The 72089-nt window shown below is 40.5% G+C and overlaps 1 protein-coding gene and 1 long non-coding RNA gene across 2 annotated transcripts; one reads left to right on the top strand and one right to left on the bottom strand.

Moving 5' to 3' along the window:
- Positions 1-17912: 17912 nt before the first annotated feature.
- LOC127206141 (chitinase-like protein 3) lies at positions 17913-59248 on the bottom strand. Its single transcript, XM_051165424.1, has 13 exons — positions 59182-59248; positions 55286-55403; positions 33880-33968; positions 31935-31964; positions 31422-31623; positions 27585-27641; positions 26756-26921; positions 21016-21140; positions 20726-20849; positions 20277-20462; positions 19381-19500; positions 19152-19293; positions 17913-18144 (listed from the first exon to the last, which is right to left on the bottom strand). Exons 1-13 carry the CDS (start codon positions 59246-59248, stop codon positions 18050-18052), a joined length of 1521 nt encoding a protein of 506 aa, XP_051021381.1. The 3' UTR covers positions 17913-18049.
- A 2955-nt stretch (positions 59249-62203) lies between these two features.
- On the top strand, positions 62204-63760 carry LOC127206278 (uncharacterized). Its single transcript, XR_007832786.1, has 3 exons — positions 62204-62802; positions 62995-63111; positions 63678-63760. It is a non-coding gene; the product is annotated as an uncharacterized LOC127206278 (long non-coding RNA).
- The last annotated feature ends 8329 nt before the right edge of the window (positions 63761-72089 follow it).

Below are 72089 nucleotides of genomic sequence, written 5' to 3' on the forward strand. Positions count from 1 at the left end.
CTCAGAAAAATGGGAATAGGACTTCCTCAAGACCTAGCTATTCCACTCCTTGGAATATACCCAGAAGATGCTCCAGCACACAACAAGAAAATTTGCTCAACCATGTTCATAGCAGCCTTATTCATAATAGCCAGAACATGGAAACAGCCTAAGTGTCCCTCAGTAGAAGAGTGGATAAAAAAACTGTGGTACATATACACTATGGAATACTACTCAGCTACTAAAAACAAGGAATTCCCGAAATTTGTGGATAAATGGATTGAGCTAGAAATGATCATAATGAGTGAGTTAACCCAGAAGCAGAAAGAATCAAACGGTATATACTCACTTATATCTGCATACTAGCCCAAGGGGCATGTCCCACGAAAGCCTTCACTTACCAGGAAACTGGGACAGAGGGGAAGGCATCCTATTGGGACTCTAAATTGAGAGACGTATGGGAGAATAGCAAAATAAAAGGATACAGAGGGTCCTAGAAATCTACAAGTAGAACAATATGATAGGCAGATTTGGGCCCAGGGGTCCCGCTCAAACTAAAGCACCAGCCAAGGACAATACAGGAGGTAAACTTTAAACCCCTTCCCAGATCTAGCCAATGGTCAGAATATTCTCCACAGTTGAGTGGAGAGTGTGATATGACTTTCTCACGTACTCTGGTGCCTCACATTTGACCATGTCCCCTGGAGGGGGAGACCTGGTGGCACTCAGAGGAAGGACAGCAGGTAGCCAAGAAGAAACTTGATACCCTATGAGAATATATAGGGGGAGGTAATCCCCCTCAGGAACAGTCATAGGGGAGGGGAATAATGGGAAAATGGGGGGGGGGGAGGAATGGGAGGATACAAGGGATGGGATAAACATTGAGATGTAACAAGAATAAATTAATAAAAAAAAAAAAAAAAAAAAGAAAAGAGAACTAAAGAAAAAAACTGTCTTGGCACACAGGTGTTAGGCATAAGTTCCATTTATGGGAGAACATTAACCCTGGACAAAGGGAGCACATACATATTGATACCAAGACAGTAATTTAGAAGCGATGACGTCTTTAATGTGTATTCTGTATCCTGTATTATTTCATTTAAAGTTGTAATTCAAAATATGACAACACGGTGACTTTGCATTCTGTACCTGTAATGTGTATGCTTGATTACTCACTGACTTCCATAAATCTACTCAGTTGTAAAATGTAACCGCCACCACCCCGTTTTTGAAATGTATGTATAAAAATTTAGACTGCTTGCCTGAAAAATATACTCAGATGCAAACTCAATTCTGGATTGCTCTGTTTGTCGCTTCGCCTTATCTCTGTCCACTGATGCTCTAAAAACTTTCATTCCCAAGGACCTATCCATAACTGAGCCAGTCTGTGGCAAGACACTACACCATACAGCAAGGGCGTTTGCTTAACTATGTGTATAGCAGCCTTATTCATAATAGCTAGATGCTGGAAACAACCTCGATGCCCATCACTGAAAAATGGATAAAGAAACTGATACATCGACGCAATGGAATACTATTCAGCTGTCAAAAACATGGACATTATGGAATTAGCAGGCAAATGGGTGGAACTAGAAAAGAGCATCCTGAGTGAGGTATCCCAGGCCAAGAAAGACACACTTGGTATATAGTATGGGATAAGCATACTACAATGCACAGACTCAAAGAAGATAAATAACAAAGAGGATCCAAAAGAGGATGCTAAAATCTCAGTTGTAAGAGGAAACAAAATAGACAGAGGTAGTGGTTGAAGGGTGAGAACAAAGTAGGAGAGAAAAAAAAAAAAACACAGCCAGATATGAATGGATGAGCAAACCTGGGGATAACAGAGATGGGAGAACAAAAGGCCTATAGAGAAAAGAGGATCTGCGTGCAGGGGCATCTTTGTGACAAGCTGGATATCTAAGTCATAGTAGGTTCTCAGGAGGATTTGAGAGGGGCTTTAGCACAGACTCTTAGTAGCTGGGGCCATAGAGACTGAAGAGGATAACTTCTAACTAGACAAGTCTCCTAGTAGAAGGAGGGGAACACCAACCCACTCACAAAATATTGACCTAAAATTCACCTCTCCTACAAGATATGCAGGAATAAATATAGAGCACACACACACACACACACACACACACACACACACACACACACACACACACACATATATATCTGTGATTGAGGGAAGGTCCAACAAATGTCTGGCCCAAATCAAGACCTGTACCATGGAGGAGAAACAACCCCTGGCATTATGAAAGATACTCTGTTTGCTTGCAGACAGGAGCCAAGCAGAGTTGCTCTCTGAGAAGCTCCACCCAGCAGCACCTCAAAACTGTTGCAGAGATCCACAGCCAAACACTGGGCAATGTGTAGGGAACCTTGTGGAAAAGTAGGGGTCAGGGGAAAAAGGACCTGGAAGAGATAAGCGCCTTACAAGAAGACCAACAGAGCCAACTAACCAAGGACCAGTGGGGCCTGCTGTGACTGAAGCACCAACCAAGAACCTTACATGGACTGTACCTCAGATCCCTACAATGATGTAGCTGAGGACCAGCTCAGGATTCATGTGAGTTCCCTAGTAAGAGGAGTGTGGGCTTTCTCTGACCTGAACTCTCTTGCTAGCTTTCTTTCACTTCCCTATAGCAAGACTGCCTTGACAGACCACAGGGGAAGAGGACACACTCAGTCCTGATACAACTTGATGAACAGGTGGGGGCATTGGAAGGGGCATCCCCTCTTCTGAGGAACGGGGGAGAGGGGTGTGGGAGAGGGAAGGAGGGTGAGAGTGGGAGGTGAGGCTGTGACAAGGATGTAAAGTGAATAAATAAATAAATTTTTTAATGTGAAAGAAAAATTCCAACACAATTCTCTACAGATATGGCAAAAGCAATTTTCAATTTCATATGGGAAAATAAAAATCCCAGTATAGCTAAAACAATCCTGTACAATAAAAGAACTTCTGGAGGTATCTCCATCCTTAACTGCAAGCTGTACTACAAAGCAACAGTGATAAAAAAACTGTATGGTATTGGCGTAAAAATAGACAAGTAGATTAATGGAATCAAATCAAAGTCCCAGAAATAAGCCCACATACCAACTGACACATGGTTTTTGACAAAGAAGCCAAAACTACACAGTGGAAAAAGAAAGCATCTTCAACAAATGGTGCTAGTTTAACTGGATGTCTGCACGCAGATAATATATAGAGAGTTGTATTTATCACCCTGCACAAAAATTAAGTCCAAGTGGATCAAAGACCTCAACATAAAACCAGATACACTAAATCTAACAGAAGAGAGAGTAGGAAATATCTCAATGACTTCCTTGGTACAAGAGACAACTTTCTGAACAGAGCACCAATAGCTGAGGCACTAACATCAAATTAGTAAATGGGACCTCGTGAAGCTGAAGTGCTTCTTCATGGCAAAGGACAGTGTCATTAGAACAAACTGGCAGCCTACAATATGGGAAAAGTGCTTCACCAACCCTATATCTGACAAAGGGCTACTATCCAAATTACATAAAGAACTCAAGAAACTAAGCACCAACAAAACAAATTAAAAATAGGGTACAAAGCTAACAGAATTTTCAACAGAGGGATCTCTAATGGTTGAGAAGCACTTAAAGAAATGTTCGACATCCTTAGTCACCTGGGAAATATAAATCAAAATGACCCTGAGATTCTATCCTACACCTGTCAGAATGTATAATATATCTTAACTGGAATCACAGGATCAGAAGTTTGGCTTGTTCTTCATTAGTGGTTATAGTGAAGCACTCTCCTAAAATGAGAACTCTAATTTATACTTCAACCATAAATGTATTGGAGAACAGATGCCACTCATTCTTTTTTTTTAAATTTTTTTAATTAATTTATTCTTGTTACATCTCAATGGTTATCCCATCCCTTGTATCCTCCCATTCTTCCCTCCCTCCCATTTTCCCCTTACTCCCCTCCCCTATGACTGTTCCTGAGGGGAATTTCCTCCCCCTGTATATGCTCATAGGGTATCAAGTCTCTTCTTGGCAACCTGCTGTCCTTCCTCTGAGTGCCACCAGGTCTCCCCCTCCAGGGGACATGGTCAAATGTGAGGCACCAGAGTACGTGTGAAAGTCATATAACACTCTTCACTCAACTGTGAAGAATGTTCTGACCATTGGCTAGATCTGGGTAGGGGTTTAAAGTTTACCACCTGTACTGTCCTTGGCTGGTGCCTTAGTTTGAGCGGGACCCCTGGGCCCAAATCTGCCTATCATAATGTTCTACTTGTAGGTTTCTAGGACCCTCTGGATCCTTCTACTTTGCTATTCTCCCATGCTTCTCTCATTTAGAGACTGGGAAAAGATCTTCACCAACCCTACATCTGACAAAGGTCTAATATCCAAAATAGATAAAGAACTCAAGAAATTAAACACCACCAAACCAAATAACCCAATTGAGAAATGGGGCTTGGAACTAAACAGAGAATTCTCAGCAGAGGAATATCAAGTGGCTGAGAAACACTTAAAGAAATGCTCAACCTCCTTAGGCATCAGGGAAATGCAAATCAAAACAACTCTGAGATTCCATCTTACACCCATCAGAATGGCTAAGATCAAAAATTCAAGTGACACCACATGCTGGCGAGGATGTGCTGGTGGGAGTGCAAACTAGTACAGTCACTTTGGAAATCTATCTGGTGCTATCTCAGAAAAATGGGAATAGGGCTTCCTCAAGACCCAGCTATTCCACTCCTTGGAATATACCCAGAAGATGCTCCAGCACACAAGAAAATTTGCTCAACCATGTTCATAGCAGCCTTATTCATAAGAGCCAGAACATGGAAACAGCCTAAGTGTCCATCAGTAGAAGAGTGGATAAAGAAACTGTGGTACATATACACTATGGAATACTACTCAGCTATTAAAAACAAAGAATTCCCGAAATTTGTGGATAAATGGATCAAGCTAGAAATGATCATAATGAGTGAGTTAACCCAGAAGCAGAAAGACTCAAATGGTATATACTCACTTATATCTGCATACTAGCCCAAGGGGCCCACAAAAGCCTTCAGATGCCACTCATTCTTGCCAGTATTTGGAACATCCTGTTTTCTGATTCAGGACTTCTTGGGATTTTATAATGCCTTCATATTGTTTCTTGATTTGCATTTTCCTGGTTATTAAATAGGCTAAGTACATTTTCATGTTGTCCATTTGAATGACTTTTGTTGAAATGTTTGTTCAAATAGTTTATTTGTGTAACTCCTAAAATATTTGTTATTTTGTTATTGGTCTTAAAGTATATTCTCAAACAAATGAAAACTCAGCAACAGCTCTGTTTTTTTTTTTTTTTTTTTTTTTTTGACATTCTGAAAGGATAGTTTTTAACATGTGTCATAGGAGTAGAAATGAATCTATATTTCTGTGGGTTTATATATGTGTTCTTATCACCTAGAGGAATCAAATCAAGGCAAGCCTGGAAGTGTTGCATTAAAGATTTTCTGCTCACATAGGTGTAGGTGGCATTCATTTTAGTTCCATTAGAGTACTGCCCATTGACCCTGTTGGAAGTCAGTCTCCTGGAAGTGCTTCTGCCCAGAGTTATCAGAAATGTCCACTGCCAGCTTGCTGCTGTCACTACCATCTCCTGTTATTAAAGCATTTAGGTGGTCTTCAGTTTTCAACTTATAAAGAAAAAACCCACAAATGTCGAACAGCCTCTTCCTTCTTTTAGACTTTAGTGTCTGACCTACAATATGAAAACAAATGCGTTCCATTTTGCGTTTGGCTACAACGTCCAAGTCTGTAAACTTCAACCTTAATATACCGTGAACCTCTCTTTTGATAAACTAATCTGTCGCCTTTAATGCCAACTAACTCTCTCCTGTTCCTTGGGTCAGGATGGTGCACCGATACTTCCATGATATCAGTGAATATGGAGGTTAGCTACCTTATGTTTGGAAATTACCAAATCATTCAATGTACTTTGTACTGTTATATATCTTTACTACTGCACCAGTCCTATATCCTTATTTTATAAAACTGGGATCAATCACGACATAAACATAGGTACCGCATTATATAACAGAAATTTAACAAACTGCCTGTAAAATGTACCAATACATAAAAAAGGAGAAAATGCTCCCTTTTTTTTCCTAAACATTAATCATTCTTTGCCAAATGCAAATAGAATAAAAGTTATAAAATCAGTATGCGATGGTCCCTTAACTTTAAGGAAGCTTGGAGAAATTCCCCAAGTCCAAGACACTGTGTTCTTTCTCCCTAACTTACTTGTACTCTATTGGAGTAAGTCCTTTAATCTCTCATTGTCTGGACAGATGGAACCTTTTCTAGCTAAAGAAATTATTTGTGAAATTATCCAAATCAGCAGGTGGTGGTGGCTAGGCTTTGGTTAAATGGGCATAAGTAGAATAAGTAGAATAATTTTGGAAGTAAGAACTTCAATGGGAAATATCCTCTACTATATTGGCCTTTGAGCAAGCATGTGTTGCACTTTTCTTGACTGATTATATGAGAGGGACCAGATCCCTGTGATTGCGGCCATCCTTGTCTGATGTGATGGTTTTCGGTGCTATAATTTAGCAGTGTGAGCAGTCCATGAATAGCAAGGCAGTAAACAGCAGTGCTCCATTGCCTCCACTTTAGTTCCTGATCCTTCACTTCTGCCTTAATTTCCATTGATGATGAACTGTGATGTAAAAGTATAAAGTGAAATAAACCCTTTCTTCTCCAAGTTGCTTTTGTTCATTGTGTTTTATCAGAATAATAAAAATCCTAAAACATGAATCCTGTGGGCCTCCAAAATTGTTCCGCAATAATTACCCTGTACTAGCCAAAGATAAATTGATCATCAGACACTAAGTCTAACCTATAGCTCAAATGAGACATGTAGGAACAGAATCACCATTGACAACAGCCCAAAGAACAGTTTGTTTTGATTTGAAACTCCCACTTTTCCAGAATACATAAGTATTTGAAAAGAAAGAACATTGGCTTTATTAGAAAGTTTTTTGTTTATTTAAAATTGTATTTATTTATGCCATTTAGGTCACTCATTTTCAGTATGGGAAGGAACCCTTAAATTAAAAAAAAAAGTCTGACAGGAAGAAATATCTGTAGCTTGTTGTGATCTCACTGACAATACCCTCCTGGTCTCTATTAAAGTATTGCAATCAGATAGTGTATCTTGTCCCATTTCCAGGTAGCCATTATAATCAGCTTTCAACCACAGGGACTGTCTAAGTGAGCCAAAGAAATTGAATATTGTTTATCCTGTTAAGCCCATGTAGCAGAGAAATCTACCTGTGTAACCTCTCCAGTTACATACCTCAGAAGTCTCAGAAACAAGACTGATTAGTATAGAAAACACACAAGTTTGGGATCACATATGGAGACAGCAAGAGCGTGAGTTCTAGGGGTTTTTTTTTTCCAAATACAGTGTATGTGCCTATGCTGAATATCTAATGATGAGATTTCCAACCATGGGCCATTTTGTTTATTGAAGTTAATTATACAATTCCGCAATATACAAAGATTAGTGACATAAATATTTCACAGATAGATGCCATCTTTGCAATTAATTATTAGTTAAGCTTCTTTAGACTTAGTTGTGTCTGCTAAATAAATTACCTGAAACATATCCAAGGGTATAATGGGCCAATCCTTAATATGTCTTAATTATATCTTAATAACATGTCTTAACAACCAAATTCATTTAGTTGCATAGGCTTTATATATGTACTTCAGATAGCAAGTATAAAGTTAAAAACTAAACCTTTTTCATGGTTCTTTTAGAGAATTTCATTAGTTGCTATTTGAACTTAAGATTGCATATTCAGGCAACATTTTGGAAAGATATAAATATACAAAGCACAAAAAAGTAACAAAATAAGAGAAACAGTTTATAGTTTACCCAAAAAAGGGAGCAATAATGCTTCAATTTCATTAAAAATAAATTATGGCTATTAATCTTCTTTTGCTGGTTAAATACCCAGAACATCACTGATATATTGAAAAAATTTAATAACTCCTAACAAAATACTCAACTGATGATGCCTTTTATTTCTCCAAATGCACATGTGACTTGGAATTTTTGTGGTTTGCATCTGTTCAGTCTCACATACTGACAGATATTGCTGCCAGTGGCCAATAAATATGGAGCTATTATTTCTCATGTAGACCTAGGCTGCCCTATAGAGTCATTAATTCATGGTATGGATGGAGCCCAGATAAACTGAGGTAGGATATAGGAATTAACATCATTTTATGGACATTTCTCACACCTACACATGCCAAATACATGCTTTAAAGCCTCCACAAAAAGGTCCAAAACATGTAATTAGACTGAAATTAAAATTCTACATATGGTGTTCACAAAGCAGATTCAGGACAAGACACCACTGTGCCAGGTATTCTCTGTCAACTTGACCCAAGCTAGAGTAGTCTGGAAAGAGAAAACATCTTCATCATATTACCTGTAGGCAAACCTCTGAGTCATTGATGAATGATTGATGTGGGAGGGGCTGAGGACACCAGAGGCAGCATATCCCTTGGGTAGGTGTTCATGGGGGCAGCATAAGAAAGCAGGCTATATAGTCCAGGAACAGCAATGAGATGAGCAGTTTCCCCTCCATGGTATATATTTTTGTTCCTACATTCTGGTTCTTGTCATGAGTTCCTGCCTTGATTTTACTTGATTATTGATTGTCACCTGTGAAATGAAATAAACCCTTTTCTCTCCAACTTGTTTCTGGTTGTGGCTTTTAACACAGCAATATAAAAGTAGAACATACCATTAAGTGGCACAGCTGGGGAACCTCAGTGAAGAACTGATGCCTAAGATACCAGCAGCTACCATATTGGTAAGCGTCAGTCCAGGATTGTGGCTCCACATAGTTTCTCACACACACAAAAAAAATTCTTCTTGGGATAAACATCTAAGAATACAAATTTTATCAATTCATAGAATTTCAATAAATTATTTTCCATCTTTACTTCTTCAGCATCCTTGTTGGAATAGCTGCTCTATATATTTTGTCTAGTTGAGGCTGTAGTAAGGTAGGTGCTCTGTGTGGTGGCAGACATTTTCTGTGGGGAAGTTATGAGTGATTAATAACTTAAATGACAGAATTTATCTTGTCTGATAAATCAAATGTCTTGTATAGGCCTTCATGGGGATTAGGGATATTTCCAGTCTATGTCCAGAAAAGGACATTCCTATTGATGGAGGCATCAGTGAGCATAACTCTTCTGGCACAATATGGACAAATGCATATTCAGCACAGATAAGGTTTCAGCGGTAGTTTGAAGAAATGATGCCTCCTAGTCTAAGATTTGGGTAAACCAATATGTTTAAGTGGGATTAATGAGTAAGCATAGCCAACTTGCAAAGAAATTACACCACTGAAGAAAAATCTATCCCTATCCTGAGAAAACATTGTTCTAGGAGAAGAATAGGACTTCTCACACAAGCCTGCTGGGCCCTTTGTACACTGTCTCATGATTGTTTCCTTTGAAGCTTCCAAAACATACCCATTCTCCAACAAAAATGTGTTAAACCCAATCTTTTAATTTTTTTGTGTGAGTAATTACACTTGTTTTGATTTTCACACAAAACGGCTATGCTATGACAAAGAACTTTTGTAGCACTTTGGTAGCACTGATGCAAAGGAGTTCTGGAAGCTTCTGCAGTGGAGATAGCAATAAAGCTGACAGAAACACAGAGAAGGGATGGAAAAGTCATGATCATTCTGATACCTTATAGAAAGTTATCTTCAGCGGTCATTTTAAAAATGGAAACTTGGAGTCAATGTCAAAATTTTAAACCATCATCTGCAAGACAACGTTTTGCTATTTTTTGAATTTTATTTATTCATTCATTTTATGTATATAGGTGTTTTGTCTGCATGTATGTCTGCACACCAGAAAAGAGCATCAGATCCCATGGAAGTTTCTGAGCTGCTATGTGGGTTCTGGAATTGAACCAGCCCCTCAGGAACAAGTAACCAAGAGCTACGGCATTATATGAGAACAATGGAAAGTTAGAGGCTTCCATTAGGGAGGAACTGTGAGAAATCTCGTGCAGCCTCTCATCTTGCTTGTCTTCATTTTTGTTCCTACTCCCACATTGTGAGAGTGGGCAAGGATAGTGTCCTTTAATGTTTCTAAAATTCTATGCACTGAAGTGATGTCCCTTAACGAGGGCATAGAATGGTTCTTCTGTACCAACTCTATGCTGTAAACCAGCTGAGAACTGCCTTCTGTAATTCACTCATTCTCTTTAATGCTAATGTTGTCCCTATACCAAAAGCAGGAAAACTATGAAGCTCCTTATTACCTCCGTGTCTTCTAGGAGGATTATAAAGAAGGTTTTTGCCCTAAGTGTTCTCAAATATAAAAAGACTGAGCCTAAATTACTCTATTATTTACTTGCCTTTGGGCAAATGAATGCCTTGTAGAGGGTCAGATAATGTCAGTTTCAGGGGTTGGTAAGGATCTTGTTCTGAATCTCCAAAAAGGTTCTGATTAGGTGAGCACACAGGCAGGTGTGGGTTGAAGGCCCCAGGCCAGCCCTGGGAATAGAATATCAGCTGTGGGCAGACCTTGTTACTGAGAAGAATATAACAAAGAAAGCTGTGTGTGGATTATAGATTTCTTAAGAAAACATAGGTTTCTAAAGAATTTTCCTGGTTGGGTGTCAGAGAGAGGAATAAGATAACATGAGGATGTTGGGTATTGAATTTTAGTGAGAATTACTGGGTATTTCCATGATAGTAATCTTCCTAAACATACCTGACCCCAGGAGAGAAGTATTTAGCTTTTGAAGTCATTGCCTGTAGCTGAAATAAAATGCAAAAGCTGGTAAATTATGACTTTGGTATGTTCAAGCATTCTAGTGCCTACTTAGCACATAACTACAAATCATTATTCTCAACATTTGTATTTACTTATCTTTATTTTTTAAATTTTTTTTATTAATTTATTCTTGTTACATCTCAATGGTTATCCCATCCCTTGCATCCTCCCATTCTTCCCTCCCTCCCATTTTCCCATTATTCCCCTCACCTATGACTGTTCCTGAGGGGGATTACCTCCCCTGTATATGCTCATAGGGTATCAAGTCTCTTCTTGGCTACCTGCTGTCCTTCCTCTGAGTGCCACCAGGTCTCCCCCTTCAGGGGACATGGTCAAATGTGAGGCACCAGAGTATGTGAGAAAGTCATATCCCACTCTCCACTCAACTGTGGAGACTGTTCTGACCATTGGCTAGATCTGGGTAGGGGTTTAAAGTTTACCGCCTGTATTGTCCTTGGCTGGTGCCTTCACTTACCAGGAAAGTGGGACAGAGGGGAGGACATCCTATTGGGACTCTAGATGAGAGAAGCATGGGAGAATATCAAAGTAGAAGGATCCAGAGGGTCCTAGAAACCTACAAGTAGAACATTATGATTGGCAGATTTTGGCCCAGGGGTCCTGCTCAAACTTATCTTTATACAAATGCTATTAGGTGACTACTTACTGTTGTTTCCCACATTTTATTTACTTATAAATAAACACAGAAGGGAAAGTTATATGAGGCTACTTGACTCTTGTTAGAATGCCCAATCCTCCAAATATGGAAACATGAACTTTTTAGTGGGAGCTAAAATTCTCCACATTAACTGGCATGGATCATATAGCTCATGTCTCCATTGATTAGCTGGTTATTGGAGTGGATATATCTCTTCTGTCAAATTTCAGAGAGAGTTGTTTCCCAGAATCAGTAATATAACGGCCTCAATCCTGCTTTCACAAAGCAGAAAGAACTATGTTGATGTCACTCCATGTTTCTGTTGTTATTTTTGAACCAGGGTCTCACATAGGTCATAGTAACCTCACTCTAAGTAGGTGGCAAGCTTGATATTGAACTTCTGATGCTCTGAGAGCTACAATGCCAGCATTTTATTAGGCCTGGATAACATTTATTTTTTAGACCATCAGTCAGATGGTTTTGTAATTTTTTCATTCTCATACAATACATAACTACCACAGCTTTCCCTCCCTGCATTTCCCCCAGTCCTCCCCCAACTTCCCCTCTCCCCCAGAAAAGAGCAGGGACATCAACCTATACAACAAGATGCAATAAAACCAGGCCCAAGTCTTCACATCAAAGCAGTTCAAGGCAACCCAGTAGGAGGAAAACAGTCCTAAGAGCATACAAGTTGGTCAGAGACACCCCACTCCCACTGTCAGAATCTCTCATAAACATCAAGCCAAAAACCATAACATTTATGCTGAGGACATAGCACAGACACCTGCAGGCTCTGTTATTGCAATTCCATTCTCTGTGAGGCCCCATCGGTCCTACTTTGTTGATTCTGCAGGTTGTGCTCTCCCGGTGTCTTGGACACCTGGCTCCCACAATTTCTGCATCCTCATTCCAATTAGCTTCTGCAAGGCAGAAGACAGTGTCAACAGAATAAAGTGACAGCCTACAGACTGGGAAAAGATTTTCACCAAATCTGCATCTGACAAAGGACTAATATCCAAAATATACAGAGTAAGAAGGTCACTGTATGCTCCACAAAATTTCCAAGAAAATATTACTTTCTTAATGTCTGTGCACCAAACACAATGACACCAAAGTTCATAAAAGAAACTCGACTTCATCTTTAATCACATATTGATTATCACACACTGATAGAGTGAGATTTCAAGATTCTCCTCACAACAGTAGGCAGTTTATCAAGACACAAACTAAACTGAGATTATGTTGGAGTTAATCATCATCCTAAACCCTGCTGACTGGAATTTTATCTAAAATTGACCAGATGGTTGGGCACAAAGGGATCTCATGAGGCTGAGAAGTCTCTGTAAGGCAGAAGACACTGTCATCAGAACAATGAGACAGCCTACAGATTGGAAAGATCTTCACCAACCCTACATGGGATTTCTCAGAAAACTGGGAATAGGGCTACCTAAAGACTCAGCTATTCCACTCCTTGGAATATGCCCAAAAGAGTCTCTACCACACAAGGGCATATGCTCAACCATGTTCATAGAATCTTTATTCATAATATCCAGAACCTCAAAACAACCTAGATATCCTGCAACTGAAGAATAGATAAATAAATGTGGTACATTTACACTACGGGATACTACTCAGCTATTAAAAAATAAGGAAATCCTGAAATTTTCAGGCATATTGGTGGACCTAGAAATTATCATCCTGAGTGAGTTAACCCAGACCCAGAAAATACACATGGTATATACTCATGTATAATTGGACACTAGGCCAACATGGATGTCCTCTTAGAGTCTTCCCTCAGTGGGAGATTGGTACAGATGCTGGGACCTCCTATTGGTACTCCACATGAGAAATGTATGGAAGAAAAGGGAAATAGAAGGACCCAGAGTATCCTGGAACCCTACAAGAAGACCATGAAGGCTGGTGGATCTGGACCCAGGAAGGTCTGTTCAAACTACTGTACCAACCAAGGACAATGCATACAGGAAACCTAGACCCCCTATTCATAGCTAGCCAATGGAAGTTCATTATCCACAGTTGTGTGGAGAGTGGGGACCAACTCCGACATGAATTCTGATGCTTTCTATTTGACCACTTCCCCTTAGTAGGGAGGTCTGGTGGCACTCAGAGGAAGGGTAAGCAGGCTACCCAGATGAGACCTGATAGGCTGTGATCATATAGTGGGGGAGGAGGTTCCATTCTGTCATATGTCTAGGAGAGGGGAATAGGGTGAAATAAGGAGGGAGGGAGGAATGGGAAGATACAAGTGAGGGGATAATAATTGAGATGCAATCTGAGTAAATTATTTAAAGAAAAAAAAAAGAAATTGGAGAGCTCTCATACTAGCAACTTGACAACATGCTGAAAGCTATAGAACAATCAGAAGCCAACACACAAATAAAGAGTAGATGACAGGAAATCATCAAACTCAGGGCTAAAAATCAATACACGAGAAACAAAAAGAACAATACAAATAATCAATGAAACCAAGAGCTGTTTCCTTGAGTAAGTCAAGAAGGTAGACAAACCCTTAGCCAAACTAACTAAAAAAACAAACAAAAAAACAAAAAAACAAACAACAACAACAACAAAAACAGAGAGAGAATTTTCAAATTAACAAAACCAAAAGTGAAAAGAACAAACACTGAGAAAATCCAAAGAATCATTAGGTCTTATTTCAAAAGCCTGTATTACACAAAATTGCAAAGTCTAAAAGAAATTCATGATTTTCTTGATAGATTTCACTTACAAAAGTCAAGATCAGGTAAATAGTTTGAACAGTCATTTAAACACTAAACAAATAGAAGCACTCATCAAAAGTCTCTCAACCCCCTCCAAAAAAAATCCCAGAGCCAGATGGTTTTAGTGCAGACTTCTACCAGGCTTTCAAAGAATAGTTAACACTAGTCCTTTTCTACAAAATAGTCCTATTCCACAGAATAGAAACATAAAGAACCTTGCCAAACTCATTTATGAAGCCACAGTCACCCTGATACATAAACTACACAAAGACTCAACAAAGAAAGATAATTTCAAACCAATTTTCCTCATGAACATTGATGCAAAAATACTCAGCAAAATAGCTCAAAAACTGAATCCAAGAGCATATCAAACACTTCATCCATTATTATCAAGTAAACTTCATCCCAGGGAAGCACAAAAATTCATCAATGTGGAGTCAGGTAGATCTCTGTCAATTTGAGGCCAGCCTGGTCTACAAAGTGAGTCCAGGACAGCAGGACTGTTACACAGAGAAACCCTGTCTTGAAAAATCAAAAGCCCAAACCAAAACAAATGAAATAACCAAATCCAAAACAAAAAACAAAACCCAAAAGTTCATCAATGCAACCCACCATATAAAAACCATTAAAAAATGCATATCGATCTCATTAGATGCAGAAAAATTCTTTGACAAATTCTAACGCCCTTTCATGATAAAAGTCTTTGAAAGATCAAAGATACAATACTCAAACCTAAACCTTTTAAATGCAATAGCAAACTGATAGCTAACATCAAATTAAATGAAGAGACACTTAAAAAAATTCCACTGAAATCAGGGACAAGAATAGGCTGCCCACTCTTTCCATGTCTCTTTAATATAGTACTTGAAGTTCTAGCTAAAACAATAAGACAACAAAAGGAGATCACGGAAGGAGAGGTTGGAAAGGAAGATTTTAAAATATCATTATTTACAGATGGCATGATAATATACCTAAGTTACTCTAAACTTTCTACCAAAAAAATCCCTATGATTTATAAGATCTTTCAGCAAAGTGGCTGCATACAAAATTAACTTTAAAACCAGTAGCCCTTCTTTATATAAATGACAAATGAGCTGAGAAAGAGATTAGGGAAACAACACCCTTTATAATAGTCAAAAATAATACAAAGTATCTTGGTATAACTCTAACCAAACAAGTGAAAGAACTATATCACAAGAATTTCAGTTCTTTGAGAAAAAATATTGAAGAAACTATCAGAAGGTGGAAAGATGTCCCTGGCTCATAGATTGGTAAGATGAGCATAGTAAAAATAGTTTACATCAAACTAAATGGAGAGGAATTTAAAAGCAGGGATGGTTTAATATATGGAAATCCATCAATGTAATCCACCATATAAACAAACTGAAAGAAAAAAACTGCATGATCATCTCCTTGGATGCAGAGAAAGCATTTGGCAAAATCCAACACCCATTCATAATTAAAGTTTTGGAAAGATTGGGGATACAAGGCACATACGTAAACCTAATAAAGGCTATATACAGCAAGCCAATAGCCAAAATCAAATTAAATGGAGAGATATTCAAGGAAATTCCTCTAAAGTTGGGGATCAAACAAGGCTGCCTACTTTCTCCATATCTGGAAGTTCTAGCCAGGGCAATAAGTTAACAAAAGGAAATCAAGGGGATCCAAATGGGAAAGGAGGAAGTCAAATTATCCCTATTTGCAAATGATATGATTGTGTACATAAATGACACCTAAAATTCCACCAGAGAACTCCTACAGCTGATAAACACCTTTAGCAAATTAGCTGGATACGAAATTAACTCAAAAAAGTCAGTAGCCTTCTTATATACAAATGACAATTATGCAGAGGAAGAAATTAGGAAAACTACACCCTTCATGAAAGCCACAGCAATATAAAATATTTAGGAGGTACTTTAATTAAGCAAGTGAAGGACTTTTTTGAAAAAAACTTCAAATCTCTGGAGAAAGAGATTGAAGATGACATCAGAAGATGGAAGGATCTCCCTTGTTCATGGATTGGAAGAATTAACATAGTAAAAATGGCCATCTTACCAAAAAGCAATTTACAGATTCAATGCAATCCCTATCAAAATACTTACACAATTTTTTAAAGACACTGAAAGGTCAATTCTCAACTTCATATGGAAAAAAAAAAACAGAATAGCTAAAACAATCCTATACAATAAAAGATCCTCTGGAGGAATCTCCATACCTGATCTCAAGCTGTACTATAGAGCAACAGTAATTAAAACAGCATGATACTGGCACAGCAATAATCTGGTTGATCAATGGAATTGAACTGAAGACCCAGAAATGAATCCACACACCTATGGTCACTTGATTTTTGACAAAGCAGCCAAATCTATTAAATGGAAAAATGATAGCGTCTTCCACAAATGGTTCTGGTCTAACTGGATGTCTACATGTAGAAAAATGCAATTAGACCCATATTTGTCACCATGCACAAAACTAAAAATCCAAGTGGATCAAAGACCTCAACATAAAACCAGAGACACTAAATCAGATAGAAGAAAAAGTGGGAGAAGAGCCTGGAACACATTGGCACAGAAGACAACTTTCTGAACAGAACATCAACAGCCCAGGCCTTAACAATTAACAAATGGGACCTCATGAGGCTGAAAAGCTTCTGTAAGGCAGGAGATACTATCAACAGAACAAGACAGCAGACTACACACTGGGAAAAGATCTCCACCATCACTATGTCTGACAAAAGTCTGATATCCAAAATATATATAGAACCTTCCTAAGGTCATATTTTTTGAATAAAAGTAATATCAAGAGCTTGAACAGTATATTACAAGACCTAGGATGCAGGGACAAACAAGGTACTTGAAGGGGGAAATATGTTCTTTATAACTCAGCTGTCTCACATATTACTTCCAGTTGTTCCACCACTTTCTTTCTGACAGGTGGTCCTTAAGTCTCACTCTTTCTATATTTATCATGGTCATAATTACTTTCTATATTTTCTCCTCCACTTGAGCCCCACTTTGGGCACTACTTAACTAGATTTCACTAGGGGAAAACATGTTGGGTTCTTAAGGGAGGAGAAAGACCAAGGATGCAAAATAAAGACGACAAAAGCAAAATCTAGGACTAAAAGGTCTTGCATAAACTTATGGCTTATGCCAAGCAAGGTTGAATAGAAGTTCAGCATTATTTACACTTTTTTGTAGAGGAGAATGGGTCAAGATCAATAGAGAGCTAAATCATACAATGTTGACAAAAAGATCACAAGTTACCTCAGACACAACTGCTTTAGAGCCCTACACCAAAAAGAAAAAAAAAAAAGGACCACTTAGGGGGCCTTCCCAGGAACATAAATTTTAACTATTTCAAGGCCCGAGCTCCAGGCCAGAGTTTCAAAGTCTGCCCCTGGGTAAAGGCACAGAACTGGCAGTGCCTTCAGCTGTCAGATAGATCAGTAGGTCCCAAAGAGAAAGAGGGAGAGTAATCTGGAATGGATAAGACCAAATGAATTGTGCAGATCTATGTAATTAACAAAGAAAAATAAAATATTATTTAAAAAGAATAAACAAATATAAGTATGCGTTGAATTACAAAATAACTAAAGACATTCCTGTTCTGACTGCTGATTTTATTTTACTACCTTAGGTACAAGTAAAATGGTCCTAGAAAATGGCAAGAGAGATTGCTCAGAGCCCTGGAGAAAGGTAGTAGATAGTGTTCATGTCTAGCTCAGCAGTGCTGGTTGTTCTTGAAGACAGATTCTCCCTGGCAGTCCTGGAATGTGGTTCCATTCAAGCAGCACCAGATGATACTTCTGTTATTTGCTACTGAGTAGAAACGCAGATTCCAATGCCCCAGAGCTGCTGTTCCTGCTGTCAGTCCCACTGGCTGGAATAGCAGTTACTTCACAATCTAAAACATACAACATGAAAAGCAGATTAATGAGTTTATGTGAGGAGGCTGACTGCTCTTCGACATGAGAAGAACTGGGCAGGAGTGGAGGAAGTGGTTTGAGTGTGGTACAATTAACTGAAGGGTCACTAAGGTAAGAACTGTAATTACAATCAGATTTTGTCTCAAGCTTGCCTAGCTTACAATTTTAAAAGGGAACCTTTCTTGTTGGATAGTTTTTATGTCAACTTCACAAAAGCTAAAGTCATCTGAGAGGAAGGAACCTCAATTAAGAAAAATTTTGCATAACATTGGGATAGAGGCAAGCCTGTAGGGCGTTTTCTTAATTACTGATTGATTGGGAGAAGGCCAAAGCCATTGCTGTGTAGTCCCTGGGATGGTGGTCCTAGGTTCTGTAAAAACAGACTGAGAAAGCAATGGGTAGCAAGCCAGTAAGCAGCACCTCCCTATGGCCTCTGAACCAGTTCTTGCCTCCAGATTCTTGTCCTTCATGTGTTCCTGCCCTAACTTCCACAAATGAACAATGACGTGGAAGGCTAAACGAAACCCTTTCCTTTCCAAGTCGCTTTTAGTCACGGTGTCTCATCACTGCTAAAGTAACCCTAACTAAGACATTCTTTATATAAGTCAGTGAAGAAATATTCTTTGACACCCAGTATATATAAAACCATTTGGATGATGTGGATATAAGTAACAAACAAATGCACTTAAAAAAATCTGGAATAAATATAGGTATTAGTAATCCCTGTGGATAATAAATTAGATTTATGAGATTATTGGTTAGGGCTTACTAGTAAATCTTCCCAGGGTGCCTTAGCTGATCTAGAAACAAATAAGAAAGAAAAAATTAAAAAGTCCTGATTTCCCATAAAATAAAAAATTCCTTGCATGGTGGCTAACAGAGAAATAGGAAGATCTCACTGGAAAAGAGCATGGTATGTCAAGGCTTCCTTTGAGTTAATGAAAGAACACTTACATACCTGAGGCATGCTCTTACTATCACTTACTTTCACTGTGCACTTTGAGGGCTTTCTTCAAGGAGGAGGTCAGGGGAAACCTGCCCTGATCACAGAAAGTGCCAGTGTAGTCATCCATATCAATAGCCCAGATCATAGCACCTCCAAAGTTATTTCTCTTAATCCACTGAGCCTGAATAAGAAAAAAAGAATATCAAGGGTTACTTGTCTTCCTGGGACTCAGAGTCAGGACCTCGCACATCCAAGGGACTGAACTTACCTTGATATGAAAGCTCTTGATATTGTCATAGCCAACCCACTCGTTGCCATGGTAGGCATAGGGTACTTGTTGAGCAGAATTCCAGACCTGAGTGGCTCCATTTTCCAAAAATGTGCAAATCTTAAAAAGTTAAAAATGTCAGATCCGTTAAATATAATTTCATGTAAGAAAAAAAATGTGTATATGTATTTGCTTTCCTTCCTTTTATTATCTCCACAAGGGTTTTCCCACTTTTCCAATTGATTAGATTTGTAGAAATCTAATCTTACAAATTAGTAATATTAAGGTGTGTTTTTTTTTTGTGCTGTAGCTCACCCCAAGGCCTTGCCAATGGTAAATAATGGCTCTACCATTGAGATACATCCCCTATCCATTTTTGTTTGAAAGTTCTCAATCTATGTATCTTACACTCACTTAGAAATTGTGATGCTATTGCTTATGTCTCTTGAATAGAGAGTTAACGGGTGTAAGTCATCATGTCTACCAAATATATTCATAATGTCACAATATAGTATGAGCCCATTTTTATTTCTGTAATACTGGACACTGAATCCAGGGTCCTATATGTCCTAGGCAAGAGATGAAGAACGAGATTTATCTCCATCTTAAGCTATTATTCAGATGTTCATGGAAATCTGAGGGTTTTTTGTTTATGTATGTATTTTTATAGAAATGCACAAATATATATAAGAGAGTTGTTGTCTGTTAATTGAAAGGACAGTGTGTTATTAAATGCTTATCATTTTTGGTTACCTAGAAACTATTGTATAAAAAATTAGTTCATTGAAATAACATTCTGATTAGTGTGAAAAGGAGACTGAATGAACATTCAGAATCAGCATGTTTTCCATTTAGGCTCATAAAATTCATGGAGCAATGTACAATCAACTACTAACCTCATAATAGGCCCAGACTCCAGTTTTCTTTGTGTAGAGTCCTGGATGGCCACCACGATTGCTAGGGGAACCAATTCCAGTTTTAGTGGCATCACTCAAGATGAAGGTGTGTCCATATGCTGGGAATCCAACAATGAGCTTCTCGGGTGCTGCCCCTTTGCTCTTCCAGTTGTCCATAATGGAGTTCTGCAGTTTTAAAAATTAGCTATAGGGCACTAGTCACTGACCACCTATGATTAATTATGCTGGCTTTTTATTCTAAAGGTCAAATTTAGATATTAAATTGCTTAAAATGATTAGGTAGTTTCTTAATAGACATTATGGAAAATATGACTTTATAGTTAATGTGACACTATTGGTGAATTAAGCTAATGACATTTGCACTAATTGTCTTGATTTTGTGCCTAAATCTACATGATCTGTGTTTACTTGTCTGTACAGTATCTTACTATGTTGTAGAAGGTCTTAATGCCAGTGTCAGTTGGAGATTTGTAGAGGGGACTGTTTTCGCCAGTGTAGCCATCCCAAGATCCATGGAGGTCATAGGTCATGACTTGAATGTAATCCAAGGACCTGGGTAAGGGGAATGTACTTAAAATCATTTCTTATGACTATTTCCCACCCCTATGCCAGCCAAAGATGACCTGGAAACAAAGGCTTAGAGCACCCATATCTCCCAAGGATGAGAAAACTCTACTCACACTATAATAGTACAGGACAGACAAGGTACATCACTCACTGTGACAGTTGCAGTATCTCATAGCCAGAATGGATTGTGGAGATAACACCAGCCACTGCAGCAGTCACCAGCAACCTGGGCTTTTTGATTTTGCTCACCTCCTTCTCAAATGCTTTACGTATTTCCTACAGAATAATAAGGTATAAGACTATATGTTTGGAATTAATTCAGCTCCTTAAACAAAATAATTGCTAAAGCACTTTTACATATTTTATCTTACTTTAGTATGTCAACATCTCAATAAAGTCATTGGGGCAGATAATGGTGATTAAACTTAATATATGCCTAATCAACAGGGATTTTCCCAAAGTAACACAGAAAGTAGTCATCCAGATGTCCATCAATGCATCCCTGTATCATCATGGTATGGAACTACACTTGCTTAATATCCTGGATATTTCAGTTGTGTACGAATTTCCTTCCATTTGTTCAATAGATAACTTTTTATGAGACTGATATTCCTTCCAATGGAATGGAGATGAGAAAACAGCTGGAAGACAGATCACTTTCAATACCAGATGATAATTCCTTGGTATTTTCTGTGATTTCAATATTTCTTAGAATATTAGGTTTTACTCTTACTATAACATTGCTTAGTAGTCCCAGAAGTTATTTCAGTAGGATGCCTCAGAAAATTGCCATGTAGACAGTAATAAAAGTGATTAGGATGTTTAACTATAAGAAGCGAAGTGTTTTAGTGTCTTTAAATATTGAACGAATATACTGCATAATGCATGGTTTTATTTTCCATTGTGTCAATGACAGGAATATAGAATAAGTGTCTGGAAATTATAAATACACAAGAGGCATGTTTTAGCTTAAAGTCCAGATATTGTTTTTGATAATTAAAACTGTTTAACAACAAAAAAAATAAGTTGCCACTCTAGAAGTGGCATTATATATATGCACACATATAAAAATAGTTAAAATGTAGTTACCCTATAGGGAGGGCAACAATTCCTTTACTAGATGCAACAAAATAACAAATTAAAAGCAAAATGTCAAAAGTGAATTATCTCTTTGGGGGTTGTTGGCTAGTGAATTCCCCTAGATTGGCTGTCCTCCCAACATTATTGGTAAGATCTTATTGGGGAAGACACTAAACAATTAAGTCATTAAACATGAAGAATCCAACTGGCACTCACCTGTAATTTCCTACTCACTAGTTTTTGTGCTGCCAGAAGGTGCTGTAAATACTACTGAGTGGAAAAGCAATTATCACTCTTACCCACAGAGCTGTGAATGCTAAGACTTACAGTAATAACAGGATTAGCAACACATGCCCCCCTGGTACACTTTCTAATTGTATTTAGGGCCCACTACACAAAATAAAACCCACATTTGGCATTATTATAAAGGCAAAGAACTTATGGCTAGACAAGTCATAGGCCCTAGGGAAGAATCTCCTATTATTCTGCCAAGTGGACATAGATAAAACCAACTACAAATGATGACTCATTGTAGCCATACATTAATGCACCTCTCAGCTTTCATTAGAGAAGCTCCAATTCATGGTAAATAGATTAACACAATAACCCACAATAGGCCAAGGTGCAAGGAAGCACTGCTATGGAATGTTTAACACCAAGTTGGTCATTATAGCCCCCTCTTCCAAAGACTTATTGATTTTTTTTTTCAGCAAAAGAGTCAGAAAAATTATATAAACTAGAAATGGTTGATAACCACAAGGAAACTGTTTTCTGGAGACAAAAGTACAGAGTCATATATGAATTCACAGGGTTTGTGCCAATATGCATTAGACCTATACAAGCACAAGGCAGATAAATTTCCAGCTAAGAGAGAGGAGCCAGACACAAGATCACACCCCTAATTAAAAAGCTATTGGCAATTTGTAGCTGCTGTGGTAGGGACAGTCAGTTTTTCTTAACAGTGTAGACACTAATAGATTAATCATGATTCAGTAGAAGGCCACATATCCAAGATCATGTGGACATCACAAATTGGACTAGATTAATTTTTTTAAAAATTGGACACAAATTTAGTTTGGTAGAAATGGAATCATGGAGGAGTTGGAGAAGGAGCAAATGTGATCAAAACACATTTTATAAACTTCTCAAAGAGGTAATAAAAGAGAAGAGATGGCAGAGGAATAAAAGTAAGCTGTGTTTTTCCTGTAGTGACTGATTAGTAGTGAACCTATTCAGAACCTAGGTGATAATCTGTTGTTTGGACTGATTAAGAAAAAGAATCTGTCTTGAGAGGATGTGGGGAGAGAGGAACACTCCTTCATCGCTGGTGGGAATGCAAACTAGTACAGCCACTTTGGAAATCTATCTGGAGCTATCTCAGAAAACTGGGAATAAGGCTTCCTCAAGACCCAGCTATCCCACTCCTTGGATTATACCCAGAAGATGCTCCAGCACACAACAAGAAAATTTGCTCAACCATGTTCATAGCAGCCTTATTCATAATAGCCAGAACCTGGAAACAGCCTAAGTGTCCCTCAGTAGAAGAATGGATAAAGAAACTGTGGTACATATACACTATGGAATACTACTCAGCTATTAAAAACAAGGAATTCCCGAAATTTGTGGACAAATGGATTGAACAAAAAATGATCATACTGAGTGAGTTAACCCAGAAGCAGAAAGAGTCAAATGGTATATACTCACTTATATCTGGACACTAGCCCAAGGGATATGTCCCATGAAAGTCTTCACTTACCAAGAAAGTGGAACAGATGGGAAGACTTCCTATTGGGACTCTAGGTGAGAGAAGCAAGGGAGAATGGGGAAATAGAAGGATCCAGAGGGTCCTAGAAACCTACAAGTAGAACATTATGATGGACAGATCTGGGCCCAGGGGTCCTGCTCAAACTATGGCACTAGCTAAGGACAATACATGCAGTAAACTTCAAACCCCTACCCAGATCTAGCCAATGGACAGGACATTCTCCACAGTTGAGTGGAGAGTGGGGTCTGACTTTCACATGAACTCTGATGCCCCATATTTGACCATGTCCCCTGGATGGGGAGGCCTGGCTGCACTCAGAGGAAGGACAGCAGGTTACCAACAAGAGACTTGATACCCTATGAGCATATACAGGGGGAGGAGGTCTCCCTCAGTCACAGTCATAGGGGAGGGGAGTAAGGGGAAATGGGAGGGAGGGAGGAATGGCAGGATATAAAGGATGGGATAACAACTGAGATGTAATATAAATAAATTAATAAAATATATCAAAAATTTCGAGTTTCTTAACCCTATATTCAAGTTCCCACATGACTTGATTCTTGTCACCTCTTCAGTCTCACAAGCTTGAGTCTCACGTGTTCTCACAGATTCATTCACATATGTGAAATCTCCATCTATCCTTAATTGAACAATACCAGGCTATTTTTATCACTGAGATAAAGGATTTTGTGTAGTGTAATGGATTGAGTGAGAAATATTCCCCACAGTACTGGACATTTGAACAGGTCCCTAAACAGTGATCTGTTTGAAGAAGTGAAGGTGGTGCAGTCTGGCTAGAGGAAGGAAGAAAGTCACGGGAAGGAGGGAGGACTTTGAGATTAAAAGCCAGGTCTCTCTCCACTTCTCTATTTCACGCTGTGGTTCAAGATATGAGCTCTCAGAATACCATTCCAGCCACCATGCTGTCTAACTCACTAGATCTGCAAGGCAAAGCAAACTCTTCTGTAAGTTGTATTGGTCATGGTATGTTATCACTACAAGAAAAATATATAATACATGTGGAAGCACTTTTTCATCTTTCCATGAACATTTAAGTAACTATACTATATTATTTTTGTACCTTGCTTTTGCTTATTATATCATTTATCAAAATATTTTGAAATTACTTCTTTAACATTTTATTTATTCTTTAAGAATTTCACACAATATAGTTTAAACATATTCATTCCCCTCTCCCAATGTCTCCCAAATCCTCCTGTACCTTTCTACTAATCCAAATTCATACACTCTTTTACTCTAAGCAGGAAAAAAAGAACACAGGCCTGATTGTAAGGACTAACTGCTCTTTAACATGGACCCTTCCCTAGAATGTGGTTGCTATACCCAGTGTCTCATCATTAAAGAAAATTTATTTTCTCTCTTCCATTATCAATAAAATGCATATAGTTCTTTCACCAGGCATGAAATTTTATGGCCACTTCACCTTTTTTTCTGCTGAAAATTTTCTGACGTGAGCTTCTTTTGCTCTTGTGCATGATGTCACAGTCTCTGTGATATATGTGTCCATATGTGTATCACCTTGTGTCTAGAAAACTCTGTTATTTCAAAATTATCCACTACTTCTGGCTTTTAAAATAAAGCGGTAAACTTTAAACCCCTACCCAGATCTAGCCAATGGTCAGAACAGTCTCCACACTTGAGCGGAGAGTGGGATATGACTTTCTCATGTACTCTGGTGCCTCACATTTGACCATGTCCCCTGGAGGGGGAGACCTGGTGGCACTCAGAGGAAGGATAGCAGGCTACCAAGAAGAGACTTGATACCCTATGAGCATATACAGGGGGAGGTAATCCCCCTAAGGAACAGTCATAGGGGAGGGGAATAATGGGAAAATGGGAGGGAGGGAAGAATGGGAGGATACAAGGGATGGGATAACCATTGAGATGTAACAAGAATAAATTAATAATAAAAAGTTTAAAAAAATAAATCATCCCCTCCATTGTGGGTTTCTGTGTTAATTACTCTCTACTATAAACAAGAGCTTCCCTGATGAAGTTTAAGTGATTCACCAACATGTGGGTATAGCAATGTGTCATTAGGAGTCACTTTGTTACTATGTTCATGAAGTGGAATAATTGTAGTCTGTTTCCTCGTAGGGAACATGGCCTCCTTATTAAGGTTATTAGCCTCACTGACATTGTGGGTTCTTTCTCAGGAAGCAGGTATTAAATTCATCAAAAAATGATGCCAGTTACTCCTGTGCCATGCATGCCACTATTGCATCAGTGGAAGTAAGTTGAGGACAGGCCATTATTGTAGTTTGCATGGTTCATAGCTGAGTGAGATTAATTTTCTCCACCTTCAAGTACTGTGGATACTATCCAGCAGAAATGAATGTTCCATATGAGTATCATCTATATTGCTTTATGTTGTATGGCTCAGGTATGTGGCATGTCACCAATAGGGTTTTACCATCAAGTTGTAAAGAGCAATCTACAGTATTGGCAATAGCCTGCAATATTTAGCTGGTCTATAGGATCCTATTGGTTAACAACTCAAAATTATGTTTTTTATTTCTGGCATAGGAGGGCTGTATTTGGTAGCCTCTTAAGGTAGAATATTATATTCCCATTATGTTTGTAATGCTTGTGGTATCTGCATTAAAGAATGAAAACAATGTGAAGATGAAATGAATTATAGGTCTTAAAACTCATGTGGTCAGGAACTAAAGGGACAGATCAGCAGTTAAGACACTGGCAGATCTTCCGGAGGTTTTGAGTTTAGTTTCTAGCACCCAAATGTTGGCTTACAACTGTCTGTAGTCAATGGGATCTGATGCTCTCTCCTGGTGTGCACACATACATTCAGAAAAGATACTCATATATAATACAAAAATAAATAAATCTTGTTTTGTAAAAAAACTCTGGTAAAAATTATTAGATACACTTGTTGAATGAAGTAAAAATCTTTGGAAGGCTAAGACATTCTAAATCTAAATTTGTGTTTAGTTTTATTGTAAAATAATTCCCTTTGGAAACACAAAAATTCAAGTCTACTAGGAATAAAAATTATTCCTTGTTTCCTTACCTGCATGAGGACAATAAAGAGATGTTTGTCCCTAGGAGGGCTTCCATAACAGCCCGGGTACTGCCAAGCCAAGTTCAGACCATCAAATCCGTACTCTCGCAGGAGGTTGATAACTGAAGTAATGAAAGACTCGCGGCTCTCGCGAGTGGAGACCATGGTGGTGAAACTAAGAGAGACCCCAAAATCATAATAACACTTCAGGGGTCTGAACGCACTAGAATAAAAATGTTCTACTGATTAATATCTGCCTCTCTGAGCCCTTGATAAATACCTTTCCTCAAATTAAATTAAATCTCTGGGTCTGAGGGCATCTTGGTATAATCTCTGCTCTTTGAAGACTTTGCTTTTATTTCATTGTTACTGATTCTACCTTTCTTTGCAATTGATATGATTGTTTTGAATACATCTAACATATTTCAGCATGTTTGGTCTTCAAATAGTTCCCAAGTTCATGTGCTCTTCAAGAAGTTTTATTGTTTGTGCATTTTCATTTTCTTTCTCTTCTTTTGGAAATAAAGACCAAAAGTTGTTCCTCTGACCTTGTATTCTGAGATACTTTAAACAGACATCTGTTAAGAAATAAATAACTAAAGCTTAGAGGATGGATTACCAAAATATTCATCCACTTAAACAGATGAAATACACACAGTAGCTGTTCCAGTGTCCAGTATTGAAGTTCCAGCGTAGAAAATTATTTTAGTGACATAATCACTTAGTGGATACCCTTAATAGTCTGTCTAAAACTGTGAAGGGTAAGGAGACAGAAGTTATGCTGGATAAGATTGTTTTCAACAGTTAATGACTGAGAGTCTCTTTGCAGAGGACTTACAGGCCAGCTCCAAAGTTCCAGCAACCAATAGACAGGAGTGTTTTCAGCTTGTTGTTTCTTTAAGGCAAAAGAAAAGAGAAAATTCAAATTCGATATGTCTTTCTATTTAAAATGGAACTATTTGTGGTATTGGACCAGGTCTTATGATTTAATCTCATCTTAATATGATACAATAAACATATAAGCAATTTTCCCACTACTGAAACTCATTATAATTTGTTTTGTATTTCCATTATCCTAAATAACACCAAAGCCACTTGGTCAAATCTAATGTATGGTCCAGATTTTTGTAAACTATATTTTTGTTTTTGAAATTATAATGCAGTTACATTTCTCTTTTCTCCTTCCTCCCTCTAAACCTTCCTGCATACACCACTCACCTCTACTTCAAATTCATGGCCTCTTTTCATTTATTGTTATTGTATACATATAAGCGTAAGACTATTTGTGAACATATAATATTTATTATTTTATGTTTTTATAATTTATGTAATACACATGATATAATTATATTGTATCATATAATATTTGGGAATATATAACATATATAATATTTTTAAGTATTTCATACACTGGCACTGTATCTACATATCTTTCATCCCTTCCTCTCCCCATTCCAACTCCTTCCATGATCCTCCTCCAAAATGGATGTAAAGAATGTGATGGACAATATTTGTAGTGCATACAACTTAGAAGGTCAACTAGCTCAAATTCTGTTCAATAAAATAAAATGGTAGATCTTATTTGAAACGTCATGTTCTCAGTCTCCATTAAGATGAATTCAATGCATTGCAAGGGCACATATTCTTGGGAATAGTGGTTGTAAAATATCAATTTCCAGAGTGCAAGTTTCATGAGAAGACAACACTAAGGTTGTGGGTACATTGTCTCTTCTTCTTCCAGATTATGATTCTGTTGTGCTGGCATAAGGACTGACATATTATGAGGTAATCTGTGATGCAAGGTATCAAAAGTGGTTATGCCCAGTTTAAATAACGACTTGTTCTAGCTGTATTCATGATAGTGCCATTGATCATGGTAGAAGTAGCCTGTTTTTTTGTCTTATACATGAATAAACAGACAGACCTGTAAATTCCAACATACCAGGAATTATTTTATTTTTCACAAAAGTTGCTTCTATTAAGCAAAGAACTCTTCTGATTATCGGACTACTTGCTGTCTATCATATAATATGTTCAACCTCTTCTTCCTCATGCAATTCATTGGAGTTTTTGAGTGATTAAAATAACAAAAAAAGGGGAAAAGCTAGTTTTTAAAATACTAATAAGATACCCTAGATGATAGGATGTTAATGTATGTACTTACCTGCAGATAGAATTATGATTTTGGACCACTGCTTCACATCAAATGTAAAAAGAAACTCAAGCAATTTAACGACACAAACGTAAGTTGTGAAACTATAAGACTATCTGAAAGAAACATGAATACAGCTCGATAGATGTGGCATGGACAGTAATTTTAAAAAATGATGCCACAGAGCATAGGCAATAGGAGGAAAGGTATGCGTTGTTGGGATTGTGTCATCCTGGTATGTGTTGGGATTGTGTCATCCTGGTATGCGTTGGGATTGTGTCATCCTGGTATGCGTTGTTGGGATTGTGTCATCCTGGTATGCGTTGGGATTGTGTCATCCTGGTATGCGTTGGGATTGTGTCATCCTGGTATGCGTTGGGATTGTGTCATCCTGGTATGCGTTGGGATTGTGTCATCCTGGTATGCGTTGGGATTGTGTCATCCTGGTATGCGTTGGGATTGTGTCATCCTACAGAGCCTTACAACAAAGGAGGCACAATCAACAGAATAAAAAGACAAACTAGAGTATGGTAGAAAACATTGGAAGACCATATATCTTGTATCTTGTAAAGGGCTAATAAGCAATATAGATCACTAATCAAAACTTCTATCAACAAACATCCTGAGTGAAAAAAAAAAAATGACCTAAAATCCTGACTAGGCACTCTTCAAAACAAGACAAAACATTGATAATGGTATGAAAAAGTACTGTAAGACAATGAAAACCAGAGATAATTTTACTTAAACCATATTGAAATGTCATCTACTGTTGTTTGTTTGTTTGTTTTGAGACAGGGTTTCTCTGTGTAGCCTTGGCTGTCCTGGACTCGCTTTGTAGGCCAGGCTGGCCTTGAACTCACAGCGATCCACCTGCCTCTGTCTCCTGAGTGTTGGAACTAAAGGTGTGCGCCACCACTGCCCGGCCCTTTTTTTTTTTTTTTTTTTTTTTTTTTTTTTTTTTTTGTTTTGTTTTTAAACAAAACTCCAAATGTTCAATTTCACCAAAATAGACTCAGCAGTCATGTGCTGGATTAAAAGCCTGCTAGCTCAGAGAAGCAGAGAAAGCACCCAGCTGACCTTATTACTCAGCCGACTTCCCAGAAGGAGAAAAGCCTCTTCTCTTTCTCCTTCTCCTTCAAGACCCTTCAAGCTGAAAGTCCCTCCTTTCTATTTTCTGCACATCTGTATCAATTCTCTGGATTTCCTCTCACTCTCTATGTTTTTTTTTTCCTTATGTTCACTTCCTTTCAACTGGTTTCTTGCTCTGCCTCCTGACCTGTGGTTGACTTTATTTAATCCTGCCTAAAGAAAGATTTTGGATAAAATGTGTGTGCTAAGTGTTGAAGCACACCACGACTAGAAACATGTTTTCCAGTACACCATCTTGGGGTTGAGCGTTTGATCAAATTCCCTGCAACAATCTTTATCTACTGTAATGGCTGCAATAAAAATATAAAACGTAACTATATTGTTAAGGAAATGTATAAAGAAAACACTTAGAAGCTATTTGTATAGATGTAATTTAATGCAACCAATATGTAAAATAATATAAATTGTCCTTCAAAAGTTACAAATGGACTTTTCATTTAATCCAGAGTATCCAAAAGTTCATTCCTTTCTGAAGGATATAAATTGAGTGTGTTGAAGAGATAAGACTGACAGCATATAATCATAATATGCAAGATATGAAATCTCCTATCATGTTGTCAGGTGAATAGTAGGCAAAAGATATGCTACATATAAGATTGAAATCCAACCACAGAAAGAATGAAATATGTCATTTATAACTTTATGTGTTAACATACAGGACATGATAATAAGAAAAATAGGTAAAAACACAGAAAGGTACACAGGACATGAACAGACTCTTAAAATGTTGAACTCAAATGTAGACCACAGGCTTGTGGTTATCATGGCCTGGTCAGGAGAAAGAGGGTTAGGAATATATGCAAGAAGTACAAAATTTCACTAATACAAGAAGCATAACTTAAAGACACCACACTTATGTAACACGGTGTTTATGGTTTATAATAAAAAACAACATTTTGGAAACTGCAAACAGTAGACTGTACTACTAAAAATAGAATTGTTCTAGGGCAGGCAAGATATCTCAGTGGGTATATGTAATTGTCATCAAGCCTGAGGATTATCATTCCAATTTCTAGTACCCACATGGTGAAAGGAGAGAGCTGACTCCTCAAAGTAGTCCTCTGACCTCAACATACACATCTACAGACACCATAAATAAATGTAATAAATTTTATAGATATGTCTAAAACAATGCATGTTTTATTTAACTCTACAACAATTTCATAACACATAAACATTTCAAAAATTATGTTTTTATGAAAAATATATATACCATTTTGTGGAAATAAAAGGCATCAACTTAGCAACTTGTTCTCTATTAATCTACAAATTCTGTATTAATGAATCAAATCTATCCAGTTCTGTACTTTTAGGCAACATTGACATGTGGCAACTATCACAGATACCAAATTCCATATCTTCTCTTTCTCTTACCTCTTTTTTAAGTCATTAAAATCTTTGTAGTCATCCAAGTCTTTCTTTTTGCTCATGGTGATATTGTTTTTCCAAATGCCAGCAAATGAGTATATTAGGTGAGTGCACAAGCAAGGGTCAATGTCAGCAGTCTCCATGCTTCCCACGCCTGGCAGATACAGAGGCCAGTTGTTGAAGTAACACATCAGCTGGTAGGCAGAGCCTGTGAAGGGTGAGCGATAAGAGGTCCAACTGTCATGTGGAGCTAGATAGTTCTTAGTTGAGATCTCTGCAGTGGTCATGGCATACTGGATAGCAGTGACAACGTAACTGTAACAGTCAATTCTCCATAAAGTAAACCCATGCCATTTCCTACTATAAGTTATCTCTTGGTAATGTGTTTTTTTCCCAAAAAGAAGCATTATAATATAGTATAATACTCACCTATATTAAGCAGAATAGTTTAATAAGTTTATTATAACTTACGGAGATTTGAGGATTTGCTAATATTAAAACATGCACAAAATGACTTACCTAGCTGAGCATTCAATAAGAGGTTGAGACCTAGAAAGAGAACACACATTTACCTGCTGTTCTCTAGAATCTAGCTCAAAAGCCTTGACTATTATAGATTGTTACATCCCTAGTAATACTTTTCAGCTGTGCCACGTAGTGATCCCTTTAGCACATACACCCTCCAACATGTTCTTTCACTAGTCAGAACAGTCACAATCCTGCTACCTACCTTCTATGTAATAATTATTATTGAATGTAAAGGTTATAGAAGATGGACTGACTGAAAATACATATTTACTTCACTCAGGGATCACACGTTCAAATGTGCCTTTCCTCCTACAGATTAGATGAGTTTAGTCTTACAACATGCAAAACATCATGTAAAGCAGAGGATTTAGATTCTCCTGGAGCCTTATTAGGAGGCCTGTTGCAAAGCCTTCTGGGACGGTACCAGAGGAACAATGAAGTAAGACTCAAGATGCCTCTCCTTGGCTTTTATACAGTACATCTTCTTTTGATAGGATCTACTATGAAGCGTAAGCTGGCTGCGCCACGGAGTTCCTTCTGCTTTGCCACCGTGAGCCCTAGAATTATAGGCTTGGGCCACCATCAAGTTGAACAGACCACTTTTGTTCTGACTGTCTTACAAATTAAAGTTAGTGTTTTGTTTCAAGAAAGGTTGTGATGGTCATTATATTGTTAAAAAAGCACAGATTTAGTTCAGCTAACACATTTTGGAATTACATAAAATGCCTATACCTAAAGTATTAAATAACAGTGACAACACACTGAAGCGTCCAATGTATTTTGCATGGTTATATTCCCTAAGCAAGTTCACTAAGGTCTTCCAAGCCAACCATCCCTCTCAAGTGCCTTAAAAGGAAATAAAATTCCCAACTGAACGTCTGTATATGTCGTTTTAAAGTGTGTGTTGGAGAGGAAGAATGACTAGAGATAAGGCTAGTGTCTGCTGGATGGCTGTGTGGGTAGAGTGAACGGGTCCCAGAGAGTGACTGCTAGGAAGCCAGGTCTAGCGCAATAGGACTTAAGGGAGGGGGTATCTGAACAATTACATCTCTGAAGACTAACATTGTATCTCATCACTAACTTAGGAAGACCTATATATGATGATTAGGGAATAATTTTTAGTAACTGCTTACATAGCTCGGCCTCGGGTATTGCTGATCTTCACCTCAGACAAAGGTATTCTACAGACATAACCAAGTAAATAAACATCAAGCAAGAAAGAAACCTGGAACAGAGGTATATCATCCCTGGAAACATAGGCAACTACCCAGAACTACTGAAGTCCTGTGTCTTGGAGGAGAACTTACAGCTTCCACTTTATTAAATCCTAAATACATATTAAATATTTATCCTTCTACCTTCTCAGACTTAAGTTTGGTTCTTATCCATTAAGGAAACTTCCTTGCAGCATTTTGAGCTTGCAACAGATTGAGACCATTAAAGAAAACCACAGCTGGCCACTGACCAAAATGCAGAGAGCAAGAGACTATGTGTTACCCAGCCTCAACTGATATATCAATAATACAACTCCTGCACCCAAAGCTCAAGGATAATAGTTGAAGATAGGGTAGAAAGATTGGAAGAGCCAGAGGAACAGGAAGATTTCTGTGAGTTTTCTCTTCTAGAAATGTCAGAAAAGTACACCAATGAAGTCTTATCAACATGGCTGTATGCCAATAAAATATGAACAAGGACACCAATATAAATAAGAAAACGGGGGATTTCAGCTGGTCTCAACCCTACACAATGAACTGCAGTCAACTACAGAATACCGAGAGTGGTGAAAACTACTCTCCCCAGGGAAATTCCCTAAATTGGTTATGCAATAGCAAGTAGTCTGCCCAGACATCATATATATACCAGTATCATTATAAAAATAATAAAGAAAACATGTAAGAAGAAGGCTATTTATCTGAGCCATCTATTATATACTCACCCATGAGGAAAATGACCTTGGGCATGGTTGTCTTCAGTACTGATCCAGCAGCCTTGATCAGGTATTTTGTCCCTACTAATGTTTGGTCCCTAGTAAACACAGGGTTTTTCAAATAGAAGGTACTACAGAGTATATATGGCTGATTTGCAAATTGTTAGCTCCCAACTACTGACTATGTTTTTAATGTCATACCTCCTAGCAAGAGGTTTAGTCTACCTTTACACAAAGTAAGCATTTGATTAATACCCTTTCCCCCACATTACGAAGCTGGTAAACATCTCTTGAGATACAGAAATCAGGTTCTATTTCACAGAATTTGCATACCTGGCATAAAAGCATATTTTTATTGGCAGGTAAACAACAAAATCCTTTGGAAGTTATTAGCTCTGTTTGAATAATGTTTGTTCCTAGAATTATTCACATGTAATTTATATGGTCAGTGTCTAAAATCTTTCCCTTTTCCTACTCAGGGATCACTTTCTCAACATTCTGTTCACATTTGTTTTATGAAATGCCCAAGATGTGTGGAATTTAGAATTTCAAATAATAGTAGTTATACCTATTGAGGAAGTAGATACCCAGAAAAAAATTTCAATCATTATAGATGGAGAAAACAAAATATTCCATGAAAAAAACAAATTTAAACAATATCTGTGCACAAATGCAGCCTTACAAAAATACTAGAAGGAAAGCTCCAATGTGAGGAGGTTTACTACAACCAAGAAACACAGGCTTTAAATCACAGCAAAACCAAAAGAAGACAAACACAAACACATTACCATCACCAACATCATAGTAAAAGGAACTAACAATCATTGGCCATTATTATCTCTCAACGTCAATGGACTCAACTCTCCAATAAACAGACACAGGCTAACAGAATGCATGGCTAAACAGGAACCAATATTTAGTTGCATACAGAAAACGTACCACAGTAGCAAAAAGAAATTGCCTCAGAGTAAAGGTCTGAGAAAAAGTTTTTTAAGCAATGAGACCAAAGAAATTAGCTGAAGTAACCATCATAATACCTAATAAAATAGACTTTCTTTTTGTTTGTTTGGTTTTTTTTTTCAGAAGATTTTATTAAAACATCATAAATTTGCGACTAAGAATTACATTCATACAGATCAATAGATAATAAAAAATTCTAAACTAAGTGGCTTCTTATTACATGAGGGCTTTTCTGGTTTTCTTTTTATTGTTGTTTGTTTATTTATTTAGAGACAGGTTTCACTATGTAATCCTTCCTGGCCTATGGTTCTCTATGTAAATAAGGCTGGCCTTGAATTCACAGATCTCCTAACCTCTGCCTCATTAATGCTGGAATTAAGGGCCTGTACCACCAATCTGAGCTGTTTTGTTTTTAACATTCTGCCTAAAATGAAATAGACTTAACCAAAAGATACAGGGAAGGATACTTCATACATACTCATCAAAGGAAAAATACAGCAAGCAGACATTTAAATCCTGAACCTCTATTCAAAGGCCCCCATATTTATAAAAAACTTTTTATTTAAAGTGTAACTCACAAATTGTTCCTTGCATATCAATAGTGAGAAACTTCAACAACCTACTCTCAACAATTCACAGATCATTGAGACAGAACTAAATAAATAAAATTAAACTAATAGATGTCATGAATCAAATGGATGTAATAGATATGTACAGTACTTTTCACCCAAACAAAAAGAACATACATTTTTCTCAGAACTGTAAAGAAACTTCTACAAAATCAACCATATACTCTGTCACAAAGCAAACCTCAACTGATAAAAGAAAATTGAATTAGCCTGTTGTGCTTTCTCACAGCACCATGGATTAAAGGTGGACTTCAGCAACAACAGAAATAACAAAAGCCTACACACTCATGAAAACTTAACAACTATGACAATGTCATGAGCTTCTGTGTCAAGGTAAGAAGACTTCCTTCAGTGTGCTGAGGCTCTGGTTCTGCATCTAAGAGGTGGTGGTGGGGGAGGAGATGATTCTTGTTTTTCTCTATCCTTAAACAGACCCAGTGGCTTAAAGAGCATGGCTTGGAGGCGGCATGGTCTGGCCTGTTGATATGGATGACTTTGACCATTCTTTCTGTGATCAGGACAATATACCTCTGATCTCCACCCTAAAGAAACATCTCCAAGTATACAGTGCAAGTAAGGAATAACAGAGCCATACTCCTGGGACATGAATGTCTATTTATAATAAACTCAAAGACAGCTTTGATAAGCTGACCTATATTGCCCAGAGTGATTATTTCCTCTTCATTGCACTGTCATTGTCCAAGTGACGGACAGTTACTGATCTTTCCAAACCTCTCAATTTTAATGGCAGAAACTATATGGTCTTTAGGAAAGCTGGCCCATCTGGGGGCAGGTTCTAGGATACCTAAATCCAAAAGGTATGAATGACTCCCAAAATGATGCTGATGTTTACTGCAGTTCACCTAGTTTAGAACTTATGAAACTCTTCTTCAAAACTTCACTAACCCCTCACAGGAGGAGAGACACCAAGAAGCCCTCACTGGTGCTCTCATGTTTCTAATCTGTCACTCAGGAGATGAAACAATGGCGTAAACTTATTCCATATTTTCTTAGTAGATGTATTTAGTGTCCATATGAAGATCCTACCAAAATATGTTGTACAACACACTATGTGCTCAGTACGTATAACGATTTCTTGAATGACCCATATTGATAAGAGGAACTTTTTATTTATTTAGAGGCTGGCATAATATGATAGCGTTTCTTAATATCTGAATATGGGGTCATCTTTTGTCTCACCTGTAGAACTCTATAGCTTACTGCTGCTCCACTCTAAGCTGCCACATCTACAGTGCCCTTGACCTCTAAGAGGGGCTGCAACTTCATCAAGCTTACCAGTCTACTCTTTGTGCCTGTGTGTTTCAGGTTGCATTGCCTCTGCTGACCAGAGAGAGAGGCAGAAATGGCTTCTTTAGAGAGTGGAAGCAGTTATGGAAACAGAACCTCTGGATCCTCACCAAAACCCCAGGGTAAATAACAGAAATGTCTTCTGGTTCCTGAGTGGAATCGCATACCAGCAGAAATGCCAGGAAGAGAGCGTTTAAACACTAACTTTTAACTGCTACACCTATACCTGATCTGTTACTCGTCCTCATGGCTCTTAACAGTCTCTTACTCCTGGCAAAAGCCACCTTGCTTCTACCTAAAGTTTGACAATAGGAAAACAGGAGTGTCTTTGGTTTCTGCAATTTTGATGGAAATTTCTTCCCAAAGTATAAATACCAACTGTGCGTGAGGAGAATGGAGCAGAAGAGAGTGTGTGAGGAAGTGGTGGAGCCGGCGGCCTTATAGCCTTCTGTAAGGTGGGGCCGTCTTTATGATGACTGAAGCAGTGCATAGGAAATGTTACATGTTTGGCACATTGATCAGAAGGAGGGCGTTTCTAGGGCAGGTCAGTAGGGTAGGACCATTCTTAGGAAGGTATCACATTGACTCCTAAACTCCAGAACACAGGCAGTGCTGATGAGAGATCTACAGGAGTCTAAAATTGTGTATAAAGTGAACGTTAATGAAGTGCTTACTACTAGTTTTAAAGCTGTGAAGAATGTGTCCTTACATCCTACCAGAAAAATTAGCATGAAAATATGTCTCAACATTTTTTTACACTTATTTATTTATATGTGAGAGAGATTGTCCATGAACCATAGCAGGTCAGAGGACAACTTTCTGAAGAATATTCTCTCCTTCCATCAGGAGATCCCTGGACTCTAGCGCAGGGAATCAGATATAGAGTCAAGCACCTTTACCCACAAGGCCATTTCACTAACACTCAATACTTTTAAGAATTAAGTGCTTACTTTTGTGATAGGTGTTTTGTTTTGTTTTATTTGATTTTATCTTATAAGATGGTCTTTCTTTTATTTTGTCCACTAGAGTAACTGAGACTAATGGGTTTGACCACAGCACCCAATGATTGCCATAGTTTTTGGTCAATCTGCTTTATCATGACATAAAGTGTTCCTTCATGTGAAAAAAGAACCACTTTGTTTTTCCTTCTACTTTAGATATTAATCACATAAACAATTGTTTGCAGGTCATCAGCTATGATCGGGAAGATGGTAGGCAGGAGCTAACTATATAACAGATTATTATAAACAAGTTACTGTAATATAATCTCTGCAATTCCCTCTTGGTCTAAGAAAACTATGTCCCCTTGAAATTTCTCAGGACCTCAGGCATACCCCCACCTCAGGGGCTTTGCACAAGTGAAAGCATTCTTTCCCAGGATTTCTAGGTGATTCTCTCCACACTTAGTACAGGCTTTTTCTCTAAACTCATCTTCTCCCTGGGGCCTTCTATGGCTAATTCATCTGGGAACTGAAACTCTCTTTATTTACTTTTTAAAATTTCTCTTTGGCATTCAAGAAAGTCTAGAAGTAAGGACTTAGCAGGTCTGTTTGCTCCCTCTGTATACTTTCTCTGGACACCTGTACAGCAGGGCATTTATTCCCTGGGTCAGAGGTTCTCCACCTATTTCAGATCCAAAGCCTGGATTCTAAATTCATAGGTAACAACCCGATTCACACAATCTCATCTCAGTATAATGTTGTAGCTTCAATATAAAAGAGAAAACTAATTTTTAGTAATGTCATGTGTATCAGTGTATAAAAGTTTAGGTACAACTACTTAAAAAAAACCAGGAAGGAGTCAGATTCCTTTTTTTTAATTACAAAAAATAAAATCATTCATATTACATCTCAATTGCTATCCCATCCCATGCATCCTCACATTCCTCCCTCCCTCCCACTTTCACCCCATTCCCCTTCCCTATGACTATGACTGAAGGGGACCTCCTCCCCCTTGAATATGATGCTAGGGTATCAAGTTTCTTTGTGATAGTCTGCTATCCTTCCTCCCTATCAAGGGGACATGGCTAAATATGGGGCACCAGAGTTCGTGTGAAAGTCAGTCCCCAGTCTCCACTTAACTGTGGAGAATGTCCTGTCTCTTGGCTAAGTCTGGGTAGGGGTTTGATGATGACTGGAGTCAGATTCTTGCATCATGAGCACATCTAAGATTAAGAAGTCCAAAAGTCATTCCTATGAGTGGCTTGAGAACATAAAAGAGCAGAGTTACAAGTGACACCAAGATAAACACCAGCAATAACAAAACTAATGACACTTCAGACTTTGTAGTTTCTGACAATATAAAGATGTAAATAGCCTTAGTTCAAATGTGGATAATATCTAAATTTCAATTCATTTAAGTAAAAGAACTAAGAGTGTCTACCTTAGGGTTTCTATTGGGGCAATGAAACACCATGATAAAAAAAAAACAAGTTGGTGAGAAAAGAATTTACTTGGTTTACACTTCTGTATCACTGTTCACCATCATAAGAAGTAACTACAAGAACTCAGCATAGGACAAAGATGTGGAGGCAAGAGCAGATACACATGCCCAGGAAGGATGTTGCTTACTGGCTTGCTCATCACGGCTTGCTCAGCCTGCTTTCTCATGGAAATCAGGACTACCAGCTCAAGGATGGCATCACCAAAAAGGGCTGGACCAGTTCCCATCTATCGCTAGTTAAGAATATGACTTACAGGCTTGTCTGTGACCTTATCTGATGAAGGAATTTTCTTCTTTCCTTCTTTTTTGTTTGTTTGCTTATTTGTTTGTTTTGAGACACAGTTTCTCTGTGTAGCCTTGACTGTCCCGGACTCACCTTGTAGACCAGGCTGGCCTCAAACTCACAGAGATCAACCTGCCTGTGCCTCCCCAAGTGCTAGGATTACAGGTGTGTGCCACTGCACCCAGCTTAGAAGGATTTTCTTAATGGAAGTTTCCACTTCTCAGATAATTTTAACTGCCAAGTTGACATAAAAGTATCCAGCACAATTGTTGCCTTTTCAAATTGGCACACAAGCACAACATTGTTAAGTCATAACTTTTCTCGTATTCTCCAAATTATCACATCAAAAAATATGAATAACTTTAAAACTTCCACAGCCCTTACAAATTCAAACACATTAAAGTTCAGTCTTCTTTAAAATAGCCAGTCTTTTCTTTTTAATCCAAAAACTTTAAATTTTAAAGTATTTTTTTTTAACTGTGGGCTTTTGTAAATTAAAAAAAAAAATACTTTCTTATTTCAAGAGGGAAGGTCTAGGCACAGTCATGCACAATTCAAAGCAAAACCAAACTCCAAATATGTAAATAGCTCAACGACCATTATCTGGAAGTCACTCACGATCTTTTAGGCTCCTCCAAGGGGCTTGAGTCACTTCTCTAGCTCTGTCACCTGCAACACACACAGCTAGTATTCTAGGATCTGGCTGGCTCCACTCCACAGCTGCTGCTGTTCTTGGTGGTCATCCTATGGCACTGTCATCTCCAAATTGCTGGAGGCTTCTGCTACAACTGGGATGCAGTTTCACCAACAGTCTTGCATGAACTCTCTTCATGATCCCAAGCCTCAATTTCTCTGCATGACTTTTTCCATCCTGCCAATGAGCCTGTACCTTCATCAGGGGCCTCTCACAGTGCCAAGCCTCAGGTACTCTTTATGACTCCTCCATGCCTTCAAAACCACAGCTAATTCTTATGCTCTCAAATTTGGCTGCCAGCATGAGGTAACCTTGGCTACCTTTGGAACGTGGCTTCTGTGTGCTGGCTCTGAGGAAACACTTGCCAGAAGATTTTGCCTCAAAGATGTTGGTCTCTTCTTCTTCACCAATTTCTCAGCTCCACCTGACCAGCATGGAATACCCTAGAATAGCACAAGTTTCACTTTAGTAGTTCTGGTGTATCTTGTTAACCACAGCTTTTTCTTCAGCCCCAGCTACTAGAACCACAAAATCTTAATTCAAAATAACAAATGGCCTCAACAGAGTCTTGAAAACGTCCCCCTAAGACTTCATAAACCAGGCCTCCATTGTTAGCATTGTGCACAACGTTTTTCCCTTCCAAGCTCGTACAGACAGCTCACCAATGGCTCTCTTGCATGAATTCCAAAATCCTTCCACAATCCTCTCCCCAAAACAGCATGGTCAGGTCTGTCACTACAATATTCTACAATCTAGTACCAACTTGTCTTCACTGGGGTTCCTATTGTGCATTGAAACACCATGACCAAACAGCAAGTTGAGAAAGGGATTTACTTGACTTTTACTTCCATATTTCTGTTCATCATCAAAGGAAGTCAGCACCGAAACCTCAACAGAACAGGAACTGATGCGGAGAACATGGAGGTGTACTACTTACTGGTTTGCTCCTCATAAGTTGCTTAGCCTGCTTTCTTATTGAACCGAGGACCAACAGCCCAGTGATGGCACCACCCACAGTGGCCTGGGCTCTCCTCAATCAATCACTAATTAAGAAAATGGCTTACAGGCTTGCCTATAAGCTGATCAGATGGAGGAATTTTCTTAACTTTGGTTCCCTCTTCTCATATGACTTTAGCTTGTAGCAAGTTGACATAAAACTATCCAGAACAGGGTTTATGAATGTGTAAGTAATGAATACTGAGTAATTAGTGTTAATGTGCTGGATCTGTTGGATACTATTCTGTATAACATCTTTTGTAGCTCTGGCCACAAACTTTATGTAGACTAGGTTGGCCTCAAATTTTTGATCCTTGGGGCTGGAGAGATGGCTCAGCAGTTAAGAGCATTGACTGCTCTTCCAGAGGTCCTGAGTTCAATTCCTGGCAACCACGTTGTGGCTCATAACCATCAATAATGTGATATGATGCCCTCTTCTGGCCTCGAGGTGTATATGCAGGTAAAGCATTGTGTACATAACAAATAAATAAATAAATCCTTAAAAAAATATTTTTGATCCTCTTGTCTCTCCCAAGTACTGGCATAACAGATTTTAACCAGCATACCTGGCTCAGAGTTCTTTGAAACAAATTATTTTACTGTTATATCATACATAAGTAAGCATACATAATTCAAAAGAAAAAGATCAATAAAATAACCGGGACATGGTGCAGAAGTAGAACCTCACTCTTGCTTTACAATCTCCCCATGTGGCCTATTCCTGTTTCTTTCAACATCCCCTGTCTAGACTTACTTATTTTTAATGTCACACAACCACATCAAGTACAAAGGATGAAGATGCATGGAATGGATCATGAGATGACACCACCATTTTCTGTAGGCTGCAGATAATAAATCTAGGCCAGGGCTGCCCCTTTTAGATACTGACTCATATATCTCAAAGGAGACCAACATTGCATCCATATCTGTGAGGCTTACAGTACAGTTTGGCTATCACACTCACCCTATGTTGAGAGACATTAATACTTGTGAAAGATTTTAGTCTCAGACAAAAGTATGAAATATAGCATTTTATAACTGGAGATTGATAGCTTCATGATTCTATGATTTACCCAAAGGACAATGTAGTATGGTATCATAATGTGTAACAATTGCTAGCCACTAATTTAGTTAGCGTACTTGACAGAAACTCTAGGAACTATCCTTTCCAAAAGCTTTCATAATGAAATTCCTGGAGTCTGGAGTTCCTGCAGATTCATCAACATCAAGGACAGTCTTGTGGCAAGAGATGTTTCCAGGAAGCTTCAACCAGTCTCTACACACTGAATGTCTACAAAATCTCATTTGAAGAATATTAAAATGTTTGTAACAACAAAAAGTTTAGAAATCGTTTTGAGAGACAAAGATAAAAAATGGCGGCAAGCAGTGTGGACCGCGTTTGGAGGCTCCAGTGAACAACTCAGGGAACTGCACAGATTTCTGAGCCAGGAACACCGAGGTCCGAACATCACGGCAGTGGGAGTGCTCCACGGTTCAGAGGGACCAGGGTGCGGAGGACCTGCGAGCCCCTGCACACGGGAGGAGCGTGGATTTTCTCTGATCGGAGCGGCAGTGGCAGAGGCAGCAGCACCAGCGGCACCAGCAGCGGTAGCTGAGGTTTGCAGCTCATAGCCTTCCGGTGGAGGCGATTGGTGTGGTGGCTGGTGGGAGTTGCTGCAGGAGAGGGGACTCGGGGCAGGATTTGGGTCAAGTGGAGCCTTCGGACCCAGACTGGACTCGGCGGACAGTTCGGCCCCAGATTCCCGGGTACTGGCCCAGCCCAGCAAGCAATTCTGCCTGAGGCACTAACTCAGGTCGATCACAGCTCTCCTGATGTGGCACAGGCTTAGTTGAGCGCACAGCTCCACGTTAAGCAGCACCTCAGCTCAGTGGCAGCTCCCCTGCGGTGACACAGTCTGGGCGAAGCACTTGGTCCCACCACAGGCGCTAACTCAGAGCAGCCGCAGTTCTCCTGCTGTGGCGCAGGCTTGGCTGAGCACTCAGTTCCACCCTAGGCGCCACCTCAGCTCAGCGGCAGCTCCCCTGCGGTGACACAGTCTGGGCTGAGCACTTGGTTCCACCACTGGTGCTAACTCAGAGCAGCCGCAGTTCTCCTGCTGTGGTGCAGGCTGGACAGAGCGCTCGGTTCCACCAGCTCTAAGACTCTGGTTGGACACAGTGTGCAGTTTGAATCCAGAGTTCCTGGCTGAGATTGGTGGTCAGTTCGGGCCCTGAGTCAATAACTGAACACAGCTTGGTGCATAGTCCCAGCCCAAAAATTCTGGCTGGACCCTGTGTGCATTTTGGGCCCAGAATCTCTAGCTAAGCTCGGCAGATGGTTCAGGCCCTGAGAATCTAGCTGAGTTCAGCCCGTGATTCGGGCCCAGTGTTCCTGGCTGGACTTGGCAGGGAACACAGAAGGCTGTGGATACCTTGGCCTGACCCAACGCTCATTCAGAGACCCAGAACAATTGCAGGATCCACAGCACAGGGGGGCTGAAGATCACTGGCTATGAGAGACCAGAACAACAGGGCTAACTTCCTAACATCCACACCAGTGAAGCTTTGAGCTCCCAGCCTAGGGAAATCGTGAGAAAATAAGTGAATCTATCGTCAGACACCCTCCATCCAACTCTGGAAGCTACCCAACAAAAACAAAGACGGCAAGATGTCTAAAGGACAACGAAAAAGCATACGCAAAAAAACCCAAAACAACATGGCATCTCCAGTTTCCAGCTATCCCAAAGAAAACAACCCAGAGAACTCAAATACAACGGAAATACAAGAAAATGACCTCAAATCCTTAGTAATGAGGATGATAATGGAGGAAACAAATAAAATACGTAATCAAATACAGGAAGACGCAGACAAACAGGTGAGAGACATAAAAGAAGCACATAGAGTGGAACTGGAAAAATTGCAGAAAAATGCAAACAATCAGATGAAAGAAATAAATAAAACGGTTCAAGCTCTGAAGACCTATAAAATCAGATGAAAGAAATCAAAAAATCAGTTCAAGATCTGAAAATGAAAATGGATTCAATGATAAACACACAGACAGAAGAAAAACGAGAACGTGAGACCTCAGAGAAGAAGGCGAGCAACACAGAGGTGAGCTTTTCTAACAGAATCCAAGAGATGGAAGAACGAATCTCAGGGCTAGAAGATACAATCACAGATATTGAATCAACCATTAAAGAAAATGCCAAATCTGGAAAACTCCTGACACAAAACATCCAAGAAATTAAGGACACCATGAAAAGAAGAAATCTGAGGATAATAGGCATTGAAGAAAGAGAAGACATCAGACTCCAGGGCCCAGAAACTATTCTCAACAAAATCATAGAAGAAAATTTCCCCAATCTAAAGAAAGAAATGCCTATAAACATACAAGAGGCCTATAGAACACCAAATAGAATTGACCAGAAAAGAAAAACTGCCCGCCACATAATACTCAAAACACAAAACATGCAGAACAAAGAAAAAATATTAAAAGCTGCAAGGGAAAAGGGCCAAATAACATTTAATGGTAAACCTATCAGAATTACACCCGACTTCTCAGCAGAGACCATAAAAGCCAGAAGGGCCTGGACAGAGATCGTGCAAACCCTAAGAGACCACAGATGCCAGGCCAGACTACTTTACCCAGCAAAATTATCAATAACCATTGATGGAGAAAACAAAATATTCCATGACAAAAACAAATTCAAACAGTACCTATCCACAAATCCAGCTTTACAGAAGCTACTAGAAGGAAAACTCCATCCCAAAGGGTAAAGCTACAACCAAAACTACCCAGGAAATAAATAACTATCCCATGGCAAAAACACAACTACACAAACGCTCGACTGGAAACAACATCAAAATTAAGACTCTTAACAGTCACTGGTCATTAATATCTCTCAACATCAATGGCCTCAATTCTCCAATAAAAAGACACAGACTAACCGAATGGGTACATAAACAAGACCCAACATTCTTCTGCATCCAAGAAACACATCTCACCCATAATGAAAGGCATTACCTCAGGGTAAAAGGTTGGAAAAAAATATTCCAAGCAAATGGTCACAAGAAACAAGCAGGCGTAGCCATTTTAGTATCGAACAAAATAGACTTTCAACCAAAATTAATCAAAAGGGATGAGGAAGGACACTTCATACTCATCAAAGGTAAAGTCAACCAAGATGACATCACAATTCTGAACATCTATGCTCCCAATACAAGGGCACCCACATTTGTAAAAGATCTCCTAAAAAAGCTTAAACCACACATCGATCCCCACACAATAATAGTGGGAGACTTCAACACCCCACTCTCACTGAAGGATAAGTCATTGAAACAGAAACTAAGCCGAGAAATGACATCATTAACCAATGCCATGGGTCAAATGTCTAACAGATGTCTATAGAACCTTTCACCCAAACAAGAAAGAATATACCTTCTTCTCTGCACCCCATGGAACCTTCTCCAAAATTGATCACATCGTAGGTCACAAAGCAAGCCTCAGTAGATACAAGAGGATTGAAATAATACCTTGTATCCTATCAGATCACCATGCTCTTAGGCTGCAATTCAACAACAACAGAAATAAAAAAAAGCCTACACGTATGTAGAAACTAAACAACTCTCTGCTAAATGACACCTGGGTCAGGGAAGAAATAAAGAAAGAAATCAAGGAGTTTCTGAAATTCAATGAAAATGAAGAAACAACATACCCAAATTTGTGGGATACATTGAAAGCAGTGCTAAGAGGAAAATTCATAGCACTAAGTGCCTTTAAAAAGAAATTGGAAACATCGCACATAAGCATCTTAACAACACAACTGGAAGCCCTAGAAAAAAAAAGAAGCAGAAACACCCAAGAGGAGTAGACGCCTGGAAATAATCAAACTCAGGGCTGAAATTAACAAATTAGAAACTAAGAAAACAGTCCAAAGAATCAACAAAACGAAAATCTGGTTCTTTGAGAAAATCAACAAGATAGACAGACCATTAGCCAAACTAACTAAAAGGCAGCGAGACAGTATTGAAATCAACAAAATCAGAAATGAAAAGGGAGACATAACAACAGAACTGAAGAAATTCAAAGAATCATAAGATCCTACTTTGAAGGCATATACGCCACAAAATTTGAAAATCTAAGGGAAATGGACGATTTTCTTGATCAATTTCACTTGCCAAAGTTGAATGAAGAACAGATAAATAAGCTAAATAGGCCCATTTCCCCTACAGAAATAGAAGCAATCATCGATGGTCTCCCAACCAAAAAAAGCCCAGGGCCAGATGGTTTCAGTGCAGAATTCTACCAGACCTTCAAGGGCGAGCTAATACCGATACTCTTCAAGCTACTCTAAAAGATAGAAATGGATGGAAAATTACCAAATTCATTCTATGAGGCCATAGTCTCATTGATACCTAAACCTCACAAAGACTCAACAAAGAAAGAGAATTTCAGACCAATTTCTCTTATGAACATAGATACAAAAATACTAAATAAAATACTTGCAAAACAAATACAGGAACACATCAATGATATCATTCATCATGACCAAGTAGGCTTCATTCCAGGCATACAGGGATGGTTTAATATACAGAAATCGATCAATGTAATCCACCATATAAACAAACTGAAAATAAAAAACCACATGATCATCTCCTTGGATGCAGAGAAAGCATTTGATAAAATTCAACACCCATTCATGTTTAAAGTTTTAGAGAGATCAGGGATACAAGGCACTTTCCTCAACATAATAAAGGCTATATACAGCAAGCCAATTGCCAAATTCAAAGTAAATGGTGACATACTCAAGGAAATTCCTCTAAAATCGGGAACAAGGCAAGGCTGCCCACTCTCTCCATATCTCTTCAATATAGTACTCGAAGTTCTAGCCAGAGCAATAAGACAACAAAAGGAGACCAAGGGTATCCAAACGGGAAAGGAGGAAGTCAAATTATCCCTCTTTGCAGATGATATGATAGTGTACATAAGTGACCCTCAAAATTCCAGCAGAGAACTCCTAAAGCTGATAAACACCTTCAGCAAATTGGCTGGATACAAAATTAACTCAAAAAAGTCTGTAGCCTTCCTATACACAAATGACAAGCTTGCAGAGGAAGAATTAGGAAAACCACACCCTTCACATTAGCCACAAGCAATATAAAATATCTAGGAATTACCCTAACTAAGCAAGTGAAGGGCTTGTATGAAAAAAATTTCAAAACTCTGAAGAAAGAGATTGAAGATGACCTGAGAAGATGGCATGATCTTCCTTTGTCATGGATTGGGAGAATTAACATAGTAAAAACGGCCATCCTACCAAAAGCAATCTACAGATTCAATGCAATCCCTATCAAAATACCTACACAATTTTTTAAAGACATTGAAAGTTCAATTCTGAACTTCATATGGAAAAACAAAAAACCCAGAATAGCTAAAACAATCTTGTACAATAAAAGGTGCACCGGAGGAATCTCCATACCTGATCTCAAACTGTACTATAAAGCAATAGTAATTAAAACAGCATGGTACTGGCACAGCAACAGGCTGGTTGATCAGTGGAATCGAATCGACCCCCCAGAGATGAATCCACACACATATGGTCACTTGATTTTTGACAAAGAAGCCAAATCCATTCAATGGAAAAAGGATAGCATCTTCAACAAATGGTGCTGGTCTAACTGGAGGTCTATGTGTAAAAAAATGAAACTGGACCCATATTTGTCACCTTGCACAAAACTCAAATCCAAGTGGATTAAAGACCTCAACATAAAACTAGAGACACTAAGCCACTTAGAGGAAAAAGTGGGAAAGAGCCTGGAACATATTGGCACAGGAGACAACTTCCTGAACAGAACACCAACGGCCCAGGCCTTAATGTCAACCATTAATAAATGGGACCTCATGAGGCTGAGAAGCTTCTGTAAGGCAGGAGACACTGTCTAGAGAACAAAGTGACAGCCTACAGACTGGGAAAAAATCTTCACCAACTCTACATCTGACAAAGGTCTAATATCCAAAATATATAAAGAACTCAAGAAATTAAACACCACCAAACCAAATAACCCAATTGAGAAATGGGGCTTGGAACTAAACAGAGAATTCTCAACAGAGGAGTATCAAATGGCTGAGAAACACTTAAAGAAATGCTCAACCTCCTTAGGCATCAGGGAAATGCAAATCAAAACAACTCTGAGATTCCATCTTACACCCATCAGAATGGCTAAGATCAAAAACTCAAGCGACACCACATGCTGGCGAGGATGTGGGGAGAGAGGAACACTCCTTCATTGCTGGTGGGAATGCAAACTAGTACAGCCACTTTGGAAATCTATCTGGTGCTATCTCAGAAAAATGGGAATAGGGCTTCCTCAAGACCCAGCTATTCCACTCCTTGGAATATACCCAGAAGATGCTCCAGCACACAACAAGAAAATTTGCTCAACCATGTTCATAGCAGCCTTATTCATAATAGCCAGAACATGGAAACAGCCTAAGTGTTCATCAGTAGAAGAATGGATAAAGGAACTGTGGTACATATACACTGTGGAATACTACTCAGCTATTAAAAGCAAGGAATTCCCGAAATTTGTGGATAAATGGATTGAGCTAGAAATGATCATAATGAGTGAGTTAACCCAGAAGCAGAAAGAATGAAATGGTATATACTCACTTATATCTGCATACTAGCCCAAGGGGCATGTCCCACGAAAGCCTTCACTTACCAGGAAACTGGGACAGAGGGGAAGGCATCCTATTGGGACTCTAAATGAGAGACGCATGGAAGAATAGCAAAATAAAAGGATACAGAGGGTCCTAGAAACCTACAAGTAGAACAATATGATAGGCAGATTTGGGCCCAGGGGTCCCGCTCAAACTAAGGCACCAGCCAAGGACAATACAGGAGGTAAACTTTAAACCCCTTGCCAGATCTAGCCAATGGTCAGAATATTCTCCACAGTTGAGTGCAGAGTGTGATATGAATTTCTCACGTACTCTGGTGCCTCACATTTGACCATGTCCCCTGGAGGGGGAGACCTGGTGGCACTCAGAGGAAGGCCAGCAGGTAGCCAAGAAGAGACTTGATACCCTATGAGAATATATAAGGGGAGGTAATCCCCCTCAGGAACAGTCATAGGGGAGGGGAATAATGGGAAAATGGGGGGGGGGGAGGAATGGGAGGATACAAGGAATGGGATAAACATTGAGATGTAACAAGAATAAATTAATTTAAAAAAAAGTACAAAAAAAAAAAAATAAACCTGACCAGAAATGTTTAATTACAGATTCAAGACTCCACTTGCATTTTGAATCAAAATCTAAAGTTAAAACCTCCTATACCTTGACTTCAATTTGATATTCTTTGTTAGCATAAATTTAGGTCTTTCTGTCTTTTGGTTGTTATTTCCTACCCTGCTGAAAGAGTTAACTCTGGTGTATCAAAGGAACCACTGAGAATGTACACTTGAAAACACACACTGGCTAGTATGTTATTGAGGGCACCTGTCTTGGTATTTTAACCAGTTGACCAGGCCCAACCACAGTAAACTAAAGAAAGTCATCAATGATTTCTCGTTCTTTTTAAAAATAAAACTTTTGTTCATTAAAAAAATATTAGTCATTCACTTTATATCTCAATAGTAGCCACCTCCTCTCCTCTCAGCCTCTCCCTTCCAGCCCTCTGCCATCCTCCTACCCCTCAGAAAATGGAATACTCCACCCTACAATCCCATCCCAGCACTTCAAGTCTCATCAGGACTGTGTACTTCCTCTTCTTGAGTATCCTAGAAAGGCAGGCACACAGTGGGGGGAGGGGGAGTGACCAGAAGGCATGCAATGTAACTGAGACCATGTCAGAGACAGTCCCTTTCTCTTTTCTGGGAGACTCACATGGAGGCTAAGCTATTCATTGGGCATATATGTGTAGAGGGTCAAGGTCTAGTCCATGCCTGGTCCTTGGTTGGTGCTTTGGTCTCCAGAAGCCCCTCTGGGCCCAGGTTAGTTGGGACTGTTGGTTTTCTTGTGGAGCTCCTGTGTCCTGCAGGTCACCATATCTCCCACCCCCACCCCACCCCCCACCCCCCGCAGCTCTTCTACAAGGCTTCCAATGCTCAGCCCAATGTTTGGCTATGAGTCTCAGTTTCTGTTTCCATCAGTTGCTGGGCAGAGCCTCTCAGAGGACTGCCATGCTAGGCTCCCATCTGCAAACACAGAAGTGCATCATCAATAGTGTCAGAGGTTGTCTCTTTCCCTTGGAGTGGGTCTCGAGTTGGGCCAGGCATCAGTTACACACACACATTCCTTTGATATCTGCTCTATTTTTAATCCCTGCATATCTTGAAGGCAGGGTAAATTCTGGATGGAAGTTTTTGTAGGTGGATTGATTTCCCCCTCTATCCACCAGGAGTCCTGTCTGGTTAGAGGATGCCCTCCCTGTGACCCCCACTATGTGTGGTTTCAGCTGGAGTCACCCCCATAACCCGCAACAGGAGCTCACCCTGTTGCAGGTCTCTGGCTTGTCTAAGAGTTGCTTTGCCCATGGTTGCTTCTTTCTCCTCAAGCCCTCTGTCCTCTCGCCCCCCATTCACCATATGTCTGATCCCATCCTCATTCCCTTCAGTGTTCCCTCACCTACCTTGTTTCCTGTCTTCAACTACTTCTGTTGGCTATTCTATTTCCCCTTCTGAGTGAGATGTGAGCATCCTCCTTTGGGCCTTTCATGTTTCTTAGCTTCTTTGGGTCTGTGAATTTTAGTACTATATGGCTGTGAGTACATATCCTGTGTGTCTTCCTGGGTCTGGGTTACCTCACTTAGGATGATATTTTCTAGTTCCACCCATTTGCCTGCAAATATCATGCTTTCCTTGTTTTTAATAGCTGAGTAGTATTCCATTGTGAAAATGTACCACAGTTTCCTTATCCATTCTTTGGTTGTTTCTAGTTTCTGACTATTACAAATAGAGCTGCTATGAACATAATGGAGCAAATATACTTATTGTGTGGTGGAGGCATCTGTTGGGTATATGCTCAGGAGTGGCAAAGCTGGGTCTTGAGGTAGAGTTATACCCTGTTTTCTGAAAAACTGACAGATTTATTTCCAACGTGGTTAAAGAAGTTTGCACTCCCACAAGCAGTGGAGGAATGTTCCCCTTTCTCCACATCCTTGCCAGCACGTGCTGTCACTTGAGTTTTTTATCTTAGCTATTCTAGTAGGTGTAAGATGGAATCTCAGAGTCTTTTTAATTTGCATTTTTCTTGTGGCTAAGAATACGGAGCATTTCTCTAAGTGCTTCTTGGCTATTATAGATTCCTCCATTGAGAATTCTATGTTTAGCTCCATTCCCTACTTTTAATTGAATTATTTGGTTTGTTGGTGTTTAGTTTCTTGAGTTCCTTGAATATATTGGATATTATCCCTTTATCAGATGTCAGGTTAGTGAAGATCTTTTCCCAATCTGTGGGCTGCTGTTTTGTTCCGTTGACGATGTCCTTTGCCTTTTCAGTTTCATGAGGTGCCATTTATTAATTGTTGATCTTAGAGCAGCCTGAGCTGTTTGGTGGTCTGTTCAGGAAGTTGTCTCCTGTGCCAATGACTCCAAGGCTTTTCCCCATGGGTAGATCAATAAAATCGAATTGAACACCCAGACATAAACCCACACACCTACAGACACCTGATTTTTTATAAAGAAGCCAAAACCATACAAAAAAAAAAAAAAAAATGAAAGCATTTTCAACAAATGGTGCTGGTCTAACTGGATGTCCACATGTAGAAAGATGCAAATAGATCCATATCTATCACCCTGCACAAAACCCAAGATCAAGTAGATCAAAGGTCTCAACATAAAACCAGACACGTTAAATCTCCCTCCCCCTTTTTGGACATGATGTCCTGCTGTGTTGGTAGATGAAGACTAGAGGAATAGCGCCATCTGCTGGTCAGTGATAGGCAGTTCAAGGCCATCTACTGTGAGATAATTTTCCAACTTCTTTGTCAGCAAAGGTTAATTCAGAAAGTTGAAGGGTACATAAAGAGAAAAAAAGTGTCACAACCTTGTAATGCAGATGCACAAAAACAAGCAACCAGAAAGAAAAGACTGATTCAGGCTAAGAGTAAAGGTGGTCTGTTTTTAATCGTGCAAAGTGGTCTTTTCTAGTTGTCCCTAACATGCTTGCTTTCCTAAAGCTAGATGTCTCCTAAATTGTTTTTCTGGAGCCCAGATCAGTGAGGCCAAATCCCAGTGCTAAAGTCAGGGACTCTTGTAACTAAGGTAAGGAAGATATAGCTTTTTAAATATATCCCTACAGGGGCACTTGGGAGCCCAGTTAAGAGGATCACCTACAAAGCAGACACCCACCAAAGTTAGGTTTAAAGAAGCCAATGATCCTTGGGGCAGTGCATGGACAGCAGAGTTTAAAGACAAGTATTGAAGACACGTGAGACCTGAAATCCTGAACCATATCCAGAGAACCTGAGTAAACCCAGACCTAGTGAAGAACCAACAAGGGGAAAAAAATGAAATTCAGGGCCTCCTCCCACCGTCCTAACCCTGTGTGTGAGCTCATTCTGCATGAGAAGTTACTGTCAAATCTCAACTAAAAGCTCTTTACAGTATATGGATGCCTGAACTGTTACAAGGTCATATAATAATAGATTTTAATCTCTCCCCTTCAGTGGAATATGATGCCGAGATCGTTTCTTGTTTCTTCATCCTTACTCCAGTATCTTCAGGACATGTGCCTCGAACAAAACACCAGAGTCTGATATACGTAACAGGTTATACCTGTAGTCCTAGTGCCTAGGAGCAAAGGCGTGAAGATGAACAGCTGTAGGTCAGCCCAGGCTACCTAAGCAATAACCAACCTATGAAAGAACTAAAAAGAGAAGAGAAAAGGAAGACCTCCCTAAGCCATTAAAGAAATAAGTACCAGAACAAATGAACGACCATTTGTGCACTTTTCACTGGCCTCTGTCCACACTAGCTTAGCTGTTCTCAATGTAGTGCTGATGGGCAAAATGGATGACTTTATTGGGAGCCTAGGTACAGCGGTCGGTTGTGAGCTGAAGGGTGTTCATAAACGTTTGCCCGTGTTGACTCACCCGCCATGGGAACTTTGTTTAAACACAGGATGTGGGCTGAGATCTCCTTCCCTTCTATTTCTTGGGGTGGATGATTAGCACTGAGTGTGTCTTTGATCTCTTCCTGAAGCTCGATCAGGGAGGGGCTGTGAGATCTTCAAAGTTGAGAGTTTAAGGAGAAAGTGAGAGAGGAGGATGTAAGCACCAGACAGTCACGAGACAAGATGTCTCATGGTGACTCATGGCACAGAAGATAGGAAGGGCACTGAGGGGGCTCTGAAATTATTATTCTCCATTCACAATGGAGCCTTCCAAACTTCCTTGCAAGACAGAGTATATCAAGGTCTTGATGAACCATGCATAATAAGAGTATTTCCATATTGATTTCCAAGGTGACTGTACAAGTTTGCACTCCCACTAGTAATGGAGCAGTATTCCCCTTGCTCCACATTCTCACCAACATGAGCTATCAGTTGCGTTTTTTATCTTAGCCGTTCTTACAGGAGTAAGATGGGATCTCAGAGTCATTTTGATTAGCATTTTCTGTTGGCTAAAGACTTTAAACATTTATTTAAGTGCTTCTCAGTCATTAGGATTCCTCTCTGTTTAGCTCCTACCCCATTTTTAATTGGATTATTTAGTTTGTTGGTGTCTAGTTTCTTGAGTTCTTTATATATTTTGGGAATTAGCCCTCTGTCAGAGGTGGGGTTGGTGAAGATATTTTTCCATCCTGTAGGCTGCCATTTACCCTATTGACAGTGTCCTTTGCCTTACAGAAGCTTTCAGTTTCATGAGGTCTCGTTTATTAATTGTCAACGCTAGTCCTGCACTATTGCCGTTCTGTTCAGGAAGTTGTCTCCTGTGCCAATGTATTTGAGGCTGTTCCCCAAATTTCTCTTCAGTCAGGTTCAATGTATCTGGTTTTATGTTAAGGTTTATTATCCACTTACTGAAGTTATGTGCAGGGTGAAAGATGTAGGTCTATTTGAATTTTTCCACATGCCAATACTCAGTTATACCAGCACCATTTGTTGAAGATTCTTTCATTTTTCCACTGTATAATTCTAGCTTCTTTGTCAAAAATCGGGTGTCCACAGATGTGTGGATTTACATCTGGTCATTCAGTTTGATTACATTGATCAATCTGTTGTTATGCCAATACTCTGTAGTATTTATTAATATAGCTCTGTAGTAGAGCTTGTTCATAGTAGCTTTATTTGTAATAGCCAGAAACTGGATGCCCAAAAATCTTGATGTCCCTCAACCAAAGAATAGACAAAGAAAACAGGTTGCATTTACAAAAATCTAGTTCTACTCAGCCATTAAAAACAATGGCATCATGAAATTTGCAGGCAAATGGGAAGAACTAGAAAAAAAAATCACCCTGACCCAGAAAGACAAACATGGCATGCACGCACTTACAAGTGGATATTATCTGTACAGGATAACCATGCTACAACCCCACAGACACAGAGAAGCTAAGTGACAAGGAGGGCTCAAGGGGAGATGCGTGGATCTCCCTGGGAAGGGGAAATAGAATAGACATTGTAGGTGGTAGGGCAGGAAATGGAGGGATAAAATTGGGGGAAGGTGGAGGAAGAGAGTACTGGGAGAGACAACCGGAACTGGCAGTCTTTCAAGGACAAACTAGAAACCTAATGCAATGGAAACTCCCAGGAATCTGAGTTTGACACTAGCTAAGACTCCTAGCAATGGAAAATACCAAGCTTGAACTGACCATCTTCTGTAAGCAGGCAAGACTTCCAGTGGAGATATTAGGACACCAGCCCAGCCAGAAAACCTTTGACCTACAATTTATCTTGCCTGCAAGATTTTCTGGACTAAAGGTGACACAAAAATTGTGACAGTGACCAAACAATGACTAGTCTGGCTTGAGACCCATGTCACTAGAGGGAGCCCACCCCTGACATTGCATGGCGGGCCAGGACCCAGATGTTGGATAGCCCAGACACCCAGGATAAAAGGAGACATGACTCGCAAAAAGAAAAAAAAATCCGTAAAATTATACTCTGCCGTAGTCATAGATTGGTGCCTAGTCCAGTTGTCATCAGAAAGGATTCGTTTAGCAGCTGGTGAAAACAGATGCAGAGATCCACGGGCAAACATTTGGCAGAGCTCTAAAAATCCTACAGAAAAGGGAAAGGAAGAATTGTAGGAGCCAGAGGGGTCACAGATGCCACAAGAAAACCCACAGAATCAACTAACCTGGGCTTATAGGAGCTCACAGAGACTGCACTGCTGACCATGGAGTCTACATGGGACTGACCTAGGACCTCTACATACATGTTACAGTTGTGTAGCTTGGTCTTCTTGTGGGATTCCTAACATGAGGAGTAGGGGTTGCCTCTAACTCTTTTGCCAGCTTTTGGGACCCATTTCTTCATATTGGGTTGCCTCATCCATCTAGCTTTAGTAGGAAGAGAAGTGCCTAGTCTTACTACAACTTGATACACCATGTTCTGTTGATATCCATGGGAGACACGCCCTTTTCTAAAGAGAAAAGGAAGAGTAGATGAAGAATGGGAGGTGAGGCTGGAAGAAGAGAGGAAGGGGGGAAATTTCAGTCAGGATGTAAATTTATTATTATTATTATTACTATTATTAATATTATTATTATTATTATTATTATTATTATTATTATAAAATAAAGAGTATCTCCCCTGTGGCACTACTTGGAAGGATGAAACATAACAATGAGTGAAAGCCACCTAGCATATTACTCAACTCAAACCATGCTCTGAATAGTATATATTGTTTTCCAATTATTTTGAGTGTTCTTTTCTATTTTCTATTGCATTGAAAAGGTAGGAGAGCCAAGTACAGTGGGGTCACACCTATAATTCCAGGGCTTTCTGGGTGTGGATGCAAGAGGATCAGGAGTTCAAAGTCAGACACCCTTGGGGCTACATAGTAAGTTCAAAGGCAGTCTGGGAAATATGAGAACTTGTCTCAATTTCTAAAAAGAAAAAATAAAGTGGAGAAGCATGTTTTGTAAGGAGCTGAGGCCTGTGTTATCAAGGCTTCCCACCTAAAAGGTCACAGTCTCCTGCCTGTCCTTCCACTTTCACTAGATTCAGGAATACTGGACTGGTCCGGAGCTGCCAGGCAGCAACCATGCCCTAAAACACGGGCTGTGTTCTACGGAAGCAGATAAGAGTCAGCGTGGGCACCAGCTGTTTATCAGAAACTGTCACTTGTGAAGGAGGCACGGAAACAGGACAAGAGACTGCATTCTGGTGCAGCCTTGAGGAGGTTCAGCCTGCTGGATGCAACCGTAACTAAATTTGTTCCCAAGCTTAATCTTCTTTCCCCTCTTAGAACTGTGGAGTCAATGACAAGACCAGCTACACTATGAAGGATGCATTTATTCTTAGCCAGGAATAGAAGGAGAGAAACTCACAAATCAACTTCACAGCTCTTTGCAGAGTGAGAAGTTATAAAAAAAATGAGGAGGGAAGATACAGGAAAGAAGTATTCTTTTCTGGTCAGGGGAAGCTCACCAAAAAAGGCTGAGCTTGGACTGTTGTGTAGGAGAGATTAGCCTTGATCTCTTGATCACCCTGTCCTTATTTCTACAGTGCTAGAATTACATGTATCCCTTCTGCGTGGCTCTATTCCTGTCTTTTCTAAGAATAGGCAGATATTTTCCAGGAATTAGAACATAATCTCTTTTCAAACCTTCTATGGTTCTTTCCAGGCATTGTTATGTCAAGTGTCTACTGCCATGACAGTGGTGGTAGATGTCATTTAGCTGACGTGTGGTATCATAATGAAATTAAAATTTACAGTAGCTACTCTAAAAGCCTATTAGATTCTCTAGTCTAGGCCTGCCAACCTGAAGAGGGATTTCTGGTCAGCATGTACAGCCAAGCATGGTATCTCACACCTCAGCATTTAAGAGATAGAAACAAGTGAATCAGGAGTTCAAAATAAGCTTCTGCCATATAACTAATTTTGGACCACCCTGGGCTACATGAGACCTTGTCTCAAAAAGACAAACAAACCAAATATATGCATCTTATCCTCAAAGACAAATTAGATCATAGCAAAAGACAGAATTGCAACTAGGTTACCTGGGCAATAAAATGCTGGTGGAGGGAACAGAGCAGCTGGTAGCCATTAGAGCCATCTTATCTCAGAGTAAATGCCAAGCCTTTATATCCCTCACCTCATTCAGTCATTAGAAGTGGGCTGCCATGGTAAAGATATGGCCTTGGGCAAGACTATCATCTGTTCCTGTGACAGCTCTGAAAACTCTGGCAATAGAAGATGCTGCTAATGAGAGCCTTTCCTTTCACAAGTCCCTAGAAGATGCTTCTAAGAAGAGATGTCTACATTGGTGACATTGGTGTCAGGGACAGATGTGCAGGGACAGTTAGTTACCCTTTCTTATGATCTTTTTTGGAAGAACATCATTTTCTGAAGTGATGCTGACCATAGTATGTGTTCATAGCACACTTTCAGAAGGAAGCTCTTCTCATTGACTATTGGTGAAGATTTGGGGCAATCAGAAGCAGACATCTAAGTAGAGAGAATCAAAAAGCTCACAGCATTGAAATACAATGGATCAAATGTGTTTCAGCTCCTCTGAGTGGTTCACAGACCACTTCCCAGGGTGAAAGACCCTTCCCAGTTAGCATGAATGGGGTCTAGGGAGGTGCTAGATGGAGCCTTGATGGACCAGAACACCAAGCCATGCTAGTGAGCAGAGACTGAAAAGAAGGTAACTGAGAGGATGGGTGCTCACAGCCACCAAGCTGGGGAAGGAATGGTGTGGACTGAGTGTGAAGAGCAGCCTTCAAGGTAAAACACCTACAGTCTATCCTTGCTTTGAAAACAACATTTAGTTTCCTGCCTGAGTTTCACTCCCTCTACCACAAGAACTGAAGTTCCTCCAAAAAAGGCTTTGCCTATTTTAAAGATTCTGGGCAGTTTAATTGATTGGAATTCATTGTGGAGAACTGAAATGTTGCAGAGCCAAAATCATCTTGAGCTATCTTTTCACTAGCTAGTCTTTTCACTAGCCTTTCATCACCCACCTCTGTGTCTTACCTAATACTTCCTGGGACTACTAAGAAAACCCTTTGAAATATCCTATCAATAGGCACTAGTATCTACCAGCCCAAAAGCTAAGAATGGCATCAGATAGGATCTAAATCAAGGCAGAGATTCACTCACTTTGCTGTAAGAAGCTTACCTAATGTCTCCACCAATATTTGGTAAGTTCATTGGTTTCTGACATCTGACTTTTATTTGTCCTCTGATTAACAAAAGGTCCAGGTAAACTCAAATTGAGAGAGGGGGGGGAGGGGACAATATGGCCAATGTTCAGCCATCTTGTCAGAGCCTGCACCTTTAAGTCTCTGTTTTTCCTAGAGCTTGCCTTTCACCAGAAACTAGCTGACCCTGTTGTGGGTCAGCAGTTAGACTAAAGACAGATAGAGATGGAGCAACACTGTTATGGTTTAGCAGTTAGACTAGACAAGGAGGGAGCCAGATACCCTGTGTGGCAGGACATTATGACCCTGCCTGGAATTCCCTGTGTTAACCGGTGAGTGACACAGGAAGAAAAGACTGCTGTAGACACTGAGGGGCCATGCTGTTGGAGGTTTTTGGAGGCCCGTGCTGGCCACTGGAGTCTGCCTACTGTAGCAACTCTGCGTGGTATTTTGTGAGCCCTGAGTAAACATACACTAAATAATCAGAGTAGGCCCCTAGGGCATTTTCTCGTGGCTGTATCAAGACCTCTGCAGCAGATGTGACTAGCTCTGCAAACTGATAAGGTAATCCTCCTAGCTTGATCACATGGGGGCCTTGTACAGAAGAAAGAGGGAGGAGCACTCCAAGAGGAATCAGCCCACAACAGGATCACCCCAAAAAGGAAGTAGGCAATCCAGTTCTGACCTGCTCGAAGTCGTGGCATGCGATTTCGGAGCAGCCTGAGGGTTCGGCCTACCCCTTGTCCTTCCATCGTTCTGAGCTTTGGGGGCCTGAAGGTTCTTTCTCCTTCAGGCTGGCCACAGAATGCTTTGATCTCCAACGACAGCTTTATTGAGCTTAACCATGCACTGTCTCCCAAAGGCAGAGAGCAGTTTCCATCCTGTGTACTCTGTAGTTGAGCAAGAAGGATGTGAAAGGACCCACGAGGCGGCTTAGCATGGGCACTGACAGAGGCAGCATCCTGGCACTACAGCTCAGCTCTTGGCTCCTCCCAAGAGCCCCAGGGTGTGGTAAGAGAAAAGGTCATGAGCAAACATCTCGAGGCACAGCTGCTTCTGCACTGAGGGCTTTGAATTCCAGTTGCAGGCCACGTGGTGAGTTCATTTACAACCTCAGGCAGTGAAGGATGGCTGGAAAAGTCAGACCATGGACTCTAGCACCTCGCGGGGCTCAGCATAGGTGGTTTACATCCCATATCTTTGCCCATCATTAACGTCTCAAGTTGACCATCGGAAACTGTGAAGTCCCACCAGGCCAACTGGTGAATTTGAAAACATCCAGGACCTCAAGATACCAACCAAGATCACGGGACTGGATACTTACTGCAGCCAAGATGCCTTGCCCTGATTCAGATAAGTAGACTTGCCCAATGATTCTCTAAAGGGACTAATACCTTTTAGCAGGAGAGGGAGGCCTAGGAATCAATTACAGACCCCATAGATGGTGAAAAGGACAAAGTTCTAGTCTGAGAGGTCCTGACATTTACAGAATTACTACAAAGCTTATCCTGGTAACGTGACCTATCTAGAGCAGAAAGCTCTCTCTCACAGGGATGATTCCAGGGCTCCAGGAGACCCCCTCTTTCTGAAAGGAAGCAATGACCCATGAAATTGTTCCCAGCCTAGTAAGAGACTTGTTGCATCAGCAGCAGTTAGGGTACAGAGTACCTTCACCCCTTTCCCCACTTCTGCTCAGCCTTTTTCCTGGTTGGGCCAAGGTCACCAACCTAAGCTGCAGGCCCAGTGCTGGGCTCAGGAAGAGGGGGAAAGAAGTCACTGGTAACCTAGGTCTCTCACAGAAAGTCCTGAATAAGAAAACGCACAGGACAAGAGGAAAGATCCTTTGCCAGGAAGTTGCTTAACTGGGAGAGAGGAAGCAAAGGGACCTGGGGCCTGCGTCTGCCACTCTTGCAAAGTATTAGCAGCCCTCTGCCTGTAACTCCTCTCCTAAGAGGTCTAGAAGCCAGGACTCAGACTGCCAAAGCTGGAGTGTGTGTGTGTGTGTGTGTGTGTGTGTGTGTGTGTGTGTGTGTGTGTGTGTGTTGGGGGAGTTCAATCACAGTAAATGTCAGTGAGGAGAGCTGGGCTATCAAGAAGGGTGAACCAAGACAGCCCAGGCAGTCCTTGTGTGTTACTTGTACCCTGGACGGACACGTTACCCAATCCTCACTGGCTGTCTTAACAAAACACAAGTACCTGCCTGACACAGAAAGGAAACCCGAGACGTTAAGACACTCAGAGGTGATGAACAGGATCTGTAGAAGGTGAACATTATTTAAAAAAAAGGGGGGAGGCTCAGACTTTCTGGTGTGTTACACAGTAGACACCCCACGGGCACGGGGTGTGAGATGGGCAGCGAGCAAATGGCTTGGAGAGCCAGAACTATCTTCCTGATCGGCCCAGAACCTCAGGAAATATGTCTTTTCCTAAGTCCTTGGGGCAGCATTTTCACTCCATTTCCTCCTGCTTTATCAGGAGAAACAAGGGAACAGCAAAGTCAGAAATCCTAGACCAAAGGAAAGCAACTAGACTTTCTGGACTGCAGCTCAAGAAATCCAACAAAAGAGTGTCCATCCCCCTTTCACAAGAGGTTATCCCAGAAAAGCATAAAAAATAGCTAACATGCATCAAACTCCTTATAAGAAAAGGCACTCACTTAATCCCCAATGCCCTGGAATAGATTATTAACCAAGGAGGAGCCACCCCTCTAGGGAAGTCCAGGAGTCTGGTTACACTTGTTCCTCCACCAGGAAGCCCCTCCCACAAGCACCTGAAGGAAAGAGGGGGGACTTTGGGGAACTTTGATCTGAAAAGCTTTTGCTTGTTCTTTGCTGAACTACTAGCGACCCAGAAACATCATAGCACACACATACACACACACGCGCACACGCACACACACAGGCACGCACACCTCTAAGACACAACTGCTTGAGCCAGAAAGGGAAATCCCCCAGGAAGCAGGAGGATAGCAAGAAATACGAAAAAGTCACACCCATATGACCTGACAGGTGCTAAGCTTGTGACCAGGCACATATAGACTGCCTCCCTTCCTGTTCCTTTACCACAAGGAGGAAGTACTGACCTCAACTCTGGGGTCTCTTCAAAGCTGGTGCCTCTTTGGAGAGAGGGGGTGGGGCACTTGCAAATGCGGGAAGGGGTGAGCTTTCAGGGGATGACCTTTACAACCCTTTCTGTCCTCTTGTCAGAAGGACAGGCTCTGTCTGAGCAAACTCGGGGAGCGGCAGCTCAGTCATGCACTGGCCGGTGGTAAACAGCAACAAACGTTTGTTGAATGAATGGGCGCATTAACGCCTCCTAATTGCCCGTCTTCCAAATCCCAGTGCTCCAGATAGGAAGAAAGGAAACTGATGGGACTTCTAATTTCATCCCTACCATCCACCCTGGACAGGGGAAAGATTCCCACTTGACAGGTCAGACAGAACTCAAGGTCAGGATTGAGGAAACAGCTGAGCTGGTAGTAGTCTACCTGGCCGCATTGCCCTGGCCAGTTTTTGTGGCGCGGTTATCTACAAGGCAGGGACAATCTGGCTCCCAGAAACTGAATAAATGCCAGCCCAGTCCTAGGCAGCTAAGTAGGGAAGCGAAATGCCTCCTGGAGGACTTGACAGCCTAAGCTCTTTATCCATAAAGTGACTGCACCATAAGCTTCCTGTATAGAAGGACACGTGGCCCTGGGGCCCGTAGGACTTTAGCCACCAGGCTTCCCCTTGACCAAGCCGGTCTATCTGCTCACTGACCTCTACCTGCTCTCCTGAGCTCACCTGTCTCCCGCCCAACAATCCCAGATCCCACCCAAACTGCTCCTTGTTTCCGACCCCAGTGCTGCACTGAGCCCACTGTCTGGACGCCCAGAGCCCCGCGCCCTCTCACCTCCGCCCTGCCTCCCGCGCGCTTTGGCCCGCACTAACCCCTGCGGCCGGGCTTCAGTCTCAGGCTGGCTCGGAGGCGGCGGCCGAGCCCATCCATGGCCCCTCCAGTGCCCGGCGCTGGCTCTCGAGTCCGCGCCGGCCCCGCCCCCCCAATTCCTTGACCTTCTTGGGGCCCTGGAACTTTCACTTTCACGCAGGAGGCGCGGGGAGGGTGGTTGGGGCGGGACAGCGCACCTTCCGGGCTCCTGCCCAACCTCTGGCGCACCTGGGCTGGCCACTCTTCCAGGGTCCCCACCCTACGCCCCTGTGCCTCGAGGCTTGGGGTGACAGAGGGCGCTCTACTGAGCTTCCATCCGGGAGGGGCGGTACCATCTCACTGCGGCTCTATGTGAAACTTCACTTTTGGAAGCACACTGGTAAGTACCAAAGGAGACCACTACCTCCAGGGCAAGGGCTGAGAGATGCACCTCCAGGGTGTTTCAAACTATCCAGAGGTGTAGAAATTTTCAGACCTCACGCCCTTTCAACCAACTCCTCCATGCCTGTCCTTGCACTCATTGGGGGCACTGTCTGCTTCCAGATCTCTTTCCTCTGTCTTCTCTTCCTAGGAACTCCTGAAAAGGGGCTGGAGAGGTGGATTAAAGTACTGAGCCTGCCTTCCATTGGACTTAGTCCACAGATCAACAAATTGACGACAGTACCTGCCTGGCTACCTGTTAAGATGTGTGAGTGGCCGGGAGTAGAATTAAACAGCTTTCTGTAAACTGGTAAATGATGTAAACATGAAGGACTCCTATGGTCAGCACTGTAGCCACATCCTCTCCCCTTCTAGCCCCAGAGAGCAGTGCAGCCATCCAGTCTTTCTTCTCTCCTCGCTTCTGCCCAGATTTTAAATTGCAGTTATTAACTGTGACACTGTGATAAGCGCCTCCTGGGGTTTCTGTGGTTATCGGTGTCCTCTCTTCCTCCCAGGGCAGGGCAGGTGTCTATAAGAGAGGGATGAGCAGCGGCGTCCGCTTGAATTTTCTGTGTTCACCAAGGTCTTAACCTTCGCCTCAGGAGCGAGAGGCAAAAGGAAATGAAAACCCACAAATATATGTCTGCGAACCTTAGTCCTCTTCAGTCTCTCCAAGCCTGGTCCCCAGGTGACTCCACGGTCCTCAACTCTGTAGCTCAGGAGGAACTGGACAGCCAGTCCTTACACTGAGCAGAGGTTCTGTGAGTTGCCTTCGCTTTGGGTTCAAGCAACTTGCACTTAATTTTAATTACATGGTTGGTTTTTGTTCCCCAGTCTCTGGATTCTTGCATGAGATAATATGAGAGGACATGGCTGCTCTAAGTGCCCTGAAGCTTATACCTCTCTCAACTTATTGATGCTATTATGTCTTAATTAGCCCAAACAATGTTACAGTGTTCCCAAACAGTGCTTTCTTTCTTTAAAAAGAAGAAGAAGAAGAAGAAGAAGAAGAAGAAGAAGAAGGAGGAGGAGGAGGAGGAGGAGGAGAAGAAGGAGAAGAAGAAGAAAAGATGATTAAGAATACAAGTGCACCAAAAAATTAAGGACAAGAAGATTAGTGGAAACAGTATTTGAACCAGCCGTGATGTGGAAGCAACCTCACATGTTCATTAACAGAAAAATGCATGAGTTGAATTGTGTATTTATGCAGCAATAAAAGTAAATAAGCCCCCACTGCATGCAATATCATGCCAATACTGTACAGATATGAGTAAGAGATACCAAACACAAAAGAGATATACTTCAATTTACATAAAGCTAGAAACAGACAAAACTAACGTATAGTATGGACAGTTGGGTTGGCACAGCTTTTAGGGAGGAATGAGGAAATAATACTGGGGGACTTCTGGTGGGGGTGGGGGCGTGGCCTGTCCATGCCTAACCTGATGGTAAAGACATTCACCAGGTACTTCTTTATTTTTTTTTTTTTCACTAAAGACTTAACTAACTTTTCTTAGGTATGTGAGACTTTGACTTGAATAATATCAGGAGTGCTGTTAATGACAATACTGAAGTGGAGGTGGAAACAGGCCAAGAAGAAAATGAGAGATTCCTGGAATGTGAGGAAGTAAACGCTACATTTCTGAGAAGTATGAATAACAGCAGAAAATGGACAGTGTTTCAGAATTGAAGAGCTATTTGTTGTGTTTTTTTGTTTTTTTTTGTTTTTTTTTTTGTTTTGTTTTGTTTTGTTTTTTTTAGCATGGTGGCTTCTTTGAATAAGACAAGAAAGCATTTGTGGGCAGAGCTGGGAGTGGAAGAAGACAGAGGCTTGTAACTCAAGAAAGAGTATTTGGAGGAAACAGGCCTGGAGAGATGAGGGTGGATGAAAACAGGCTTTGGTGCAATTTAGGCTTAATTATATTTTATTAAGAATATATATTATTTTATAAAATGAATCTCATTTTGCTGTTCTGAAACATGTACAAAATCTTCTTTGATTACATTCATCCCCTGTCATTGGCTCCTATCTTCCTGTCTATTGTAACAGGCTCACTCCTCTCCATGTTTGTTCCTACTTTCATGGGATTTATTTAGGTTATAATTTTGCATATGAGAGAAAACATTAAGTATTGATCATTCTAAGTCTGGTTATTTTATTTAATACGGTGTTCTCCCGTTCATTAATTTTCCTGAAAATGTCATAATTTCATTCTTCTTCTTGGCTGAATAACACTTCAGTGTCTACATATGTCCCCCTTTCATCCATCCATTCATACTATGAATGGATACCTAAGCTGAGTCCATAACTCAGCTCTTTTATATAGTCAAGCAGTGGGCATAGGTGTATAGACATCCCCAAGGCTTCATGTCGTGAGAAGTGGGAATAAAGTGGCAATCAAGAACTTGATGGAAGTTTTTGCCAGTAGTGAAGCAAGAATTCCTGCACAATCAGCAAGCGGCAAGGCTATCTCCCTTCCAGTCAGAATCCTGTGGATTTTCTAGGAGAGAAAAGGGGAGGGGGCCTTAGTAACCTGTTGAGATGTTGCTTAAGAGTCACCAAAGTTGTGTGTTGTGTTGTGTTGTGTGTGTGAGTGTGTGACAATTGCTCATTCTCCCCTGAGGAGCCCTAAACTCAAGTGCATCTTACTTTTGGCTATTCCCTCTTGGGCATGCACCATTTCTTCTGAGCACTTCTCATTCTCAGAACCCTAATGCCTAAGCCTCTATTAACACGATCATTGAACACATTTCTGATTCTGTGTCACTATACTGGCCAGTCTTGAAATTCTCCTCAGTGTCAAGGTCACGAATCCCAACTTAGCCTGAGTTGAGGTTCTTAACAGTCTAAGAAAACTCCTGAAGCTGATGAAGGTGACAATGTGAAGCCATCACTGCTGACAAACATCTCTTTCATATGTTGGCTTCTGCTCCTGTAAGTATAGGCCCAAGTGTGGCTTAAGAAGTTTCAGTTTTCTGAGAACCTTCCATGTGATTTTCACAGTGGCTTCACTAGTTTACACGTCTATCAGAAGATTATAGGAATCTCTTTCCCCTGTGTCTTTTTCACTATTATCTTCTTGATGATTCTGATTGAAGTTGACACACAATCTCAGTGTAGTTTTGATTATAATTTCTTTTATGACTAAGAGTATTTGGACATTACAAACAAATTCTTTGACCATTTATATTTCTTCTTGAGAGAACTATCTGAGATAGGTGTGGTGAGCAACACTGGCAATAAATCTCAACGCTTGGGAGGCAAAGGCTGGAGGTTCATAATTTCACAGTCATAGCTACACAGGGAGTTAAAAGTCACCCTAGGCTACATGAGACCCTGTCTCAAGACAAAATATAGAAGCGCCAACAGAAGCAAGACCACCACCACATCTGAGCTACGCATCTTTAAAAGCCCACCCTCCATGACCCACTTCTATTAACCAGGCTCCCCCATAGCGCCTGGGGACCAGCTGTTCAAATACACGAGCCAGTGAAGAAAATTCCAGACTCAAGCCATAGCACTTTGCCCCTGAACCTCAGAGGCTAATGGCAATCTCATAATGCAAAACTCATTCCATTCTTACTGCCCCTCCCCAGGGACCAGCGCTGTAGGCAATGGTGTCTGCTACTTTCTCTGTGTAGGCTTCCTGCTTCTCCCCGCTCGGCAGCGGCTCTGCCATCCCTGCCATGATGCCTATGCTGCGCTCTTCCTTCGTGACATGGTCTGTGCTTTGTTGTCTTGACTAGACACAGAGAGGAAGCTTCTCATCGTCCATCTTCATCACAAAGCCTAGAGTTTTCCTTTAATTTGAATGAACTTTAACTGAAAGGAAACAAAAGAAATGAACATAGATAAGTTCATAGATAAGGAAGTGAAAGCCTGAGGAACCTCAGCTTCTCATGACAAAGGTTTCCTCCTCCCTTATAGTTGTCACTCTGTTCTTCACCCACTTGCCTCCTGTCTGGCTGTTAAGTGGAAGAAAAGCCTTCCTTTTTTTCCCCGATGGGGTAGGTGAGTGGGAAGGTCTTGCAAGCAAACACACACACACACACACACACTAACACACATACACACTCACACACATACACACTCACACACACTAACACACATACACACTCACACACATACACACTCACACACTCACACACACATACATACATACTCACACACTCACACAAACACACACACACACACACACACACACACACACACACACACTTCACTAGGGGATGCAGTGGAATGTGACAGAATGAACTTAGGCGTCTGAGAGCACAGACATGGACTTTAGCCCCATTCCTTACACTCACACTGCATTCTTGGGCTAGGCATGCCCAGAGCCTCATTCTCCTGAGATAATAAAAGGTTACCTTGAGGTGCTGTTTATCTGCAACCCGGGTCCTTTTCCTTGTCTTTTGACCCTCAACTCATTGTAGTCTCAGTGAACTTAAATGCAGAAGGTATGACAGGCTCCAATCTCTGGGCATCTCTCAGAAATACACCAAACTTTGGTTCTGGGAGTTGCTATTAGAGTGCATAGAGATACAAACTATTTTCCTTCCTGCAAGGAGGCACAGTTTTCCCTGAGATAAACTACTGCTTGTCTCCTCTGGGCCACTTTGCTTAACTTAATCATTAACCTTGCCTTCAATTCTACACCATGACCATTGAGAACAGCAATTAGGTTTATGTAGAATTTGCTGAGGACTTAATTTTTTTTTTTTTTTTTTTTTTTTTTTGTGATAAGAGAAGCTGGCAGAAGGTTGAACCTAAAGAGGAAGTACTGCAGCTGTTGGGGGTGAGCGAGCGGATATCCCTCTCCTGGAAGCTTCTCTACTTACCTCTTGACCTAGTTGTACATGGCAGTGATCAGCTGACCTACTCTAATGGAAATGCCCTTGAGTCCAACTTGTGTTAGTACCATATATTTCAGAATGAGTCACAGTGATGTTTACTCAGTTGAAGATAGGATGCTGCTCATCCTCCACACATGGCATCTCATCTGGTTCTTCTGCAAACAGAACCACCACAGCAATGTGCCTTCTCCCAGGAGACCTGTGAGAGCTCAGTAATACCTCCAAATAGTCCTGTACTAGTTTCTTCCTCGTGAGATAAACCGAAGTCAAGCCGAGCGTCCTTCAAGCCATCTGCATTCTTAGCTTCTTTTCTGTGACAAATAATTCGAACAATACTACCTATCTGCCTAAACCCTGGAAACAAATGCGACCTTTTACGCTGTGACTCAGAACAGCTGAAAGCAGCTTTGCAAATTGTTGTCCCAGTCAAACACATCTACCCCAAACTTTATTCTGAACAATCTGCTGGGGTGTTCCTTCTTTATTTTGGAGAAGTCTCTTCTTCAATGAAAAGCTCATGGATTGTTTTACCTCTGTTTATTTGCTGGTCTGGTCTCACTCTGGAGCACTTTGCCACTCCTTGCACCATTCTTATATATTCTTCAAACTTCCTTCTGCTTCAAGTCTCGCCCCCTCCTCTCTCTCTCTTACTCTCTGTCTGTCTGTCTTATTTGCTGGTCTGGTCTCACTCTGGAGCACTTTGCCACTCCTTGCACCATTCTTATATATTCTTCAAACTTCCTTCTGCTTCAAGTCTCGCCCCCTCCTCTCTCTCTTACTCTCTGTCTGTCTGTCTCAGTGGCTGTCTTTGTCTGACTCTGTTTCTGTCTTTGTCTGTGTGTGTGTATGTGCCCCTTTCTTCCTTCCTTCCTTCCTTCCTTCCTTCCTTCTTTACTTCCTTTCTTTTTGCTTTGGTTTTAAGATTTTTTTTTTTTTGAATTAAGGTATCATGTAACTCAAAGCTGACTTCAAACACAATTTATAACCAAGGCAAGCCTTGGACTCTTGTTTCATTTGCTTCTGGAATTATAGCACACAGGACCATGTGTGGCTTTAGTTATTATATGTTGCTTAAATGACTTTTCCTGAGAATACTTCCTTGGACTTTCCTCCCAATTTAAAACAGAGTTTCTTATTATAACCTCAAATTACACCATTTCTGTTGTTTTCTCAAGGGTAGTTTAATTATTACACATGTCTCTATGCTCCCGAGGTTGTTTATTCAACCACTCTCTGCTTTTCTACAGGTATTTCCAGGGGTGAAGGGCTGTGTCGCTTTTGCTCACCTCTAAGTCCCACTGTTTAGCACACTGCTAGGCGCAGGCTAGATAATCAGCAAATACATGCTGAGCGAATGAATGAATGAATGAATGAATGAATGTTCTGCTTAACTTTCTGTCTCCAGGGAAATAGAAAGGTAATTGAACCATTTTGCTTGCTTTTCTTCTGTGCAGAGCAAACACTTTAGTACCTAAAATCCATTGTCTCTTATCCTGCTGGCAGTCGGCTTAGGGCCATTTCTGGTCAGTGGAATGTGGTCACGGCAGGTCTGGTCTTCTTTTACAAACTGATTTTTACTAGGCATGTGATTCTGTTCTGGCCAGTGAGAGGTAAGGAGAAGTCAACCTTAGTAAGGGAACAAGAAGATCTGATGGAAATTTCTGGGATAGGTTTCTCCATATGGATGGTGTTTACCTCATTTCTGGGTACCATTGAGTTTTGTACATACTGTGAAACTGCTGAGATGAAGCCAGCATATTTAACAGAATAGGGCCAACATGCTCTTAGGGAAAAAATCAGGGATGATTAGCAGTGTTTGAGCTGCTTCATTTATACATCTGAGATTGTAATCTACTTATGATTTGACAGTGCACTTTCTAAATACTTGACTATGGGTGTTGTTTCTTTGTTGTTGCTATTTATTTTTGAAAATTTTGTTTAATCACTTTACAGCCTAATCCCAGCCCTGACCCTCCTCTCCTCTCAATCCACCCTCATGCTATCTCCCACCATTTCCCCCTCTCCTTCTCAGAGAAGGAGACCCCGTAAAGGGTACTAACACACTCTGGCATCTCAAGTCACAGCAGGACTAAGCACATACCCTTCCACTGAGGCCAGACAAGACAGCTCAGACAGGGGAAAGGGATCCAAAGGCAGGCAACAGAGTCAGAGATAGCCCGCTACTCCCTTTGCTAGAGCACCCACGTGATGATCATGCTGCACGTCTGTTACATATGTGTAGGGAGTCTAGCTCTGGCCCATGCAAGCTCTTTGGTTGGTGGTTCAGTCTCTGTGAGCCCCTATAGGCCCACACTAGTTTACTCTGTAGCTCTTCTTGTGGTGTCCTTGACCCTTCAGTCTACTTCAACCCTTCCCCCAACTCTTCCACAAAACTCCTTGAGCTTGGCCTATTGTTTGGCTGTGGGACTCTGCATCTGTTTCCATCAGCTGCTAGATGAATCCTCTCAGAAGGCAGTTTATGCTAGGTTTCTGTCTGCAAGTATAACAGAGTATCATTAACAGTAACACTCCAATGAGGTGGGTCTTAAGTGTGGCCATTCCCTCAATCTCTGCTCCATCTTTATCCCTACACTTCTTGTTGGCAAGACAAATTTGGGGTCAGAGATTTTATGGGTGGGTCCCCCACCTAGCTACAGGAGGTGGGGACTTCAGGCTCCATGTTTTCTGCTGTTAGGGAATCTCAGCTAGGTTCACCCCAATAGAATCCAGGGGCCACCCTTGTCCCAGAGATGCTCCCCCACTTATTTTCATTCTCTCTCCAGTTCCTCCCTCTCCCATCCCTACTCCCCCGTCTACCCACCTACCCCTACAACTGCCCCCTGCTCCCATTACTCTCTCCATCCACTCTCCCATACAGCTCCGTCCCTCCAATGACTTCAGATGTCTATTTTATTTATTCTTCTGCATGAGATTCAAGCATCCTCCCTAGGGCCTTCCTCGGTGCTATTTCTAAGATAGGGTCTCTGTAGGCCAGGCTGACCCCAAGCTCATCATGTCAATCTTGCTTTGCCTCCCAACTGCTGATATTACTTGTGTGAGTGATGAAGTTTGGCTTCTAAATATGTTTTTAAAAAACTGAAATAGCCACACTGCTTGGTTGCTTCTTGCTTGCATTTTTGAGACAGGGGCTCACCACATAGCCAAGGCTGGCCTCAAACCTCATAGCAATGCTCTGGCTTCAGTCTCCACAGTGCACCACACACCCTATTTCCTGAGGTGTCTGCACTGCCCCAGTTATGTGTTGTAACCTGCAGCTTAAAAATTATGCAAGGACAGAAAAATTGGTTCAGTGTTTAAGAACATTTACTGTTCTTTCAGAAGACAGGAGTTCAAGTTCAAGCCTCCCATGGGGCAGCTTACAAAGACCTGTCAGTATAGTTTAAGGGCATTCAATGTCACTCACCTCTGGGAACAACTGCACTCATCTGCATGCCCCCCCATGTACATATTTAAAATTAAGATAAATCTCAGACCTTTGAGACTACTAGCAACTTTTCTGCAGACTCTGGATCGACACTACTTTGACTTGATTCCAGCCCTGGCCGCTATTGCTTTGTTTTTCATTTGGTTTTTGGTTTTTGGTTTTTTGAGACAGGGTCTCTCTGTGTAGCCTTGACTGCCCTGGACTCATTTTGTAGACCAGGCTGGCCTCGAACTCACAACAATCTGCCTGCCTCTGCCCCACAAGTGCTGGGATTAAAGGCTAGTGCCACCATGCCTGGCTTATTGCTTTGTTACATTAGTCAGGTTTCTTGGTTTCTGTGTGATTTAATTTCCTCATACTTAATGAGAATAATATTGGTCCTCAATCTCAAAGTTCTTAAAGGATTAAATGACCTAATATATAAATCATGTTCTTTTAATTTTATTTTTAATAAATTATTTACTTACAGGAGACATTTTATTATGAAAGTTTCATATTATTATTTGGGCTTTGCTCATATTCATATCTCATTACCCTTTCCCAAGCCTTCTACCCACAATCCCTTTCTGTCTCTTTTATCTGTCCAAGTAGTTCTCATTCAGATTGTAGATCTTATGTAATATACACAGGTTAAATCTTGATTTTTTATATGAGGGAAAGTATGCAATATTTTGAGGACTGGAAAGATGGCTTAATGATTAAGAGTGAGCACAGTTCTTGGAGAGGATCAGGATTCAATGCCCAGCACCCACAATGGTGGCTCATAGCTGCCTATAATTCTAGCTCCTGCCAGGCAACACCCTCTCCATGAAAATATTCGTACGTACGTACGTACATACGTATGTATGTATGTATATGTATATATGAATATAGACTCATAAAGAACACACATGCAGATAAATAATCTTTCAAATAATATAGTAATTTTGTCTTGCTTTCCTTCTGCT

This window comes from Acomys russatus, chromosome 23 (assembly GCF_903995435.1).
Source record: "Acomys russatus chromosome 23, mAcoRus1.1, whole genome shotgun sequence".
Taxonomy (NCBI): Eukaryota; Metazoa; Chordata; class Mammalia; order Rodentia; family Muridae; genus Acomys; species Acomys russatus.

What these genes read in the sequence shown, in the direction of transcription:
- LOC127206141 (XM_051165424.1), bottom strand. Translation starts at nt 59,248, where the DNA reads ATGGAAGGACAAGGGGTAGGCCGAACCCTCAGGCTGCTCCGAAATCGC. An exon ending in CATGCCACGACTTCGAGCAG is followed by an intron (nt 55,404 to 59,181) that starts GTCAGAACTGGA and finishes CCTTTTCTGTAG; the next exon opens with GATTTTTAGAGCTCTGCCAA. An exon ending in CAAGGTCATTTTCCTCATGG is followed by an intron (nt 31,965 to 33,879) that starts GTGAGTATATAA and finishes TTCTCTTTCTAG; the next exon opens with GTCTCAACCTCTTATTGAAT.